Source organism: Epithele typhae, assembly GCF_022376455.1.
Source record: "Epithele typhae strain CBS 203.58 chromosome Unknown BXZ73scaffold_62, whole genome shotgun sequence".
Lineage (NCBI taxonomy): Eukaryota > Fungi > Basidiomycota > Agaricomycetes > Polyporales > Epitheliaceae > Epithele > Epithele typhae.
The window spans coordinates 155907-222586 of record NW_025954253.1 but is presented as its reverse complement, the minus strand read 5'-3'; the positions used below and the strand labels follow the sequence as shown (position 1 = coordinate 222586).

Genomic DNA, 66680 nt, shown 5'->3' with positions numbered 1-66680 from the left:
TCAGCAGCCGACGAGCCTGGTTCCTCGTCCGTTGATGAGCGAACTGCAGACGTTCTATCTCGTGGACTCGACTCATTGACTGCTACGACCTATGGGTCAGGGCTTCTTCTGTTCCACGTTTGGGCAGATATCCACTCTGTCCCCGAACAACTCCGTGGGCCTGTTCCGGAGTCAGTTCTTCTCGTCTTTTTGTCCTCTCTTGTCGGTGCATACTCCGCCTCCGCAGTCCGCAACACCTATCACGCAATGGAGGCTTGGCACGTCATCTGGCAGTTGCCTTTCTCGTTCAACCCTCACGCACGCTCGCTTCTCCTGCGCTCTGCTGCGGACAACGCTCCTGATACTTCTAGCCGGTCTCGACGCGCTCCTTTCCTTCTTCAACATCTCGCTAGGCTGTACCCCCTGTTCGACTCCTCCTCGCTCGATGTTGCCTGTCGTGCAGCCCTCTCCACAATCTTTTGGGCCACTGCCCGAAATGGAGAGTTCCTTCTTCAGCAGCAACATAGGTTCCTCTCCAAGCAGCACGTCCAAGCATCTGACGTCCGTTTCGCCGCCCAAGTGGACGGATCCATTCTGTGCACCATTCACTTGCCGCACACCAAGACACACCGTTTTGATGGAGAAGACGTCTACTTCGCATCACAGCCGCAATTCGACCCTGTCGCTGCTCTCTGCGCGCATCTCGACATCAATGAGCCTGGTGTCAACGAGCCGCTATTCACGCACACCGTCAGGCAATCGCGCCGGGGGCTCACCTTGACCGCGTTCACAAGGCGCATCAAGGCCCTTGCTGCGGAATTCGCTTTTGGCACTCCCACTGGACACAGCCTTCGCATTGGTTCCCTCTTGTGCTACGCCTCAAACGGCTTCTCCCTCGCCGAATGTATGGTGAAAGGGCGCTGGGCATCCCAGCGGTCCTTCCAGCTATACCTCCGCAAACACGCGGACGTCCTTCAACCGCACCTCATCGTGCTGCCACACGTCTGGGACAAGGTTCAGCGAACCATGATGCAGGTTCGTCGCCTCACTCCTGTCTCTAGCGGGAGCCGTCAGCTACGCTCGACGCGTCACTCCGCTCCTGCCCTAGACGGGACTCGTCGCTCACCTTCCGTCTCCCACAGAGCCAGAGCGAGGTTGTGCCTCAGAGCGCCGCTAGCCCGGCAGTCTCGACGCACGGCGCACGGGCGGGACCAAGCCTCGCGCAGTAGGCCCCGCCTCGCTCGCGTGTAGGCCCCGCCTCGCTCGCGCCTAGGCCCCGCCTCGCTCGCGCGTAGGCCCCGCCTCGCGCGCTGCATCGTGTCGGACCCGCAGAGCACGCGGGCGCTCTTGGCTCGTTTTACTACATGCACCAGTGTACCTACATCACATGATTCTACATCCACTTCATACAAATCAGGCGCGCACGTCCAGAGCTGGACGCCGTAGACGGCCGACTGTCTCCGGGGCTCTTCAACCTAATCTTCAACCTCGCTCGCACTGGTTTTAACAGCGCTCCGCATGGCTAGACGCAAAGACGGCCCCGGAACCACGTCATATCGCATTGGTTCTACCTCTGCTCCGGCTAGAGATTTGTTCCCAAGCGTCATGTTCATGCCGGAAGCATACATCTCCCATCCCACCTGCTAGCTATGTGTGAGCGTTCCAGTGATCCTCCTTGTGAAATTACTTCATCTCAGGCTTCCGGTGAGTTTCTCTGTGTCTCTTGCTTTCAAACCCCTCCAAACCCACTCTCGACTCTCCAATTTCTCCAACACGAGTCACCGGTCCATCCGGGCCGTAGGCGCACTTTAGCGTCCCTCGGCTGGTACGACAAAATGGACGGGGCTCTCGCTAACGGCCCTGTCCACTCGTGCAGCGTGGATCACGTTCAAGCGCAGAATGTGATACGAGTTGAGCGCGAGCGTGGGGGTTGGCGGTATGTTGTAGTCCGTTTAGTTTTCACGGGAGGACGCTGCAGGTGAGACTCCGCGTGTCTAAACACTCGTTACTTATCTGTCAGCACGTAGAGTGTGCTTGCATTATGTAGATCGGTCCATGTATGATATAAGAAGACTTTCCTCTTTTCTGGATTCTGGAAAAAACCCGCCAGCCTGACACAGCTCAATGACGGACACCCTGGCCGCCGGACGCAAGAACAGTGAGCGCTATTTGCTTTGTCTGTTTCGGGTGTTCTGTTGTGGCGCGGAATGATGGCCCCGGACATGTCTCAGAATCGCCCAATCCATAACGTGCGATTGCATCAGATGGCTCCGCCACCATCCATGCACATTGCAGTATAAAAGCACCGGGAAAAATAGGAATGCTTTCCGCAGTCTGTCCTCTCCTCTACCTCGCTGCTGCCATCATGATCGGAGTCAGAAAACGCCATCGTTCGGGAAACGCGCGGGTGTGGTGGTCTAGTGAAGCCGTGGTCAAGCCTGCCCGATTTGTTCGATGTACCTCTGTCTCTTCGCGGTATGTGACTCATGATGAACTCTGAGTAAGGCAAAGGACCGACTGTAAATACACGAAGAGGAGCGATCCTCAGTCAGTGATAGAACGACTATATTGAGGGCATAAGTAGTACCTGTAAATACACGAAGAGGAGCGACTACAGATACAGTAAGCATATGTGTAAGGAGCGCATAAGAGTGTAGGTACTTACTCCTCAGTCAGTGATAGAACGACTGAAGAGCAGTGCGAGCCAGAGTCCTCCCTATATACTGTCCAGGAGTAGCATACGTAAGCAGTGATGGGAAGACATAATTGGCGCAGAGAACAGACCGGACAGAAGATGGTTACAGGGCTGTGCGGGCTGTGCGCTCAAGACAAAGAAAGTCCGTAAGTGGAACAAGGGAACAAAGAGAGAAGCGTAGAAGAACGGAATGGAAGAGATAAGGAACTACAAGGCAGTGAAGTGACATATGGAACTATGGGAAGTCTCTCACAGAGTCCATGTGGATGCGTAAACTGTCCTAATGTACGTATGTTCGATATCCAATGTTCAACAACTCATGTGCATGCTCCTCTCGATCTGGTTCTACATAACTGCCGCTCACAAAGATGCTACCTCCAGCGGCGCCCGGTCGGTCTGCACTGCGTGCGACCGCCGGGGCCGCGCGGAGCCAAAGACCCACCAGGGGCGAAGAATGCGCGGAAGATGTGTGGTAAGCGACAATTCACGAGTCCTCCGCACCGCACGTGCCACAGAGCGCACGAACCGTTTCGAATGTGAGCACCCTCTGCGGCAGTTGGCACGGCGGCGAAGGGCGGCGACCCGAGATTGTGCGCAGCGGCGGACAGTGGCAAATCTTCGCTGGCGGGCGCGACCACGTCTGCGTGGACACGCGACGTTCGGACTCCAATCTCGAAGCTGTGCCTCGTGAGCGCGCGTGAACCCTCCGGCGCGCGGTCCTCCTCCTCCTCTCTCCGACGTACGCATCCTTCAGTTCGATGCGCGATCGGGCGGCAGCAGCCCACGTCACCCTGCTTCCGTGATGCCGATTGTCGAACGAAACCGCTCAAACTCAAAGATGAAAGTTGATGACGTGAGACTACGACAACTGAGTGATACGCTATGATACAGGTTAATACCCAAGACCGATGCTTAAGCCAGGTGAGGCTCGTGCTCCGTACCGCGGCTGGCGTTCCACACACCCCCGTCCGTTCCCTGTGTTACCCGCACGTTCGTCAACCGCACGCAAGTGTGTCATCATCAGCGTGCACACCTTCTGGTTGTTGACGCGCATGTTCTTCATCCGGCGCGTGAACCACTCGTGAGAGGTCGGTGCGAGGTCGAAGATCTCGCGCAGGTGTGGCGGCGCGCGGGCGACCGCATCGGCGATGATCGCGCTTTGATCTGCGAGCGGGGCCATCTGGACGCTGTCTCCGGGCCGAGTGAAGTAGACGAGCGAGTATCGCTCGTATCGCGCCTGCTCTCCAGGAGGAGGTCTGTTCAGAGCCGAGTCAGTGGAGATAGGGTGCGCGTGTGACGGGAGGCTTACACAACGCGGTGGAGGTTGGACCTGAGAAGGCCACCGCTGAAGATTGTCAGCGCATCTCCGACGTTGCAGATCGCGTGGCCGGGAATGGGCTGTATCGCGGCGAGACGGCAGTCGGCTCGATGACGCGATAATGCGATGGGGAACCCACCTTGACATACTGCCACGTCCGCGTGCCAGGTACCATGACCTGCAGCCCCCCAAGGCGGTTGTGCAAGAACGACAGGCTGCCAAAGTCGGTGTGAGCGGCGAGCACCGCCTTCGCTTCGTCGATGCCCTCGGACAACTCGCGCGGCGGGCCCCGCGTGACCCGTGCCTCGCTCCCGCTCCACTCGTCCCTCCGATGCCTGCTCGCGAGCGTCCCGCGCGGCAGCCCGAGCCTCTCGTTGAGGATCCCGAGCATCGTCCCGTTCACCTCGATCGCGCGCCGGATGAAGGGGCCCACCGCGTCGCCCATGCGCGCGTTCACCGGCGCGGGGTAGGTGCGGCGCGCGACCGCGGGCCAGGCGAGCGCGTCGTCCGCGGCGACGTTGAAAAACTCGGTCGTGTCGCGCGCGCCGGAGGCGTCGGTGAGCGTCGCGCCGGACGCTTTGTACCCGAACGAGAATCCGGAGTCGCCTTGCTCGAAGGCCATCTTGTCTGCGAGGGGGAGCGCGAATGTTGCGGCGCCGGTGTCGAACATGGCGTTGACCGCGGCGTCGGCGCCGTGGTTCTTCAGGCTGCGAAGTGTGGTCGTGGAGGCGACATACAGGTATGGGAGAATGAAGGCGCTTACTACCAGAAGCCGAGCTCAGTTGCCGCCTTCCATAGCTTGTCGATCTCAGCTTCGTCGTGTGCCTTGAGAAGCTCGTAGTCGACTACGAGCAGGGGATGGGTCGGGATGTCTGCTGGGAATGGTGGGAAAGCCGTGGCGTGAGGCATGTTGAGAGGAGGATGTATGGTCAACGAAGCTGATGATTGTTGGGACGCATCGCGCGTTTTGTCCGCAATATATATACAGGCCCGGCGCTGCTGGTAGAAAACGTGTCGAGTCTAATATCGCACCCTCCGATCGACGCTTCAGACGGACCAGCCTTCCACGATGGCGGCTTCTCGTGACCTCGTGTGCCGTTCTAAGGGAAGGTTGAATATGGAGGCGCCAAGAACTGACCCTCGGACCCGTGGCGCGGGAAAGGTTTCCCCCGGTTCATGATCTGGAGCACGCGACCTCGGAGGCACAGTTAGCTCAGCTGGCAAATTTGCATGGGTTGATCCCGTACCGATTTCGACGTGTACAAGACATGATAGCACAGAGGGTGAAATTTGATACGAGTCCGTAAGATGTTGTTACTTTGTGTCAAGAGCCTCACAAGGAAGTTAACGAGGGATCGATCTACCTTTGGATCGGCGTCGGATCCATCTATCATCAAATCTTCTCCGCACACACAAGAAGACGTAAAATACCTTGAGATTAGTAAGTTCCGTGACTCTCTCTTCCTGAACAGCTCGTCGGCGTCGGCGGAGAAGACTTCTCCGCTCTGGGGAGCCTTCATGCCTCGCGCCCTTTGCGCGGCCTGCCTCATTTAATGTGTGAGAATGAAGACCAAAGGCAATCGTCTCTCGTACCCCCGTTGCGCATTTGGACGTGTGTCGCATAGAAAGAGAGTTAGAGGTCCGAAGAGTAGTAGGGGATGAGAGAACGCGCGTCGCGGGCGGACTCGACGGGAAAACTGCGCGAGGCCTGGGCGCTCGGCGCTCGGCCGGACGTTGGGCTCGGCCGGCACCGGCACAGAGCACGTCGCCGGCGAGCGCCAAAGTCCTGGCCGGGACACGGCGTCATCAACGGAGTTGCGGAACCAGTTTGGAACCAGTCATCGACAACCTGCGGTGCATATTCACGCCCATAATGAAGTAATGAGAGTTCCGAACTTCAGGGGTCGGAGAAAACGCATACGAGTGGCACACATACGAGACGAGGCGAAGAGCATCAGAATCCAAAGATAGTGATCACCGAGAGTCGAGACGGTCGTCACGTACAACTAACACTGGGACACAGTGTCGCACTTTGAGCGCAAAATTATTGTGCATGCGCGCAGCCTTCTCTGTAAACCGAACTCTGGTAAGCATGTACGTATTCGGATTCTGGAGCGTGGCCGGCGGAGCGTGCGAGCACAACTCACCTAGTGACTAGTGGCATACTCCTGCGTGTGTGGTGATGAAAGACAACAACGTTAGTTGGAGAGCGCATCAAATGAAACAAGGCCCGTCTCACCGCGTTCTTATTTCCGATGCGACTAGTCTTGTTTCATATGTTCGGGAATGGATATTCAGTCGGCTGGTGTTGAGCTGGTTGTCGTGAGGCAGGTGACCGTGTCAGAGTGACTCACGGGCCAGGTAGAATACACACGATTGAATAATGGCATTGGCTACGGCAATAAAGCCTCGAGCGGGAGTGACGGAGGGGCGGGTTGCGGTGTACTGCGGAGAAGTCCGTGAGGGCGGAGGCGGCGGAGGCGGAATGGAAGTGGCTGAGTCAGCGCCGGGCACTGCCGCTGGCGGAGATCAGCTTCGGTCAGACGCCCGCGGCACGACTCTTTTCTGCGCTCATCCGCTGGCAATTCCATGCTCCGGCTGCGCATTTCAAGCGAAGCAAGTCTTCTCGTTTCCGCAGTACACTTCATGAACGACAACCAGTGCTTACATCACGACCGAAGTGAGTGTTTTGTGCGGATGAGACCGTCATGCCCACGACGCACGCTGATGTGATGGTCGGACGTAGACTTTGTGTCTCTGTTGCTGGATTCTCTTTGGTAGAAGACTTTTTGTCCGGAAGGCATGACGATGCCGAACCTATGGCCTGGTAAGTACCACCCAGCGCGACCGATACTCAACACGGAGCCCAGGAATTACTGGCAAGTACTTGATCAGGCCTCAATCGCATCACGGACAAAACATGTCTAGGGTCTGCGCGCGCTGGGGAATGACGGCAGGCAAACATTTACGCACGATGCCCGCGATCTTGATTCAATAGCGAACCCTCTTCTCGACCCCGACGGAGCCAGCTTTCGTGGCTACGCGACAGGGATGCGCGCCAGGTAGAGCCTGCTTCCGCCACGGCCTTTGGAGATTGGCGCAGTACTTCGTAAAGGCATCGCCAAGGCCTCACATCGCATATAAGCCGCACGAGCTTGTCCAACGTTCCTCACCAACACCAACTCACCTGGTCTACTCCCTTCTCCACACCCACCCGACCCCGCATTCTTTCAGTTCTTCTCGTCGGGATGCCTCCTCTGTCTGCTACCTTAAGCTCTTTAATCTCGCTCTTTGCGCTCGTTCCACTCGCGTCTGCCGCCATCGGTCCCGTCGCGGACTTGACCATCAGCAACGCCGACGTCACTCCCGATGGCCACACTCGCGCCGCGGTCGTGGTGAATGGCGAGATGCCCGGCCCGCTCATCACCGGTAACATGGTATATCTTGTCGTCCTCGTCGCACTGCTTCCCCGCTGACTTGGCGTGCAGGGGGACAACTTCCAGCTGAACGTCGTCGACAACCTCACTAACGCGACGATGCTCACGGCAACGACCATTGTAAGCACGTCCAATATATAGGGGATACGCACCGCGTGCTGACGATCGCGCTATGCAGCACTGGCATGGATTCTTCCAGAGTGGCACCAACTGGGCCGACGGCCCCGCGTTCGTCAACCAGTGCCCCATCTCGGCCAACAACTCGTTCCTCTACGACTTCACCGCGACCGACCAGGCCGGCACGTTCTGGTACCACAGCCATCTGTCGACGCAGTACTGCGACGGCCTCCGTGGCGCCCTTGTCGTCTACGACCCCAACGACCCTCACCTGGACCTGTACGACGTCGACGACGACTCGACGGTCATCACGCTCACGGACTGGTACCACACCGCGGCGGCGCTCGGCTCCCGTTTCCCGTGAGTACTCTGTTGCTCTTAGTCCTGCCCCGCCGCTCATCATCCTTCTACTCAGGACGGCCTCGGATGCGACGCTCATCAACGGTCTCGGGCGCACGACCAGCACTGAGGGCGCGAGCGCGAACCTCACCGTCATCACCGTCACGCAGGGCAAGCGCTACCGCTTCCGTCTCGTCAGCCTCTCGTGCGACCCGAACTACACGTTCTCGATCGACGGGCACAACATGACGGTGATCGAGGTCGACGCGGTGAACCACACGCCGATCACGGTGGACGAGATCCAGATCTTCGCGGGCCAGCGGTACTCGTTCGTGCTCACCGCGGACCAGGACGTCGACAACTACTGGATCCGGGCGCTGCCCAACGCCGGCACGACCTCGTTCGACAGCGGGGTCAACTCGGCGATCCTGCGCTACGACGGCGCGGCGGAGACCGAGCCGACGACGGAGCAGGGCAGCGACCTCGTCCTCCTCAGCGAGACCGACCTCGTTCCGCTCGAGAACGTCACGCCGCCGGGCACGGCGGAGGTCGGCGGCGTCGACCTCGCGATCAACCTGGAGATGAGCTTCAACGGCAGCGCGTTCTTCATCAACAACGAGACCTACACGTCGCCCACCGTCCCCGTCCTGCTCCAGATCATGAGCGGCGCGTCGTCGGCGTCCGAGCTCATGCCCAACGGCTCGATCATCGCCCTTCCCTCCAACTCGTCCATCGAGATCTCGTTCCCGATGACCGCAGACGCGCCCGGCCAGCCGCACCCCTTCCACCTCCACGGCCACACGTTCTACGTCGTGCGCTCCGCGAACTCGAGCGACTACAACTTCGTCAACCCGCCGCAGCGCGACACCGTCTCGACGGGCACGACGGGCGACAACGTCACGATCCGCTTCGACACGAACAACCCCGGCCCGTGGTTCCTCCACTGCCACATCGACTTCCACCTCGAGGCCGGGTTCGCGGTGGTCATGGCGGAGGATGTCGCGGAGGTCTCGTCCTTCGTATCTCCCTCGGACGCGTGGGACCAGCTCTGCCCGACGTACAACTCGCTGTATACCAACACGACGTCGTGAGCTCGCGCACGTACGTCGCGACCCCCCGCTGCCCCCGCGCGTTCGGCGACGGTGTGTAGGCCTCGCGTCTCGTCTTGGTTCCCCGCGCACGAACGCATTTTCTTCTTAGCTCCCACATAACGTACCCACACGAGTGCGCGTGCGGACGGCGCGCCATTTCCTAGTAGTTCCTAGTTCCTTCCCCCTCCGTATCGCCTTCCGGATCCCTCGCCCGCCCCTCGCCTCCCTCCCTATGGACCAACACATATCCTCTACGCTAGCACGCTCTGTTTTGTGGTGTGGACTAGCGCTACTGTCTTTTGCCGTCGTTGTCGTACATACCCTACTACCCTGCACGTGTAGCATCGCGCTGCGATCTAGAAGTTGTGCATAATCATCCTCCTTCTGTGTGAACAAGCTCGGGCTTGACATCCAAGTTCTGTGGGATGGGATCTTGTGGAGTCCGTGCGCGGTTCGCTATCGACAAACTCTTACGGATGAACCAACCACGTTGAGGCGGCCTCGCCCACGCGCATGCGAACTCCATCGGCGGCGTGGTGTGTCGTTCCGTCCCGGAGAGCGCGCGCCTTCGCTCGCGGAAACCTAGAAGATCCGAGCCTCCATTCCATCCGCACGCGGGCGCGAGTCCATCGACCAGCGCGACGGAACTCGCGTCGTCCTGGAGGGGTCGTCCACAAGGCGCAGACGCAGACAGGAAGACAATTGCGAGCGGAGCGCCGTAGTAGGGATCGACGGCGACGGACGCTTTCGTTCGTAAGTAGGTGCGTGGGTGCGTGCACGGGCCGACACGGGGACGCCAGATTGGCTCAAGCGGGCCCCCGCGCGCGGAGAGCCTTGGCCGCGACCACGAGATTTGACTGCGACCACGCGCATGGAGGGGGTGGCCGCCACGCGTGCGCCCTCTGGTCGCGCGCGTCGAGGCGATCTGCCACCCGCGAGCGGCCAGATCGTCATCGCTAGCTCCAGATCGTGGGTTGCAGAGGGCAGATTGGGGGCGAGACTGGAGAGAGAGCGAACGTTATCGCGACGTGTGGGAGGGCGTCCTGGGGTGGGCACCCTTCTGTGGGCTGAGTGCTCCGGAGTGTGCTGAGTCCGCCGCGGGCGCGCGCGCACACGCTCGGCGGGTTGAGACCGTATGCATTTGTGCCACATAGGCTAATCCCGCTGCGAATCCCGCTGGGGCGGCAGCTGCAGCACTTCTGTGGACGCAGAACGCGTATCGCGGAGCGCGGATATGCGAAGGTGGACGGGCGTGCGGGGAACACGAGGAACGAGGGGTCTTTCCAGATGTTCCCACGAGCGAGACGCACGATTGGGCGGCGGAGGGGGGGGCGTATCGGGAAGAGGAAGGAAGGCCACCGCAAGGCCCACACGGAAAAGATCAGCCAGGGCCACCTGCTGCAGGCTGCTCGCGCTCGTCGCGCGATTCCGCGGCGGCGAGAGAGCTCCCCCGGGGTCGACCTCGGCCGAGTTTGGCTTTGGGATCGGTTGACGCGACGAGCGATCGGGCGCAGGCGGCAGTGCGCAGCTACGAGGGTCGCCCACAGACGGAGGGGCGGCGGCGGTCGTCCACGGGAGCGCGTCGTCGGGGCGCGGATCAGCGCGCAGTCAACGGGCATGATCCGCGCCCGCCTCGCGCTCCTGGGGCCCTGCTTGTGCGCGGCGGCCAGAGCGTGCGGCGAAGGGCGCGAGAAGCGGAAGGCGGGAGCGCCGCGTGCTCGCTATCAGGGGAAACCACGGGCGAGAAGAGGGGCGCGGGCGCGGGGAGGTGGGAAGAGAATGCGCGGCGCCCGCGAGACGGGGAAGGTCGGCGGCGCGAGGAGGCGAAGAGAAACGGGCTCAGGGACAGCGGCCGTGTGCGATGGAACGTTATGTGCGGCGTATTCCGCATACGAGGACGCGGCGGTGAAGTTGCGGGCCCCGCGCAGGTGCTGGGAGCTCCTGGTCAAGCGTGCGGGTGTCAGAGAGAGCACTGGACGGGCAGTGTGAGGGCCGCTGCCCGTGCAGCCGCTACCGCATGACGGCAACCTGGAGGAGATCGCGTGCGTCGGCTGCTGCTGCTGCTGGAAGGCCGGGAGAGCATAAACGGGGTGCGTGGGCGCGCCTGGGGAGGCTTCTCCCGCTCGACATCGGCGGCATCGCGCTGCGAGGATCCCCACATGGGTCCAATGAGGGTCAATAGGACGGAGCGCACCGATCCGCCGCGCCTGTGTTCTACAACCGTTTGCATTTGAACCCAGAATCGCGCGTTTGAGGCTTCGTTTATTTGGTTCCTCCCGATTTCGTGCCGAAAAGGAAGCCGAGAAGTTGCCGGCGCATTGAAGAAAGGGAAAATACGTGCAGAATCACTCACGAGTGGACCGACATGTCGGAGTGCGAGCAGACCTGAATGAACGTGCTCCACCTAGCAAACTTTCTGACCAGCACTTTGTAGCATACCCACGTCCGATCACAAGGACTGGTGCAATACTCACTCCACGATCGCGTACGGTCTGGCGCGCCCTGGCAGTATCCGCACACGGCGAGCGTAGAGTAGAGGACGGCGCTGCAATAGCACTTGTCTGACATCGACGGGCCGGCGTAGATTCCGTCTTCCGCGAGCGAGTGCAGCTCGTATGACGAACCGTGGTTTGAGTCACGCAAACAGATCAAGTAGAATAGGTTCACTGTCGCCGACGCAAGGGATGCGGTGGTCTCGTTGTGTGCACATACGACACGAACCCACCAGAGGCGCCACGTAGAGTTGACCGACATCGTACCAGACATGGTGTGACCGGACAGCACCAAATCGTCGCTGCGTGCGCAGGCACACACATAGATGGATGGTGAGCACCTGTGTTATGTGACACCCACAGATGAGAGGAGTTCGCCGTGCACCTGTGTATGAGGACATCACAGAGGAATAGGGGAGTATTTGAAGGTGATCAGCAGTCGATGGGCGCCAGAGTCCGATGTTGCTGCAGCTCGTCAAGGAATTTGGCAGTATTGTTAGACTTTATTGTGGCTGAAATGAGCTGGATATCGTTGGGGGATACGATGCATGTACGGTGAGAGTGTGACGGTCGGCGTTGTCGGTACGGCCAGTCTGGTCGAACCGTGTCGAGACGTCATTTGCCACAGTCAGAGGGCTCGGATGCACCTTAGACGCGTAGTACCAGCTGGCGAGACTGAGAATCAAGATGACGGGGCATGGCAGCATGACATGGACAAAAAGCCACAGTGCGCGCGGTGCGAGCGCGAGGAGAAGCGCTTATCGGCTGCCTTTTCGGGACGAAATCGCCAGGAATTGATATTACGTAATAAGCAACGTGTCGCGCGCGCGATTCCGAGTTCAGATGCAAACGGCTGTAGACGGGCGATTGGATCTATTCGTTTTGAACAGGGCGGAGGCTTCCAGCGCGCGCGGCGTCCCAAAACACCGCTCTGCACCCGGTGTGGGTGACTGGCGCTGACTCGGGGATGCCGGGGGATCAGGGATGTCGCCGGTGGGTTCTAGCCGCTGCCTTGCCTCCGATCGTGCGCGGGAGTCTGTGGCATCTGCTGGGTAAGTGCTGGTGAGCTGGACGACACAGACGCGGCGGTCCGCGAGGGCAGGCGCAGGGAAGGCGGCGTAGTGTTCGCCGTCGATCGCAATGGGAGGGCGGGGATTGAGAGGGTGAGGCGCGCCCCGTGGCGAGGCCGAGCGCGAGGTCCTGTCTGCGTAACTTCCGCTTCTCGGGGCGACCTGTGAAGTGCGCCCCCGAAACGTCGCCGTCGCCGAGATACGGCCCTGCTCGGGCCTCGCGCGGCCGCCGATGTCGCATTAGCGCTCCCGCGCGCACCGTCGTCCAGCCGTCGTCGCGCAAAGTACGACATCCGTGTGCGGCGTGGTCATAGATCGCGCCACTGGCTGAGAGGAAGGGAAGGTTTCGGGACCGCTGGCTGTCGAGCCGGCAACTAGTCGTCGGAGTCTTGGGCGGCGCGAGGCCGGGAGGATCATGTGCGTTCCATAGGCTCCGTACTGTCGTATCGCCGGCGACAAAAGCGGTGGCGGGACGTGGCTGGTGTACATGCTGTCGTCGGGGCTGCGCTGGGTTTGGGAACGATGCCCGCCAGGGCTGGGGGTCCATGGGGAGGAATGACTTACGATTACGTCGGAGGATAATTACTTCAGCGTCCGGGGACATCGAACTGGAGCAACGAATTCGTACGGATGAGCACTGCTGAGGCGAGGAAGGCGACCGCTGGAGTCGACCGATTGCACGTCGAGGTGTCCGACAGCAGCCGGATTTGCGCCGCAAGCATGTGCTGCAGGTGCCACTGGGGGCGTCATGCGCACACGGACGGTGAGAAGGGGGACTAGGGCGGCGGACGGCGTCTGGGCTGCCAGCGTAGGAGGAGAAAGAGCGGGCGTCGGGATCCGCACGGCTACTAGTCTGTATAACCGGACAAACGCCCGATCTACTCCCCTGTTTCTCCCGACAGTCTCCGGTAGCGCCCGCGCCCTCAACTCCGCGAGTCCCCCGGAGGAGCGCCTTCCCTGGGCCTTCCATCACCCCGACCCGCATCCCAACTACCGCTCCTCCCTCCTAGCCGCGCACCCGAAGCGCCTGTCCACTCGCCTGGAGCTCCTGCACGACTTCACAGGTTCGCATGGCGCGCCATCTGCACGGATTATCCGATACGTCACATGGAGGTTTTTCGCGAAAATATGCACTCCATCCTGCCTAGACGGCCGGAGATGCCTCACAAAACAGTATGTAGACCGCATATACTCGTTAGAACTCCAATCGCTGACTCGCACCACGACGTCTGGCAGCATTTCCCCTCGGTGTCGCTGCTACCCCCGGCTCGTAAGACCTGTCTGATCATCCCTCAACATCATCAGCTACGACCATCGCCCCGTTCGTCGCCACTGTTTTCGCTACCAAATATTGCGTGAGTGGCTTCAGCTGCTTTGCGTCACTACCATCTATCCGCATCGTCTTCTGTCCACCTGTCCATCTTTGTGCAGTGGACAGGAGAGACGCCTCATCGGCTGACTACAGTTTCAGTGCTATGTTCACGGAAAATAATGGAGAAGGGCGCACGGAGACTGCTTTAAGACGACTAAAGGTGCGCATATACGCCATATTTACAATCGTTTGCGGTTCTAACCGCGTCCAGGTTCTTGCACACGTCTTACATCCCCCATGCCCCTCCACTCCCTTGGTGCTTGCTCCCGCCGATGAGTCTGCTTTTCGCCCCCTGCTTCTCCTCAGCTCCCACACCCACGGACCTCTCCTTTGCCCATTCGAGCGTTGCTACCACGATATATCCTGTCATCGTTGAACGACGCAGCTTCGATCCCGCCTCGAATCCTCACTGATGTGAGTCTGCTCATCTGCGCTGGTGCCGGAGTTGCCGGTTTTCTGAATTCTGGGCTCCCTCAAGGAACGGCGAGGGCGCGTGGTTTCCACCCACCTCTCGATGGTATCTGTGCCGCTTAGGCCTGTCCGCGAGACGACCCCGAACTCCTCATCTCCCGCCGATTTTCACACATATGCCGTCATACGCTACCTGCAGGTGCGGTTTTTATTGCACGTTACTAGCAACTTGGGCCGACGATCACCACTCGTAGCTCTTCTAGTGTGCCGAACTGCGAGGCCTACGAAACGTCATCCGTGCCTTATCTACCGCTATATTTACACCGGAATGTGCACTGGCATGCATTGAAGGCGATTTATTGGCGACCCGTGAGTAGCCTGCGCCCGTCTTCAGCATCCCGCGCCGGCGTGTTTGAGGTGTATATCTACTCATTGCGAACTTTGACTGACGAGGGTCACTCTTTTCACGCAGTGATATCACAGCGCACGTCGATGTCCAGCTGATCGGACATGTTACGCCCCACTTTCAGCAATATCAACGCCGCGCCGTAGGCAGTCTACTACACTACCAGCGGGCTTCTATACTGGTACCGCTGGCGCGGCCATCGAGATCAGACCGCTCACTCCATCTTTTTTTCCCTGACCTCGCGAGAGAACTGCCCCTATATGATGCTGTCTGTAGCAACAAGACATCCGGTTGGACGAAGACGCGAAAATTTGCTAAAGAAACCACACACATCGGTGCGTATCGCGGTAGGGTCCTCGACCCGTAGCGCAATCTTTGCCTTCGTGGGCAGTCCCGGATTGCGGCCGCGACCGCGAGGGCGACAGGGCGCGGCGACGTGCCCTGGCGTCGCCGCACGTCGTCTATCTGTCGGGGTCTCGACGGGCCTTCTGCTTCGCGGGAAAGGACTTTCTCCGGCGAACCATCTTCTCCGCCGTCCGCCTAGACCCCGGCGAGGGCGGTCGGCCGAGCAAGGCTCTCTGAGCTGGGCGGGGGGCTGCACCTCGTGGATCCCATGCTTCCCAATAACAGATCCAGCGACCCGCGCAGGTGGACGAGCGCGGGTGGAGTGCGGGCGGAGAGCTGCCCCTCTTTACTCACCCTCCTCCACCGCGGAGATGTCCGCGGCGCGCGCGAGCGACTGCGCCCGGGGTCAGAGGGTGCGCGTCCGGCCGTCTGGGTGTGCGTCGGCGTGCTGGCCTCGGTGTGCCGAAGAGGCGTGCGCCGATGTGCATGTGATCCGGGCTGGGAATTACATCGTAGGCGCGCCTCGTGGGGTGCCAGCCGCGCGCGACGGCGGCCTGCACCTCCCCCGTGCTCCCCACACGCTCTCCTCTTCCCCGTACGCTACTCGCCCATGCCGTTGACGATGACGACGTCGATTACTCAGGGCCACGCTGTCGTGCGGGCCGAGGCTGTCATGGGCCCGGGGCGCATGCGTGCGACAGCAACACGTCGCGCGCAATCGTTCCCGTCCATTCTTCGCGTCCTGTTCCTTTCGCGCGGGATCTCCGGGCCGTTTTATTACGGGCTCACTATGGACCGTCGGGGCGGGGAAGCGGACGCGGCGGACGGCGGATATGAGGGATGTGCGTCTGGATGCTTCGTTCGCGAGGTGCACGTCATTGCGGTGAGTGCGGCTCGCAGTGCTTCAAGTGGGCGGGCGGTGTGTGGAAATTCGACGCTCCTCACGACCTGATTGTTGGGAGGGGTCCTCGAGGCGGTTTTTTTCCCTGTACAATCACCGCTGATTTGCGCTCAGTGTATATGGGCGGGAGCACAAGCGCATATCGCGCACGTTGCGGTCCGTGCAGTTATCAGCTGTAATGAGATTGTGCTCCGTAATGAAGGAAACACGCCAATGCGGATCCTTACCGCACGATTTCCACGTATGCCGTGGTTCTGCCGTGGCCGAAGACGTCCGTCCGTATCTGGCCTTCCCAGTTTGCGTCGGACTCGTGTCTCTTCCTCCGGGTCCATCGCATGCTGACGGTCTTCCTTGAGATACCGGTTCGTTTTGCAATTGCACTGACGGACGTACTGGTTCTGCACCGGCACCGCGCACCACCTCCAGCCAGAGATGAGCGCGCGGGCGGCGGCGCTCGGCGCGCCGCGCGTCCCTCCGTCAGTGTGCCCATCTCCACGGACGTCCCCGCGGCCCGTTCGCGCTGACGGCGTTTTCCTTCTCCATCCCCTTCTTGCGCAGGAGTGGGGGAGGACGCGGTGCAGCGGGGGAGCCAAGCGGGCGGGCGGGCGGGCGGGCGGGCTTAACCAGCAAGGATCATTCCGGCCAAGCCGAGTGCGCAGCAGGCAAGCGGGCGGCGAGCACACACGACGCAACACAGGCGTCCGCCGCACGCGTCGGCTCCGGTGTCTGCGTCGACCGCGCGGTCGAGTCACCGCTACCGGCGATGCGCTGCGCCCCGTCCCACCTCGCATCGCCCCGCTCGGCTGGGTGCGCTCAGTGCCGGACGTTGTACTATTCGCGCCACCGGCCGCAGGAGGGGCGGAAGCCCCGAAACCTGGGCGCTGGGCGCTGAGTCCGATCGAGCCCCGAGCCCCGAGCCCCGAGCGGGCTCGCGGGAACGCGAAGGCGAGAATTCGAACAGGCCCCGCAGCCCGCGGCGTTTGGGTGCTGTGTGCCGGTCGGGTGGCGCGGGCCGCGCAGGCTTCGATGCTGGGGCGTGGGGGTTCACGTGGTCCCTCTGGGCCTCGCGATGAGTGCTTCGGGGGAGGGGTGTCTCGGCGAGGTCACTGATAGCGCGTGAGGAAGTGCGGAGCTGGTTGCACCCGCTAACAAAAGAGAGACACACAGAGACCGGGGGCGGAAACAGGCGGAGAACCATGGTGAGTTCGGGTTCGTGACTCACGAGCACGGCTATCTCATGATCCATAGTCCGGACGATAGCAGGGCGCAGGACATAATGGTCAAGGACCGTTTCCGGGGAGCACGCCGGGAGCAAGGTCGAAGAACTGTCGCCCGCCGTTGCGGTCGGGGGCCTCGCCGGATAGGTTGATGAACGACGGAATCTTTTGCAGTGCAATAACAGAGAAGATGATGCGCGTGAGGGGGCAATGTTCAAATTCACACGGGAGAGGACCCGGTAGACCCTGAGATCCTGTAATGGTTTGGATACCGACCGTTGCTTTTTTTTCTTGAACTGACCACAATGCTGATTATCAGATGGAGCGAAGACGTTCTACTTCGCCAGCTGCGCGAGTGGCTCGGTGGATAGACCTCCGGATGCGCGGAAAAGGTGGCGGAGGTGAGTGGAAGGTCCCAGCATGGACGCGCAACTTTATGTGAACGATCCCGAGGCAGATTCTTAAAACGCTTCTGTGGCACAAGCTCTGGTTCTCGAGGGTTTCACCGAGCACTTTGGCCGTCTTCTGCGCATCTGCATATACCGGTATACCAACTGCGATGTGAGTTTCATTGCTGGGGACATGCAGCGTGGCTCATCGTATAACCCGATGCTCTGAAGACAAGACATCATGAGAGCGCGGACGGCAGCACATACGCTCTGACTGGCCTTCGCGCCGCTTCATCATCGGACCCGTGAGCGCCAGACACCCACACTGCGGAGGAAGAAGCTGTTCATACGTGCTTCCCCGCATCCCAACATCGTCGCATACCATCTCAATCGCACCTCCTCAGCGTAGAGTGCCGGGGCTCAACTCGCCAACGCTCCTGCCCCCCATGATCCGCACCGCCACATCTTTCTGGGTTATACCTGATCGACGCCTCATTGGGCTCCGCTCGCCGCCAACCACCACGCGGCCTACGTTCCCCGCGTGCGGCCAGATCTAGCAGCCTCCGGCCCAGATGCGTGCGTTACAGTACGTCTTGAGTCTTGCATGATGGCGGTAACTCGCATGCTGTCCAGTCGATAGCAGCTGTCTCCCCGGCGTGGGATCTGTGGAACACGCCTCTAAGAGGCTATGATGCCGGTGCGCGCGCCTTCGGCGGGGGGCGTCGTGCATTCTTCGCCCGTCTCAGACGTGCGTCACATGATATCATGTTTAGTGTTTGCTCGTTGTCGGCCGTGGCACGCGGTGAGTGGGGCAACGTCGAGCGGCAGGCGAGATCCTCGATTTACTGAATATCCCGATGCCGTGAGCGTTCTGATTATCGCGGTGAACATATCAGATGTTGACTTAGTTTACGTCTTTCAAGTTGTCCATTCCGACCGATGCTAAATTAGTTCCTTGATACTGATCTACCCAATGAGTACCGACGTCCATGACTGTCTTATACAGGGTTTCGCATGCTTTGCTATGCGGGTATGCAAAAATCGCGCGTCAGCGTTCACATATCTTGTCACTGATACGTACCTCGCTTGCAGTCCCTGACGAGGAGGCATTTCAACACTTTAAAGTGGCAAACATGCACATTTCTGTCATGAAAAAGGACAGGAATGGCGTGCAGAGAAGGGAAGCTCCGACGCTGTGATTACATCCAACCTTGTACGCACCGCTAGAAGAGACGATATCAAACAAGAACATCACCGCGACTCCCACTAAAAACTGCGAGCGTACTGTGCGGCCGAACTGCCCGAGATGCGCGATCATCTACTACCGGCGATGATGAATTCGATTGATCCCTCCCTTCCAGTTCCATCGCTTTAAGGCGCAGGGCGTATAGGTCCTTGTCCGTGTCACTGCCTGTTTGCCTCGTCCGCAACCAAAGCAGTGCGAAAGCGTTGCAAAGGTCATTGCAAATACTCCGCAGACCGGGGAATCAGACAGCGATCCCCACATGTTCAGATGGCCCACCGTGCCCGGCGCTCGGCCGTCCCGCTCATTCCAGCACCAATGGCGAGCCTGGCGTTCACCCTCGCCCGAAGCATCTCCGTCTGCGCGCACCCACGTACCCGGGTTCGTGATCGTCCGCGCCCAGGCCAACGGGGTTCGCCGCGCGGGGCGTAGGATGGATATTTTCCCCGTGGCAGCGGCCCCTCTCCGCGTGTGCGCGAGAGCCAGCGGCTGCAAGGATCTTTGCGCGCGAAAAGGCTGTCATTCGGACGTCATTTCGCTCAAGTGCGCGCTTGGGCGCACCCACGCTGCCCGCCCACGCACGCCCACGGAACCCTCGAAGTCAGTGGAACCGCCGTCGCTCCGTGCTCGGGTAAGGGTAAGAGCGCCGAGGCAGGACGCGGAGAGGGAGAGAGCGAGAGCCACACGTCCCACCCGCGACCGCAGAAGGCCAATCCGACTTATCAGCGAACGAGAATCCACATCGACCACCCCCGCGCGCGGCTCGCCACTCGCGGAGGTGGAACGGGCACACTCGCGGTCGCGTGCGGCCGGGATCCGTATTAGGGTTCTGTCGCGCGCGCGCGAGAGAGGACGCAGGGCTGGGAGCATCGCGCGCCATAACGGGATGAAGGCGAGCGGGGCGTGGCATCCATCGCACCGAAGTCTCGCGCGCACAGCTTCGGACTGCGCGGGTGCTTCGAAGCCGATACGATGCGCGGTGTGATGGCCGAGTATTTGGGGACCTCAGAGCGAGGCCGAGGGTACGATTCAGACGAGGGCATTGAAGCGGACCGTGTGGGTGTCCGCACGAGGTAACGGTGACGTAATATTATGCGAGGTACATCAAATGCTGAGAGGCAATCCTTTGGTTTGCGAGAAGACAGTCATACATAGGGATCCATAATGGTGAGTACATCGGGGGCGGGAGACACGAAAGCCAAAGACAACCAGAGTCCATCGAAAGGAGGGAGACAACGATGTATCAGCGAATAACAGCGTGTGGAGATAGCAGGCGATAACTTAGAGCAAGGTGGCAGAGCATAATGGCGCGAGGAGCATCGTGTGTATCCCAGCACGAAGAAATAAGGGGCGCGCGGCGCAGAAGGAAAAGCGCGCTCACGCGCCGATCCAAACGAGTTCAAGGGGGCGTGATCAACGAGAAAGAGGGGGAAAGTCGCGAAGGGAAAGGGAGCGTCTATCAAGACACGACGTGGAAAGGAGGGGCTTCTTCTTCTCTTCTTCGTTGTGCGTGTGCATCGCCGAGCCAGCGCGGGGCACATGTGAGGGCCCGCGTCCGGTCGGCGGCGGGGCTCCTGCGTCGCGCGCGCGCACTCAGCGCCGCCGCGCGTACCCAGTAATCGATGGCGGACGCTCGTGGAACGCCGCTGGGCGCAGCGTGCCCGGGGTCTCGTCGCAGTCGCACCCGGGCACCGTGCACGAGCGGCGGCGCGGTATGACAGCCGGCGCGACGCGAAGCGCGGGGTGCGTGTCCGAGTGAGAGCGCGCGCGGCTGGGGGGCGACGAGCATGACAGCGTTGGGCTCCGCGGGACGTCGAGGTGGGCCATGACGGTGTCGGAGTGGTCGTCGCTGCCCTCGGTGAAGGACGAGTAGGCGGAGGAGGCAGAGGGCGACACGCTCGGCGCGTGGTACGGCGGGGGCGGGTACGGGTTGCGGTACTGCATGCGCGGGGAGATTCTAAGCTGGGCGGCGGGGCCGGCAAGGGCGTCCTCGCGATGGTTGCGGTAGTGCCGGCGCATGTTCGAGTTGACACTGAAGCGGCGTGTGCAGCCCGGGAACGGGCAATCGAACGCTAGCAGGCGGCGCGCGTTAGATCTCGAGGCCGCCATCACAATTAAGGTGTATAGTGCCACTCACGCTGCGCACCCGTGTGGGAGTTCATGTGGATCAAGAGGCTGCTGGGTCGGTTGAAGCGTCGGTGGCAGATACCGCATCCGTGCCTGCGGTCGTCGCCGGGGGGACATTCGTCGGCGGGCACGACGTAGGATGGGTGGTTCCGGAGCGCGCGCTGCGACGGGGTCCCGCGGGTGCCCGTAGAGTCGTACGGGAATGGGTGCGAGATGGCGGTTCCGCGGATGTGGTCCTGGAAGACATTCCCGGCGATGAGAGAGGAAGACTCCTTACGAGGAGACTGGGACATTGAGGTTGGCCCTCGCGGGGCCGCGCTCGAACCCGCGGGGGTCACGCGGTACTCGGACCCGAGAGAGCATGCAGCTTTCAAGGGAAGAGGGGAGAGGGGGTGGGCTGTTTGTGGTGAAGACATGGAGCGCGAGTGTCGAGTGCCGCGGTGGCTTGAAGTGGGCGGAACCTGCACGGAACGGGTTAGTGGGCGCCGACTTCCACAGAGCATCGCACGCACCCTCAACGGAGGCGGGACTTGATGCAGATTGTTCGACGACGCCTGCCTGGCGCTCTCAAATCGGTGGTCTGGTTTGGCGAAACGCTCATTGAGAACACCACCGGTGGCAGGGGAGTGGGGACGTCGGGACGTACCTGGCAGCATTTCGCGGATGCTGGGGAGGGTGGGGCGTTCCTGAGGGGAAGACATGGCGACTCGAGGGGCGCCAGAGTGCGAAGGGAGGTTGGGGGGCGGGAGCGGATGGGGAGGCGACGGAGGGGAAGCCTGAGGAACTCGAGGTGGACAAGCGGTTATATACTTTCGGTCGACCAGTGTCCCAACAATCACCTGTGTGGATCTCTTGATGACGAGAAGCAGGGGCAGGAGACCTTCCCTTTTTGCGATCCAGCGTCAATAGAGGCACGGTGGGAATCGCGCGTCGCTCGACGCCCACCGGCGGTGCACTCCGCCACGCCCATGCTTTTGTTCTCGAAACGATGGCGAATCCACAACCGGCTGTTGAGTGGCCGCAACTTCGACGCGCAGGAAACGCTGCGGCCGGCCTCGAGGTCCAAAGGAACAAGATTCGCGACGGAAAGACGGAAGATTGACAGGGGAGCCCGAGTGAGAGCGGAGGAACGCTGACCTCGTGAACTGCCCATATCGGGATTGTCTGCGAACTCGTCGCACTCCCCGCGACACTCGAGAATTGCGACCTGACATGCACTAGATTGAGCTGCGATTGTTAGGTGCTCAGCGACTCAACGAGAATCATGGGCGGCGAGCACGCACACGAGATAGCCTGGCCGTTACGTCTCGTGAAGCGTCGTACAGCATGCAGATGATGTTGATTCGTTGCGATTTGTTGCGATGTGTGCTTCAACGACCCTGGAATAATAAATCAGGCCCCCAGAACAGGTGGCTGAAGAGAGATGGAGCTTGCAGTCAGGACCCGAGGGAGGCGATACCTACAAGCGTCTACCTTGCTCTGTGTCTGCAATCGGGCAGACCCACTATGAGTACCACGAGGGAGACTCCACGACCTGTACCGCAGGTTCTCTTACACCGCACCCGCTGTCGCCAGTCGACCGGTGCACCAGTGCCCTCGGAGAAGGCGCGATGCAAGATGGGACTCGTTCGGTTCTGGCCGTACAAGCCGCGCTGCCCTCGCGGAGGGTCTTCCCGGGCGATGGGCGATGATGGGGATGTCATGCTCTCGTCGCCCCGATACCGGAGCCGCCCCGCCCCACGGCCCGGGCAGCTGCGGAGGGAGGGAGGGAATACTTACATAGCAGGCTGCAGGCGGTCTGCCTCCGAGGCCGCCCATCAGACGCCCCGGGGACTAAATAACTCGCCGCTTCGCAGGGTCGACCATCCGCACCGTCCCCTACGTGTCCGAAGGGCCCTTGGGGCTTCCTCCGAGTCGGAGAGGGCATTGAGGTCACATTCATTTCTCTGGACAAGGAGACCATGGAAGCCCCCATGACTGTTTCGCTTGCAAGACCGTAAAAGCTGCAATGCGGTGGATGAAAGAGCGATGGGCATTCAAGCCACGTAAGTCCACCGCCGCTCCCGGTCTGTCGCTCGCGTCTCCGGTCTCCGCCCACGTAGAGCATGCGAGTTACCCACAGCCGACGACAATTGACAAAAGGAGATGTGAGGATAAGATTTAGTACGCACCCGATGTTCGTGAACGCGGGAGAAAATCAAAAGAGGGGAACTGAGTGTCCGACGGAAGATAGACGCTGCAGAGGCAGTCAAAGTTCGCATGAACAATGGATAGAAGCTGTTGGAGAACAAACCTAGTATGCATTGCCTTTGAAGACAGCGAAGTCCCCGTGCCGAACCAATGGTTGGGTAAAAAGAGCTGGTAGAAGTCAACAAGTATATTCGTCTGGACTCATCCGGATGACGTACGGGCCCATTACCCCCGTCTGCTTCCCGAAACGAGTCCCCATCGGTCTTCTGCCTCGCGCCTGCGAAGATTTGCCAGCAAGGCATTTCTCTGATAACGATGATCGCGCGAGGCATCTCCGGAGCAGAGAAGCCGCGCACGACGACAACTCCCAGCGGCTGCGACCGTCTCCGGAGATGCGTGCCTGGGGAGGCCGAGGAGGAGGAGGAAGGGGCTGGGAAGGACTCGAAGGCTGCAAGGCGACTCGAGGAGACGGTGATGCGCGCGATTGCCAATTACCGGGCCGCCGGGGGTCTGCCGGGCCCGATCTTCCCAATTCGTTCAGAGCAGATCATCAGGCGCCTGTCTCCTCGCGGACTACCGCGGGTATTCGACCGACTCCCCCGTGCGCAGACGTGCTGGCAGGCTGTTGCAAGGTGGACACCGCGGAATATTTCCGGTTCTTGCGGGGGCCGGACTGGGAGGCTAGGGCACCGAGGAGGATAGGCCTCGCCTGGCGAAGCTCCGAGCACTGCGTTCCCTATCTTTGGGCCGAAAACACAGGCGCCTCAGAACTGTGGGGCAGCTGCGCGTCCCCATTGCTGTTGAGGAGTCTCCATGCAGTGCAATAAAATAGTGCCGAGATGGCAGCGCACAGGTCGAGCACATGAATCGTCGCAAGTTGCAGCCTGAAGTGGATACGCGTCCGAGGCTGGCGGTCGGACTCCGATGTGGAGCAGATGCGCAGGCGTTTTTACAAGCCGCACCGGACAGAGGTGGAATAAGGGAGGGGAGGCATGACCACCATGGTCACAGAAAAATGCGCCGTAAGCCCTTTGCCGGGGCTATACGGTCACCGAACAGGGTGAGGCAGGGTAAGAAGTAACGCGGGGCCGTGACTTGCGGTGCGCGTGTTATTGAAGCGGCGTCCTAGGCGACAATAAACAATTGGGCTTGCGTAGATACACATGTCGAAGGGACTGCGAAAACCCCGCTTCTGCTGCCATTTAGTTTCCATTCGGACTATCTCTCTTATAGTACGACCGGACTTACGTGGTTAGTAGCTACATGTCGACAGTTCTTCTTAACAGCCATACAGGAGTAGAGTCATTATCTCAGCGCATCATTTCCTAGAGTGCGGCCCCGCGCGCACCCACGGGCCACCGGTGAGCATAGGGCGCCGCCACCTATGAAGCAAACACTCAGAGCTTGAAACGAGAACGAACAGCGTGTGGGCTATGCCGCAAAGCGTTACTTTCTGCGCAGACGCATTTTGGTGTCCTGAGAGTCAGTAGGTACACACAATCATGCGGTCTAGTCGGCTCATGCGGTGGTTCATCTGCCGCTTCTCGTTTGTCGTTAAAGCGTTCGTTAGTAAGGTCTGTCACAACGAAACAGATTGTATGAGCGTTTGAGAGGTAGGAGAAGAAGTCACATCACCACGTTTAAATATCTCGGACGCCACGAGCACTGCGTAGCACGTCGGAGCGACTCTAAAAAGCGTCTTTCCCCTCGAGCCCTCGAAACGCTTAATTGAGTTTCCATTAATCGTACAGAAGACACTCCTATAACTCATCAAGGGAACCAGAAACACGAGCGAGGAAATGGCGCCTATCTATATGGAATATCTACCTCCCTCGCGCCTGCTGCAATCAGGGATTCCCATGGCATGTGGGCGTATTGGCGCTCGTGGCGACACGCCCGTCTTCATAGGTTTGTCAGCCTCGGATGCCGCGGTGAACATTGCCCGCGCGACGCTCGCATATCGAGCTGACTGAACATCGGCCTAAGTTTCCTGTGATTATACGATAGTGTTCCTCGACTCCCACAGCCGTCCGCAGCTCATGCGGTGAACCCCCCTGTCGCGAATTTTGTTCCGAGCTGACCTTCTCCGGCCTTCAATGCTTCATCAGTCCCGCAGAGAACAGCCGGGCTCTCGAGCCAGCCGCCGATGAGAAGCTTCACACCGATAGGTGCCCTTGTGCCGGCCGCGCTCCTGCCGTGCGCTTCTGTCTTCTTGTCGGATTCTTTGAGTCCGCGCGGTCTTCCTTCGGCAGCTCCGGCGCCGGTGTGGAACCTGAACGTTACTTTCGCCTTCCGTCGTGCAGACGCCGCACGTGTATGCCGCAAAGAGCCTCTGCGGCGAGCTTCAACGTCTACATCATTCAGCATCAATGTATCTCCTGAACTCATCACGTATCTGATAGCGGAACTTCAAAACGAGCTTATTCTCATACCATGAGACGTCCCGGTAGATTGATGGATAGTTTTCAGCTCAATGGTCTGTCGGTAACTGACGCTCTGAGAATTGCGGCCATCTTTCGAGGCTGTGTCTGTGAGATTTCTTGCATGAACACTACGGTCACCAGTCTCATGAGAAGTATAATCAGAACTCCTCTTCGCCCTCAGATAGAATATCTATACTTAATTTATAGCGGCCTTCTGCACGCGAGGAAGTGTAACCAGTTGTTTTCGTGGACTGTGCACGAGATCTATACTGGTCTTAGAAGTAGTCATCTATCTGTCGTAGAGATTTATAGTTGAGGATGCCTCTCGTCTGGCTCGTTCTACAGATATTCCGAAATCTAATGTGAGTGCTTTAGTGATGCTCGTCCCGAATCCGTGAGGACGAATTTCACCGGCTGGCTATTATACCCATGTTATCAAGTGTAGGGACGCGCCATCTCCTGACTGAAAAACAGCGTGCGGTTCGTCCCAAAGAAGCCGATGAAAGTGTCTCAAAGGCGCTTCGAACTCTAGGAACGATCCTAGAAGCCGCGTTAGGCTCTGCATATGATCTCGGTATTCAAATCGCCACAACTTGACACTCGCGATTTGCAAGCCGGTGCAGAGACATACGCAGCCTTCCGGAGACGTTCGGCTGCCCACGATGTAGCCTGGCCTGAACGCTGTGCCTTGTCGTCGTCAGCGCGCGGGAAAACATAGAGATAACTTCCATTCCCAATGCTAGCCGCAGCCCGCCGCTCTGAACGACCGACCTTGACGCCGTGAGAGACCATTTGGATGCGTCGAGAATGCTGTTTACTGTCAACTAGTGAGTGTTATCAGTCGCTGTTGAAATCGCAGTGCCAAGAAAGTACCGAAGAGAAAGACTGACGTGATGACCATACTTCTCGCAGAAGAGCCCTCGGGCATGAGAAAGGGAATTTTGATCTACTGCACAGATGAGCGCACACTGAGGATGAGCAGCTCGGTGTCATCGCCGCTTCGGGCCGAATGTCATCACATGACCGAAACGGGAACTTCCGATGCCGCAATGTGAGAACTGAGTCGAGACCCCGAAACATGCATCCCCGATGCTCAATCCGGGGTCTCGCGTTGGTTGGTCTCCCGAGCCTCGTGAGTCGTGCGCTCCCAAGCCTCGCTCAGAATGCTGGCAGCCATTTTGTTGGCGTTTCCCGCGCCCCCCCCTTCTACATGAGGCTCTCTCTCTAGACCTGACCTCTCGGAGGAAGTTATTTATAGCTCACTGACGTCCGGTAAGTTTGGGCATACTTTTGCCGCGCCGTACACGCCTAGCTCATGATTGTCATCCACAGATTGTTGAGATACCGCGCTCAGAAGAGTTACGAGTGATGAAATGATCCTCTACAGTTCTCTAAGACAGAGGGTGTGCTCATGCCGTCAAACGGTAAGTTATGCTGTCGAGCACGCCGCGGTGACGCCCTCTCATGCCAGTGCCGACTTTGATGAAGAGCTCACACGGCCCTCACAGAATGTCGCGATGATACTGTGTCCAAACGACCCAAGAAGCAAACCCACAAACCTTGCTTACCTCAAATACTGCTTCCGAACTTCCTGGGTACGAAGCATCACTCGGACTTGCCATGTGACGAGACTGCCGTGTGGACTATGCGGCTGAGTTCGGATCGTCGCCGCCGCACTCCACTGCTGCCAATATATAAGGTGGGCTCCCCGGTTCTGGGAGAACGTCGCTGACCTCCTACGTACCATAATGGCCAGACTCCTCTCCCTACCTCCATTCCCCGATGATGTACCCATCCACCCCCTACTTATCATCGACTACGAACTTCTGCTCAAGCGAGACGATGCCGAAATTGACAAGCTTTGGAAGGCTTCAACCGAGCTGGGCTTTTGGTAGTGAGTATTCATCACATGCGGCGCTGCCACGGTGCTCACACGCCGTATCACAGCCTGAAGAACCACGGCGTGGATCCAGAGGTGGACGAGATGTTCGAGATGGGCGCCGAGACCATGCGCCTCCCTCTCGAGGAGAAGATGCAGTACGAGCAGGGCGACGAGGGGATGTCGTTCGGGTATGGCCTTATCGCGCTATATCGAGGTCCGGGTATTGACGATGACGACATCGGCGCTGCAGCTACAAAGCCGCCGGCGCGAACGCGACCAACGAGACCGGCGCGCTCGACACTGTCGAGTTCATCAACGTGGCCAAGGACGATGCGCTCGCGTGGCCTGCACGCGTTCATCGCGAGTACCCGTCCACAGTGAACGCGCGCATGGAGTCGACCATCAGACCGTTCGTGAGGAAGTCGCTCGCCGTCAACATGACGCTCCTCAATATCCTTAACGACCGCCTCGGGCTTCCGGAGGGCACTCTTGCAACGCGGCACAAGCTCGAGGAGCCGAGCGGGAGCGAGGCGCGGACGATCAAGAATCCGCCTCGCCCGAACGGGATGACCGAGGAGCAGGCCGCGATCGGCGCTCACACGGACTTCGGATCCTTGGTGAGCCCTTTCACTCTTCTGCATGATGCGCGCCACTTATTCCTTCTAGTCATTCTTGCACAATCGTCTCGGGGGCTTGCAGGTGATGGTACCTGGCACGAACGAATGGCAGTACGTCAGGGTGAGTACTTGGGCGACCGTCCAGCGTAGACGCTACTGAGCTGACGATTTGATAGCCTATCCCCGGGCATGCGATCTGCAACCTGGGTGATGCGATGGCGATCTTCAGCGGGGGGATATTGCGTTCCAACCTGCACCGCGTCGTGTGCGTCTCATTCTATAGCAGTATCTACCTTGCTGACGCCTCTCTCGACACAGGCCTCCGCCGAAGGAGCAAGGCAAACTCGAGCGCTGGTCTCTCGTGTTCTTCACCCGCCCCGGGAACTCGCAAGTTCTCCGTCCTCTATCGGAGGACTGCACGATGATTGCAGAAGCGGCGGCCAAGGACACGACGGGGAGACTCAACACAGGCTCGACCTCGGCCGAGTGGTTTTCGCGGAGGATCAAGAACCAGCGCATCAAGAACCGTACGGTACGAGCTCAGTACAAGACTCTCCGCGAGGGCTCACAGTTTTAATAGGGTCCAGAGACGTGGAGAAGCAGCCGGGGAACCGAGCATCGCCCCTCGGCGGCTTGAAACTGGCCAGTCTTGTCGACGTGTTCCAGTTCACGAACCTCTGGATGTGCTACATCCTGCCCTCCATGTATCATCTAACTAGGAATGAGTTGCGAACCTGTCTCCAGGTGTAACACAGGGGCCCTCGAAGCGCAAGCTTCGCTTCGACGCATGCGTTCACATCACATAGCGCTAGGACTTGGTGTGCGTAGTACTTCGCTTGCCTCGCTTGCTGCTGATTCAATCGCTGAGACCATGCTAGACCAGATTAGATGGTCTCAGTGTGCACATCGCATGCGTCCGACCCGTATCCCAGGCTTCACCACTGTAGGAGTCGTGGGCGCTATCTTCCATGCGAAGCGCGTTGGATCCACGCGACAACCGTTGTTCGCATTCGTTGAGCTTACCGGCATCCATACACCCCCTGCTCCTCTCGAACTCAGCCCTCGCAGACGACCCAGCGCGCGGTTCTGTTGAGCACCAGCTGTGTAGGTGAAAGCACGACGATGTACATCGTGATGACGTCATACTAAGAACGAGCCCTTTGCTCTGGCTGGCGCCACCACTCGAAACTCGGGGCCAAGGGGGCCGGGCCCGACAGCATGTCCTCCGTCTCAACCAATTTGCGAGGAGACTACTCAACAATTTTCTCGCCGCTCTCGCTTGCCCTTCACGCCCGTGTCCCAAGCTTTCAGTTCCAGCGTCTTTTTCATGACGTGCTCCATTCCTGCGTCTTTCCGGCGATTGCCAAGGTCCCTCACCAGTCCCGCCTGAGTTCAACACCCAGACTGAAGTTCACAGGCGAGCACGTTTCGACGCTGTCTGGACTTTACCCGAAGGTCTACATGACGTGTACATGACGAATTCGGACGAGCGCGCGGCCGCGGTCGCTGACAAGGATTTCATAATTAAGGGCGTCACCGCCAACATCTACCCCGGCCCGACGCGATCTCCAACGTCCACGAGGTCAACACATTCTAGACCGTCAACGTCGGACCAAGCTGTCCAGTAACGGGTGGGAGGACCAAGGGATCGCCAGGTTCGTCAACCCCGTCGCGCGAACACTAGCTTTCTGCCGCAAAGTCCATTCCTTGCTGAACGCTAATATTGACTGAACGACCCTCGTGCGGAACAAGGGTCGCGATCTCCTTGTACGTCCTACGCCTGTTATTGTGGGAACCGATGATATAGCGCTGAAATACGTCAAGCAGTTCATCTGCGCCGTACCGTAAGCAGATTATTATGTCGAAGTGTGGAGTAAGAAGGACAGTGGGGCCAAACTATTGGAAATCCAAGAACGCTGTAGATACAGGAGACACACCCAGGCTACGACGAGGGTCGTGAATGGCGAGCTTCCAGTGACTGAAAAAGAGAGCCGAAGTCCCGATGTTTGGGATGACGGAGCGGGTTCAGCGAGAAGCACAATAGACCGCAATAACAAAAAGCGCGAGAGTGGATACAAGAGGCGAATAGGTACTATAGAGAACAACCACGGTGCCCCCGCGGGGCACAATCGCCGGAAGACAGAAGCCTAACAATCGAGATCGCAGGCGCGAGGGCAGAAACTCCTTCGACCTTACTTCCTGCTGGTGCGCCCTCAGGCTGAGCCGGTGGGGATGGCGAAGGTGCCGGTGCGCGTGGCCGTGAACACGGTGTGCGTTGTAATGGTGGTAACGAATGGCGGCACTAGTATTGCGGGACATGTAATGAGCGATCCTGCAGTGCGACGCAAACAGCACGAAACACTTCACCTGACATCAACCTCTGGAAGACTTGAGTGGCCGTGAAGGTCTGCGTGGTGACACCAGTCGAGAGCGACACGTTCGCGGAAGCGAAATTGTCGGAGGCGGCCTGGGGCTGCGGGGAAAGTAAGCACGACTCGGTACGACAAACGGACACGGCATGCGACGCACAGCGGAAGCCGCGACGGCGATGAGGGACAGAACGGCGATGAGAGACTTGAACTGCATCGTGCTTGGAAAGAGTATATCGAGAGCGGAGGAGTTGAGCGTAGGCGAAGGAGTGGGTAGTGCACGGCATTGCCCTCAATCCAAGCGAGCATTTATAAAACCAACCAAGCAGGGCGATGCACTCCCAACGTGAGGCGGCGACCCGCAGGGTGCGCGCGACCCTCTTCGAGGCGCATGAAAGAACACGCCGGGGCATGCATGACATTCAATGGGCTGTACTGGAGCGTTGTGAAGGAATGCTTGGAGGGCGCAGCACTTTCCGATGACCGCGAGAGGACTGCGCACAGCTGGATGTTATTCTTCGCATCGTCCGAGCCCTTGCCCTTGCGATCAGGGCCACGAGAAGCATAACAAAGTCCTGTCATGCATGGTTACTGTACCCCGCAACGTCGCGCGACGCAAATATTGCTCACCTAGGCGCGGTGTTGGTGCCCTGCATGCTGCGCGATGTTCTCACACCTCCGCGCAGGACTGCTGCGCAGACACCGGATACGTTGCAATGGACTGTCTATGACGCCTGCAATGACCAACCGTCTGGGGATGAGCAAATTTCGCGGCCCCCGCGCAAGCTGTGCAAAGCCGCGGAGGTATTCGTCAGAAACATGACACATCGCATAACGGAGATCTCTTGGGCGTTCACCTGCGAGATTTTTGCCTTGGGCGCTTGCTCTAATACTTACAGGATGTTCGTCACATACACCCGACAGGACTCTTGGGATGCATGAGATCATGAGAACAGGGCTGCCCATTCGCCGCGAAACTTACTGGGTTCTCATGCAGGCGCCCACCGAGGAGCAAGGTGATGTGCGTCCGACAGACGCAGAACGGTCTAGGACTTGAGGCCGCCGGTCGGACGACATGTCGGAATGATTCCTGCAATGGCAAACCTCTCGTGAGTTTCCGTGCCTGAAACGCTGCGGACACCCCAGGAACGAAAAGTGGCAGGCGCCGAGAAGGTCCCTCGCCTTATTGGAGACAACAGGAACGAGGGTAGTGCCGCACCTTGCGCTTCTGAATGGCTTACAGACCATTTGGTTCTGGGAGGGTCTCGAACATCGGGATCGGTACGAGGGTGGGACGGCGAGACAGAAAGAGGATCGCGAGGTAGAAAGGGGACGGTGCGAAGGTCGGAGGATCGCGGCGGCAAGAGGCAAGCGACGAGCGCTTGATTTCCACCGCTCCTCCTCGCACCTGTCTCCTTCGCTCGTTCCTCCAGGGCAGACAATTGCGCGCACATACGTAATCATCCAGCCCATAAAGGACAAGGTCTCCTCTACCACGTCCGTTGAGAGGGAAAACTCACCAAAGATGCGAAGTACAACTCTTGCTATGTAAGTATAGTTCTCGACAACTGCAACCATCCGCAAATCGTGAGCTCATCGCTCATAGTTCGCCAGGTAGCTATGGTCGCGCTCTTTACGTCACTTTCGAGAGCTGCGGGATTGAGGCTTGAGCGCTATCACGGCGCCGCCGAGCTCACTGGGCGGCTAGATGCCGCTGACTCAGCCGCAGTACCGTCCCAACGGTGGGCGCCGACGCTTCCTTCTTCTCGTTCGCCAATATGCCTCATCAAGTCGACTTCGGGCGAGGAGCCTTTTGCTTCCGCTGTGCATCAGCGCAGTCCGGGAGTAGCAAACCACATCGGCCCCGGACATCGTGGCAACAGAGTGAGTGCACAGTCGTCGGCGGCAAATCGCTGATGCGCCTTTCGCACTTCGAACTGAATGCTTGCGCTTACGGTTGAACGGCGCTCGCTCGGACGCTCTCCTTTGTCTCCGTTCGAGAAGCACCCGCACATCGCACGCAGCAGCGCCGTTATGACCGCCCCTGGACCGATGTCGGCGGTTCGGAAGCGTAGGCTTGCAGGAACATGCAACAGGGCGGCGTGCGACGGACGTGCGACTGCCACTGCACCCAAGGCCTCTGCAGAGAACGGCGGACACGGCAAGAATGTGCGCACACATCACGGTGGGAAGACTCGTAGCAGATATAAGCAGTGTGGGCACGTCCGACATGCATCATCATCTCTCGGTGTTCCTCTTCCTTCGTCCCACCGACACCAGTACAATCCAGCGGACATGCTTGTTCTCTCCGCAACCTTTGCTCCCCTTATCGCGCTCTTCTCGTTTGGTCGCCTCGTCGCCGGTGCCATCGGCCCCGTTGCTGACCTCACCATCAGCAACGCCGACGTGACCCCCGATGGAGACACTCGTGCGGCGGTCGTTGTCAATGGTCTGATGCCTGGCCCGCTCATTACCGGCAACATGGTATGACTCCATCGGCCTCCTCTTAATTTGTGCTCAAGGATATTTGGCTTCTAGGGCGACAACTTCCAGCTGAACGTCATCGACGACCTCACAAACGACACCATGCTTACGCCGACGACCATTGTCAGTGCCCGCACCGTTCGCATCTATTTTCTTTGACTGACCGTTTCTTTCGGTAGCACTGGCATGGCTTCTTCCAGAGCGGCACTAACTGGGCAGATGGCCCCGCGTTCGTCAACCAGTGCCCCATTTCGACCGGCCACTCCTTCTTGTACGACTTCACCGCGACTGGCCAGGCTGGCACCTTCTGGTACCACAGCCATCTCTCTACGCAGTACTGTGATGGTCTCCGTGGCGCCATTGTCGTTTACGACCCAAATGATCCCCATGCGGACCTCTACGACGTCGACGACGACTCGACCGTCATCACGCTCACAGACTGGTACCACACTGCGGCCGCGCTTGGTGCCCGATTCCCGTACGTTCATTTCCAGAATCATTCATTTGATGTTTCTGACAACTCCTCTTGATAGTACCGCGGACTCTACTCTCATCAACGGGTTGGGTCGGTCGACGACCACTAACGGTGCCACCGCGAACCTCACGGTCATCACCGTCACTCAGGGCAAGCGCTACCGCTTCCGTCTCGTCAGCCTCTCGTGCGACCCCAACCACACGTTCTCGATCGACAGCCACAACATGACTGTCATCGAGGCCGACGCCGTCAACCACTCGCCGCTCACCGTCGACGAGATCCAGATCTTTGCGGGCCAGCGCTACTCCTTCGTCCTCACTGCAGACCAGGACGTCGATAACTACTGGATCCGCGCCCTCCCCAATTCTGGCACGACGTCCTTTGACGGTGGTATCAACTCGGCCATCCTCCGCTACGATGGCGCCGCGGAGGTCGAGCCCACCACGACGCAGGGCAGCAACCAGACCTTGCTCAACGAGGCCGACCTCGTCCCCCTCGACAACCTCACTCCCCCCGGCACGGCGGAGGTTGGCGGCGTCGACCTCGCGATCAACCTCGACCTCAGCTTCAACGGCACCGCGTTCTTCATCAACAACGAGACCTGGACTTCGCCCACGGTCCCCGTCCTTCTGCAGATCTTGAGCGGCGCGACCGCCGCGGCCGACCTCCTTCCCAGCGGCTCGATCATTTCCCTCCCCGGCAACTCTTCCATCGAGATCTCATTCCCCATGGTCGCTGCCGCGCCCGGCCAGCCCCACCCCTTCCACTTGCACGGGCACACCTTCTACGTCGTCCGCTCCGCCGGCGAGACCGACTACAACTTCGTCAACCCGCCCCAGCGCGACGTCGTCTCCACCGGCACGACTGGCGACAACGTCACGATCCGCTTCGACACGAACAACCCCGGCCCGTGGTTCCTCCACTGCCACATCGACTTCCACCTCGAGGCCGGCTTCGCGGTCGTCATGGCCGAGGATGCCGGGGACGTCAGCTCGTTCGTCTCGCCCTCGACCGCGTGGGAGGACCTCTGCCCGACGTACAACTCGCAGTACAACATCACCACTGCCTCCTCCTCGTGAGCGCGCTACGCGCTCTGTTGGCACCAGCGGCTCCGGCTCCGATGTCACTGCGCTCCGATCCCACATGACGTCGGAGACGGCCTCGCTGTTGGAGAAGGGTCTTCCTGTTCTGGTGTTCCTCTTCGCTCCTACGTACTTTTATTTCTCCATCCGACCTTGCCATGGTACGCAGCCATAGTCTCAAAACCAATTGTAGTTTTCGCGTTCGCATACTCATCTTTTTAATGCCTTGTTATTATCCCCGGGCTGTCGGTTTATAGCCGTGTTTCGAGCTCTCCACTGTCCCTATCTGGTCTACTTCAAGCACGCGCCGTATTTGCCTCTCGTACTGTTTCACGTACGTACTCGCGATCAGAATGCATCCTTGGTTCTCAGAGTGCATCGTCTCCCCTGTTACCGCAAGCCTCCTACGAGGTCAAGCACGTTCATTAATCCGATTTCTTTGTTTGCATGCCTCAGATTCGTCCGCGCTCCCCGGGTGCTCCACCAAGAGCTCGGCCATGTTTGTATTGTCTCCCTTGCTCTGCTTCACCTGTATTGGGTGCCCGCACTCTCTCGGATGAGCTCGGTGTGAATCCGGTGCGGCGTCGGATGGGTGTGCTGGTGACGTCACGGTGCCGCCGGCCCGGTGCTGCATCCGGCGCCCGGATCCGGAACTCGGAGCCAAACGGAGCCGAGACCCGACGGTACGGCCAATTTTGCTCGCAGGGCCCGTTCCTCTTCCCTTCGTCCGCACCGCTCCTACTGCCCAATCCAGCCCGGTATCTGCTCGACTGTCTTCATCTTCGGTTGGGGCTACACTCTTGTGTTTGTTTCGTGACTCTCTGCTGCTGCTTTCCCCGTTTCCTGCAAGCGTCGAAGAAGGCCGAACCTTGTCTGCGTACGCAAACAAAGAGTGAGATGTAACGGTGCGTCCTGCGGATGGGCAAGTTCTTGTGATACACAGGTCTCGTTTACATCATCCCATAGAAACTTTACATACACGAAATGGTCGTTCATCTTCGTCCGCATTTGCCAGTGCTCCTGTCTGTCGTCGCAGCAAACAGCTCGTAGTACTCTCGCTTTTTCAGCGGCACAGGGATGCGAAGCACACGGAACGCTATTAGAGGCTCGAAGGAACCTTTCACCTGCGGAGTGGTAGAGTGTTGTGTTGACGGATTAGGCTTCGGTCAGTGTTCAGCGTCCTCGGCCCTAGAGCGTGATGAGTTCATCAAGAATCGCTGCGCCGTCGTCTACAGTGGTGCGCACCTATCCATCACGTATGTGTGGAGCGCTGACGCTTGTCACTCAACAGCTGGTACTGTCAGTTTCTCTTGTGAAGATCCTCCTCCGCGCTCACAGACAGCATGCGTCGGGGAAGAAGGCGCGATGCGAGCGAGAGGAGCGTTACAAGGCGCGTGGCGCATCTCAGCCAGGCCGCCAATGAGGGGAAGCAAGGAGCTGCCGGTGATGGCGTATGCGGAGGCGACCTAGATAAACTGGTCGGCGTGTAGGTCGCTTACGATGACGGGAAGGGCGGTCGACACGGCGTACTGGAGACGGATGAGTGGACGAGACGAAGACGAATACGAAGGCAAGAGGGCGCACGCCTTCCAGGACGGCCACGAAGGACGAGACGAGGAGGCCGGTGAGGACGAGCCGGAAGCGGGCGGTGTTCGGGGCACTGGGAGGCGGCTCGCGGACGGCCACCGCGGACGGCGACGGGGCATCTTCCTTGCAGCTCGAAGGCTTCTTCAGTTCTGTCCGATAGTAGCACGTCGAGCCAAGCGAGCCACTCAGCATTTTGCAAACGGGAGTAGACGATCGCGGACGCTCTGGTACTGCGGGGGGGCGGAGCCTTGAAAGCCATCCCGCGGCCGTGTGTCCGATGGCGGTACCCGGTAAGCGTGCAGAGCGCGTTGTGCGGAAGTGGACCGGGAGATGCGACACGGTGTGGGTGTGTGGGGACGGGGCGGCGGGAGCATGCGCCATAATTTGTGGACGTCACCATCTTCGCCCACGCCAGGCGCTTGATCGTGGCGCGGTCACGATCATAATGGGCGCCATAGTATAAAGGCCTCAAGTCTCCCCAGGTCCTCCTTCCGGTGCACGCGCCGACCCACCCGCATCTTTCTCTCCTGCTCTTCTTTAATGGCCATCTCGATCGACCAGCTCGTCCTCAAAGGCGACATCGTCCAGCCTCCCGCAGTCCAAGCACGCATCCGCGATTACCTCACCAAAATTTTTAACAATTTCCAGCCCTTCGCTAGCGAAATCGCCCTGAAGCTTTTAACTAAAGAACTTGAGCTCTACACTCGCGACGGCGACGGAAAACCGCACGCGAAGCTCACTTTCGAGATCGTCGTCGACCCAAGTAAGCCGGCTTAGTGTTCGCCTTCCCAGTCTGCAGAACGCTTTCTGACGGCCACCGTCTGTTTTGTTAGGCATGATTAACGGTCATGGAGCGATGCATGGCGGCTGCGCAGTCTTTCTCATCGATACGTACGTTCCGGTCCTCCTGCTGCCGCCATATGGTGCCGGCTAAGACCATTCGGACATACGCGCCCGCGTTCAGGTGCTCTTCCTCCGCGTTAGCCATTCTTGCCATGCATCTCGAAAAGCCGTGGAACCACGTCTCGCAGACACTCAACACGACCTTCCACGCTCCAATGCCAGTGTAAGTGCGTACGACTCGCTCTCTATCTCTGAATCTCATGCGCTTCGTGCCACGACAAGGGGTGCCACGCTGCATATTATCAACGTTACGCAGTCGCTAGGTTCGCGAACAGTGTCGGTTCTTACTGAAGTATGCCCTTGCTGGTCCCTTGATGTTGTTGCGTTTCTGACAACGTGTGTCGTAGATTTGGGATGTGACGAATCACAGGCTGTGCGTCAGTGCCGTGCATAATAAGATGGCGCCATCATCCGTGTCGAGGTTGTGAAGGTACATATTTACTATGGCGCATGCGCGTAAAATTCACATGTGCTCTCCTATACAATCGCAAGAGTCGAATCGTTTTTGGCTGTGCTCGTGGAGTGTGTTGAATTCGAAGCCGTCCAGAGACAGATTGTACCCACCATCTCCAGGGGTTTAAGGTGGTCTAATGCGCCGTAGTCTCGAGGAGCGGGACGCAAACGAGATTTGACTGGGACAGAACTATTCTTTGAGCAATATAGTGGAAGCCAAGCGCAACCTCGCAAAGATTTACAGTGTTTGTGCATTAGAAACGACAGAAAGACGGCAATGATGATGTCGAGGCCGGCAGCAAGTGCAAATAGCAGAGCTATATTTAACGACATTTCAGTGTTCTCGTGCTCTCTATGGTACGCGTTAGAAAGACGAAAGTAGCCCACAAAAGCACACGCGGAACGTGTGCGCCAAGCGTGGAGGAGAGAGCGGGATCGAGAATGGAAGGGAGCCTCGAGTCGTTTGTGGGCGTGGTGTGAACAATCGGCAGGCGTGAACTGCCGACTCGGGGCCCGCTGATGTAACTACGTGGACGCGTGAACGACGAACATGATTGGCAGGGGGTTACGGTCTAAAGACGCGAGGCCGGAGTCAATCGCACGGTTCGATGATGTTCTCCTGCGGCGATGTGGTCAACGGGGACACACCATGCGGAGGCGCGAACGGGGCGTACCGGGCGGGCGAAGGTCCAGCAGAAGAGGGACGTGTACGCGCGCGCGAAGCCGACCTCGGCGTAGACGAACATGTACGTCCACTTGCGCTTGAACGCGGCGAGCGCCGCGGGATCGCAGAGCTGCGGGTGCCGGCTCTGCAGCTCCGCGACGACCGCGCCGGAGAAGTTCGCCTCCAGGCGTCTGTGGGTGCGGTGTGAGCCGTCTCACGCGAACCGCGCAGCGAGCGCACACTCACCGGCCCCACTCCCGGAGAGTGCGCGGGTAGTCTGGTGGGCGCGTGTGAGCAAAACGCATGGAAGCAAACGGTATGATGCTCACGGACGCCATGGTCTTCTAGGTTGTGGAAGATGAACTTCCCGGGCACGGCGCTTTGCACGGCGACAGGGAGCGATGTGGCACTTGGGAGCTGGGAGTTCGGCCAATGGTAGTGGCGCCCAAAATCGTCCGGCCTGTGCAGCGGGCGACGCCGACTCGCGGTAAGCTCTTGGTGACACACATAAACCGAGTTCGAAGACGCACTGGTACTCGGACCACCGATGCTCGGGCTGAGACGTGGCCGTGATGACAATCGTCGCGCGATCAGGCTTGAGTGCCCAGTCTAGGATGCGGAAGAACTGGCCGAGATAGCGCGAGCCCACGGCCTCGATCATCTCGGAGGACACGAAGGCGTCAAACGCGCCGGCGAACTCGGGCGGGAGCTGGCGGTAGTCGCACAGATGGACGCGGACGCGCTCGGCGACCCCGGCCTTGCGCGCTCGCTCTTCGGTCTCAGCCTTCTGCTCGCGAGACAGCGTGACGGTGTCGACGGTGCAGCCGAGGAGCGCCGCCTGAGCCCATTCGTGTCAGAGGTTGCTGCGAGAAGTTGTGCAGAGGAAGCGTACGTACCTGGATGGCCATGGCTCCCCAGCCGGAGCCAAACTCGAGCAGGCGGTCGCCCGGGCGGACGCGAGCCTTGGCGAGGAGCGCGTGGATCTTGCGGAGCTGGGCAGCTTCGAGGTCGCCGGGGCGTGGGCCACCGACGAGATCGCCGCGTGGGCCGCCTTCGGCGTCGCTCCAGATCGCGCACGAGTACATCATCTCGTCGCTGAGGAAGCACTGGGCGGGTGGGGAGGGCGGTGTAAGCAAAGGTCTCCCGCGAGAGGGCAAGGTTTAAAAGCACCTTGAAGAAGCTGTTGGACGTGTCGTAAGCGACTTCCTGGAGGTACCAGTATCCGAGTGAGCGGGCGAAATCAGTGAGCCAAAGAGATGTACGCACCACGTTCCTGCGGGACATGTGCAGGGTCTGACGGATGCCCAGGGCACCGATGGCGATCGCAGAGTACCGCGAACAGAGCGCACTGAAGGTGCTGCTAAGGCCGGTCAGCGTGGCACGATTGTCGAGCCACAGCTACGAAACGGGGGTGAGTGTTCGGAAAGCCGGAAACGCGTTAGCGGCGGGCATACATCGAGGAGGTGCTTCATGCTAGAGACGTCAAAGTCCCCATTGAGGTAGGCCTCGGAGACTAGGGAGGAGGGTGGTCAGAGCCGGAGGCACGGGCGCGACATGATGGGGAACTGACAGCCAATGTCGCTGGACGACATGATACGGGTCCACATCCGATCTTTGCGAACCGTCAGGGTGACGGTGGGGAGTGACGTGTCAGGGTTCCCGAAGGAGTGGCTACCATGATCGTCGTCGACGACGAGGTGGCCGTTGATGATGCCGTCGGCGAAGATGTTGAATATGGCGGCCCGGGCTGGGAGAACGTGTCAGCGGCGAGCAACGTGGAGACAGAAAAGGCGGCACCGTAGCTGTCAACCAAGGAATACAGTTTCTCTGGGAAATGGTTGGCGGAAACGAGGTAGGATCTGAGCGTCGGGGCGTGGAGGCTTGCGACGGTCATGGTGGGGCTGGCCGCTGCTCCGAACAGGTGACTGGGCGGAGAGTTACGAGTTGAGTAGAGAGGGGAAAAGCCCTGTGATCTTTCCTCTTCTCCTCCTGCTGGACATTTTAGAGCCCATCACAGTGCGCGTCGCCAAGGACAGAACGCAGCGGATGGTTCGTGTCCTGGCAGACTTCGGGCTAGGACGCGGATCAGCGCCCGAAGGAAGCGCGCTACGGGCGCTGCTTGGCGGCTCATCAGCTGGTCGGTAAGTAGCAGTTTACGAGCTTCGAAGCGCACCCGCGATGCTCTAACATATATACGATCGCTGGCCGTTAATTGCTTCACATTGCTTATATTCCCGCGCCCTCTTCCACGCCTCCGCACGCGATTGCCTCAGGCTCCCTCGTCCTCCGCTCTCTCTCTTCCCTCTCGCACTGCGAACCAACGAGGTACGGCCACTCGCGCTCCTTCACCGTCCTTACCTGTCTGCGCCACCTGTACCCCGCCTAATCGCCTTCTCTCCCACACGCCGCGTCCCCTCATTCCCGGCCGCGTCCGCTAGACCCCGCCCGCGCTCTCGCGTAGTCTCGCGTCCGCGACTGTAACACGACCTTCTGTTGGACGTCGTCCGCGCTCATTACAGGCTGTGTCAGCATGTACCAGGGCCTACGCAGCGAACCGTCGGTGTTTCCTTTCAAGATGGAACCTCGGTTCCCTGAGGCTCGTGAGGTTATTTCGGGGACGGAGCCTGCGTAATGGCTCCGGGTTGGTGCGAAGTCGTCGGTATGCACGTACTGCTCGTATGGAGCCAACTAATGCCGCAATGCACCGGGTATGGCTTTTCTCCAGAGATGATTCGAGGGTTTTCTGAGTGGGCTTCATCGTCTTCTACTACTGATGTTGTCGGCACAAGCCGGGACTGAAAATCCATCTGAAAGCATACCGTAGATTGGAGAGCTGTCCGCTGTCAGCGTTCGTCTGCGACTTCAGCGCTCGGCAGAGGTGGACGCGTTAGCGCTCGTCAGAACCCCACCGCGACGAGGATCGAGGAGGCATACGACCACCAGCTGCGCGGGTTCAATTGCTGCGTCCTCGGAAGTTCTTGACCGGATATGGATGCTGGGCGCGGCTCACCCGACTTCAAGCCACCCTAAATGCCGCAAGCACGCCATTCGCAGTTAGCCCACCTTCGCCCCGTTTGCTGCGACCAACCCGGAGGGTATGTCACGCGGTCCAAGCGTGTGCTGTGTTCCCAACCAGTAGTCACAGTTTACTGTGCTTGCGTGGATGTCATGTGAGAGTCAGTCGATGTGGATGTTTTCGTCCTGCAAAGAACGGTGTGCCCTCGATATTTGTACGACCACCACCCGACTCTTCGTGCCATTAGTCTAGTAGTCCTGAAGGATCTGAGTGGTCCCTACAGGTTTGGCAGACGTCCGTCCATGCACTACTTAACAGCTTCCGTTCATGGCTGTGTAGGCTTTTCTGATGGACTTGTGTATCACTCAGATACATTCGCTCTCGCGGATAGATCAGCCAAGACAATATATAAATCGGCTAGAGACAGCGGTACCTTATCCCCTCTCCCTCGTACCGCCAGCGCCGGCTCTAAGGCGCATCAGATACGAGCGACCTGTAAGTATTGCAACCCCCGCCCCTGAGCCCCTTCGCGCTCCTATCGCGCCCTTCCTAACTCATTTCCTGCCTCCTCTTGCGCGTAACTCCAATTCAGCCCTCAAGACCCCGCACATGGCCGAGCGCGAACAGCTGCTCATCTCGCCCGACGGCACGCCTATCTGGGCCGGATCCTCGGGGGACCCGTCCAAGCCAGCGATCGTCTTCGTACACGGTCTCTCGTCCACCGCGCGGAGTTGGGACGCGCAGTTCGCAGACCCGGCTTTACTCAGCGCGTTTCATCTCGTGCGGTACGAGATGCGCGGGCATGGACGAAGCGGGAAACCGGTCGACGAGGACGCATACTCGTCCCACAAGATCGCTGCGGACTTCAAGACCGTCTGCGACGCCTTTGGGGTCGTGAGGCCGATCCTGGAGGGCTGGTGAGTTGTTGCACGTCTAGTCTTCGGGATGCCGAAGATGCGTCAGTGATAGAGGGCTCGCGCTGATGGTGGTGGAACCCGTTCCGCAGGAGTCTGGGAGGTAAGTAGAGTATACGCACATCATGACCTAGACACCCACTGACCGCCATCCCCCCACCCGCATCACACGCGCTGTGCGATTCGCAGGTGCTGTCGTAGTAGACGTTGTGACCGCGTACGGCGCGGACTACCTTGCGGGCATCATCTACATCGGCGGCCCGACGGTCGCGCTGCAACACCCGTGCCTGCACCCGAACTTCCTCGCGGTCATCCCGCAAATCATGTCGCCCAACGCGGACGACACGCACCGCGGCGCGGAGCTGTTCGTGGACTCGTGCGCGAAGGCGCCGCTGCCGTACGAGACCAAGCTCGAGTGGATGGGCGCGTGGGTCGCACAGCCGCGGATGAGCCGCCATTGGAGCACCCAGCGCAAGCAGGATCCTGCGGTGTGGGAGGCGAGTGCGCGCGGGATCCCGGTGGTGGTCATTCAGGGGCTGGAGGATGCGCACTGTGCGATCGAGGAGACGATCAGTCTGGTTAGAAAGGTGTACGCGGACGTTGAGGTGCATTTGTTGGAGAATGTTGGGCACTCACCACATGTCGAGACGCCAGAGGTAGCAAACAAACTAATGCTGGAATGGGCGTTGAGGAAGACAATTTCGTAGAGTATAGGGTAGCTCAACTTCTATAGCCCCCTGCTGGTCTTTCTATGCACTCACTCCAAGTTCTGGTGGTCGAGCAGAGGCCGGCATGTGCCGGGACGAACGCGTCGCGGTGCCGTGGGAGGGCGGGACAAACCGCGGGTGATGTGGAAAGTAATCGAGGGAGGTTTGGACGTCCGGGCTGGTAGCGAGTGCATCGGTTGTCGGGAACTCGGGATCTGAACGCGAAGAGATGCATAGCGCAAAGAGTGATGATGGCGGGAGGACGAAGGCGTAGACGCTCAGTGCTCTGCTGGACTGGTTCGGTCAGAATCGGCTGGTACCGATACCATGGCAATCATGCTATCACGTGCACTGCGAGACTGTCGCTCCGACTCGCAAGCCCAGTAGTCTTCTGTCTTTCCTCCTCGTCCTCGTCACTGTGCTCGCCGTCATCCCCGCATCCTTGGAAAGAGGTGTCATTCCATACCGTTGCCTTTTACCTTTCCATCATGGGCAAACTCAACATCGCTCACCACAAATCCTATCACCCTTACCGCCGCGACAACATTGAACGGGTGCGGCGCGATGAGGAAGAAGCGCAGCTCAAGGAAGCTGCGGAAGACGGGCGAATTATGCTCGCAGTACGTCTACTTTGCCTGGCCGTTCGACCTCTGCTGATAGTGATCGCGCAGGATTCAGAGGCACGGATGGAGCTCTTGCGGCAGCGTGCAGGCGTGAAACGGGTTCGTGCTCATGATGGTTCCGACCTCGAAGATGCCCTCCAGAAGCAACGAGACGAACAAGAGCGGGGGTTGGAGAAGGATGGAGTACCAGAGGCGGGCCCGTCGTCGTTGACCAACGCGAAGGGCCACATTAACTTGTTTGAAGACATCGAGCGGGTGAGTCATGTTTCCGTTTTATGCGTCCCTCGTACTCCGCAACATCCTGTCGCCATTTCTGTCACTGATTCCTGCCCATATAGTCAGAGATGACGCTCTCTATACCTGTGCGGTCCACGAAACGGCGTTCAAACGACCCCGACGGCAAAGAAGAGACGGAGAAGGGCTTCCCGCTCGCTCCGTTAGCAAAGGACCTGAATCCTTGGTACTCTGACCGCGGCCACGAGCGGAACAGAGAGCTCGACGGCGACAAGCAGTACGTCTTCCTCCTTGCCTTCCACGTCTGCTCCCCCTCATATGTGTGGCCTCAGACGGCGAGACCTTGCGCGCAAGTCCACCCACGACCCCCTTACCTCCATCAACACCCAACTCGCGTCTCGTCACGACCCACCATCACGCTCTCGATACCCGGCGTCGTCCCGTCCTGCATCTCAAGGTCCGATTCCCCCTGGGCAAGGTGCCAAAGCAGACGTCACCGAACGCCTGACGCGGGAGTCCTCGGAGCGCCAACGCGCTGCAGAGCTCATTCGGCGGAAGAAGCGGGAGGCGGCGGGGAGCGAGACGCCGAGCACCGTGCATGGAGGCATGGGCGGAGGGAACCGAAGGTATGGGGATGTGTTCAACCGGCAGGCGGTGGAGGAGGTGCAGGCGTCGAGGCAGCGCGGGCATGGTGGCGGCTACGGACGAGAGAGGAACGGGCGGGGGCACGGATGGTGAAGAAGCTGAGGGGTGAGTTGCTTGTCGACGACCTTCGGTTACATCTGGTCGCTGTGAGACTCAAGTCCTTTGCAGCGTGGTGTACTGGTGGGTCTCGCTGGGCGATCCACGCCCCCCGCAACGGCCCTCGCGAGGCGACGGTGGACCGCAACTGCGCCGACCTTCCGAACAGCGTACTCCCCCATCGCATCTCAACGACAACTGCTCGGGCTTCGGAGTGCGTCCTCCTCATTCCACAGGTCATTCACGTGTTCATCCCCTCCCCCCCCCCCCGATGTGCATCAGGGAGTGGTGTTCTCCCTTCGGTGCCGTCAAGGAGGAGGCCGAGTGTAAGGCCCTCCGCTCACAACGCATCTGCACTCAACCACGATACACTGTCGACAGCCCCACGTCCCCACGGTCGGCCTCGACGGAGAGAAGACCTCGCCACCACCACAGATGCTCAAGACCCTGCTCCTGCTACGGAACTTCCAAATGCCACTGCGACACAGGGCGGAGTCGAAACACAAACTCAGGGTGCTGCCCTTGCGACAGAGACTCAGGACTGTGCCGCATCAAAAGCCCTGTCCAGGTGACCGAGGTCGAAGTCGAGGACCCTCCCCCTCCGAGCAGATCTTCAGCCCTCGTGATTGCTTGTCGTCGAAGGTCTGCGCGTTCCTCGAACACGCGGAGAAGGTCGGGTACACGTACGCCTGGATCGACACCTGCCACATCGACAAGTCGAGTAGCGCAGAACTTACCGAAGCGACCAACTCGGTGTTCCAATACTACTCCTCTCCGGCATCTGTTACGTCGACCTCAGTGACGTGTCAACGCAGAGCATCAAGTTCACAGGCCTCATCTCCGACGACAGCACTCCGAAGAACAGCTTCCGCGGCAGGAGGTGGCGCAAGTGTAGCCGGACGTTGCAGGAGCTCATCGCGCCGTGCGTCATCATGTTCTACTCGAAGGACTGGACGCCGCTCGGGACCAAGTACGAGCTCGCCGAGGCCCTCGAGCAAACCATGCGCGTTCCCGTCTCCGTGCTCCACTTCGAGAAGCTGTTCGTGGACACGAGCATTGCGGCGTGCATGTCCTGGACGTCGGGACGTCAACCCCCGAAGACCAGGCGTACTCCCTTTTCGGTCTGTGTTTGGTCAACATCCCCACCCTGAGCAGTGAAGGCGAGAACGCGTTCTACTTGCTGCTGGAGGAGATTATGAAGATGCTCCGCGACACTTCGCTCTTCCTGTGGCGAGCAACCCACCCGATCCTCGACAACTGCGCCAACGACTCTCTGGCCCCTCCCACCCAACCGTGCTTCATCTCACCGCCGGCCGCCCATCTTCGCCATGCGGAAGCTCCCCATGCCTCCCGCCGGCGCCACACACAGCGCAGTAGAGGTCGATTCGGTGATCAAAGATATGTATCGTCGCGCGGCCGTCGTACACGCCGGACCAGTAGCTCGGAAGGGCCATCCTCAAGCTGCTGTGCGCGGCAACGACGAGCACAGCGCCGGTTCGCCTCGCCTTCACGGACTTCCTCCAGCTCCAGCAACGGGTGGTGTTCGACAGACTGTGCTGCACCGTCCCCCGCGCGCCGTGGATGGGCGACCCGCTCCAGGTCCACTTCTGGCGCCTATCATATGTCTCGCTGCAGATCACCGTCCCCCCTACCTCGGGCCGCCCACCTTCGCCACTGCCACCGCGGGACGGACGATCCGCCTGCACGCGACCTGTCTCGTGCGCATTTCTGCACGATCCGCTGGCACATGTCCCCGAAGACGTGGGGCGACGCGCGCGCTGGAGGGCCGTATTCGCGGGTCCGCGAGGTCGACCACAACGGCAAGTGGGCGGTCGAGGGGTCGTTCGCGCCGGGCCTGATGAGCCTGCGCGGGGAGGTGCTGCAGATGCGGCGCGCGGGGACTGGATGGTGTGGCCGAGCATCGCGGACGATACAGAGCTGTGTGAGGGGACGGCTTCGTTAAACGGCGCTGCGTGAGTTTCTTGTCTGTTTGTCTTCGGTTTTCGAACGCGTGTAGTTCTCCCCCGCTCTGCACACACATCGTTACCGGAAATTCAGACCTCCTTGCGTAACTGCAACGAACCAAGACAGAAGCATCCCAATCCGCTAGCAACCTGGTCTCGTTCGAAGTGCCTTTCGGGGAAAGCGAGTGTCCGTCTCGTGTACACCGCGCGCGCCTGGCGCGCTTCGTTTCTGCCCCTCACTTGCCGAAGTCTGCTGCTGGAGGCTCCGGAGAAGTGAAACTCTGGTTGGGCACCTGCACGGGGATATCCATGTACAGCATTTACCCAGATTTTGAGCTGGGCACAAGGCGCAGTGCCTCGGTGAGCCGCCAGGCTGTGACGTGTCCAACTTCCCGTCATCACGTAAGCACCGTATATCAATAGGCAGTGCGCGCTGCACGATGGCGGAATCCCCTCTTCTCCCTTCTTCTCCACGAAGAGCTGCGTCGGTGAGGCTTCAAGGGCTCCTCCTGGTGCGATCTTTACTGACCAACGCTCACCGAGCACAGCGTCAAGGTGATGTGGCTCCTCCACACGGCCACGGCGCACCTGCGCTGCTTCAATAGTCCTGAAGAAGTTCCTGGGGGTTACGCCATCCTTTCCCATGTATGGGACTCACCGGATCAAGAGGACACCTTTCAAAGCGTCAATGCTTTGAAGGAACGCTGCCGGGAACCATCACATCATCCCCCACCTTCGAACCCTGTCCGCGCCATAATCCTCAGAGCCCTCACCTCCAAGGTCCGGAACCTCGCACCTGCAACGGTCCCCCGGGATCTCTTATCGGCCAAGATCCGCGACTTCCTGGTTTTCGCCGAGACTGATGGCCACGAGTGGGCATGGGTCGACACCTGCTGCATCGACAAAACGAGCAGTGCCGAGCTGACTGAAGCGATCAACTCCATGTTTCGGTACTACGCGCTCTCGAGCGTCTGCTACGCCTACCTCAACGACGTCGCGGCGGACACCTGGGATCGTCTAGACACCTATAAAAACCGCACGGGCTTCCAGCTGAGCAAGTGGCACTCGCGTGGATGGACACTACAAGAGCTTCTCGCCCCACGCACCGTCGTGTTCTTCACATGCGACTGGACACCCATCGGCACCAAGTACGAGCTTGCGGAGCTGCTTGAGGGCACCACGGGTATCCCCATCGCTGTTCTCCGGTTTGAGCGAGGGATCTCGGAGATGAGCGTGGCAGCGCGCATGTCCTGGGCCTCTCAACGCACGACAACGAGGGTCGAAGACGAGACATACTGTTTGTTTGGGTTGTTCGGGATCAACATGCCGACAGTGTACGGCGAGGGTCGTGGCGCGTTCTACCGCTTCCAGGAAGAGCTCATGAAAAGGACCGCGGATACATCCCTCTTTGCGTGGGGGAGAACTATGTGCATCTTGAAGCTAGGGGAAGTCATCCCGGATCCCCGAGGGCATGATCGACACGCCGAGTCGGCTTCTGACCCGGCGCACCACCTCTTCGCTCCAGCACCCGTGTACTTCAGAGGCTCTGGGAACATCATCTTCGAAGATAGAGGCGTCTCTTCCGTCTCGACACCCCACGAAGCACATGGCGAGTCTTTCGGAGCTTCCGATCCTGGCGCAATTGAAGTCCCGCACTTCGCCGTAACCGCACACGGCGCGCACGCCACCATCCCCATCATCGAGATCACTCCGACATTCGCCGTCGCCGACCTGTTCTGCTCACAAGATCACAGGCCGCTATACCTTATCCTCCACCGTTCCTCGACGAACGCTACCGTACGCGGTTGCGCGCTTTACACCTGTGGACTCCCTGCGTTCAGGCCCTTTAGGCTACCCTGCCGCCTCGCCACCCCGCGCGACCCTCTCTCCTTCCTCTCTCCAACCCCAGAAACCACATGGCGAATGACGGACGTCTACATTTCATCGCGCCCGAGCGCGCAGTCTCTCTACCGAACACCAGAGCTCTGGACACGCGTCACCCACCTCCGCGACAACCTCTCCGCGCCCTTCCACATCCGCCCCCCCGTGCTCGCCGCAGCCGCCGCTACGGCTTGGAACCTCGTCGACGCGACGGACCTCCCTGCCGCCTGGAACGGCGTGCCCCCGCTTGTCCTGGTGTTCGAGCACCGCGCAGTGCACAACCGGCTCTCCCTCGTCCTCGGGCGCTGCGACGGCCGCTCCTCAGCCCTCCCCGCCCCCTGCGCGGGACCAGCCGCGGCGCGCCCGCACTTCGCGTTCGTGCGCTTCCACACGTGGCCGCACCGCGATCCGCTCGCGGGGGTCTTCGCGCACTCCTGCGGCACGGACCACATCGAGGGCTGGGCGGATGGCACGCGCGCGTTCGAGGGCCTGTCGTGGAGGCCGGGCATCTGTCTGAGCACACAGGACGCGTTGCGGGTGCAGATGAAGTTCCGGCGAAGCCCGCTGGGTGCGCGGGGCGAGACGTTGGACCTCGAGTTTGAGGTGGGCTGGGGGGAAGGCCCGCGGCGGGACATCCCGTTCATGCGCGCGCGCATCGCGGGGTCCACATTCTCCCCACGCGGCGTGCGCGCGAGGTAGTCCAGGAATGAGTAGTGCTTGTACGACAGACTTAGATCACAGTGGGCTATTGCCTCTCGACCCGGCGGAACCGAATCTGCAGCGGCCCGTCGCGCACGCTGAGAGGACTTGGGGAGATCGAGGCTTCGAAGGTACCCATCGTCATCTCCAGCAACCGCTTCTTCGGCCATGGACCCTCCATGGATATGTGATCCGTCTCGCACGAGTGCGTCGCCACGAGGTGTTGGCCTAAGCGGAGGGCAAGGAAAGGGATATAAGGAAGACGGGTGTGTGACGTCAGAGCAGGAGAGGAATGATTGGGTGGTGAAACAGTCGATGGGTGAGGTTCGCGACTGAAGATAACGGCTCTCGGATCGTTTTGGCAGAGACCGAGGGTGATCTGGAGAGGGTAGGAGATGAGGCCGGAGAAGAGCCAGAAGTGGAGCAGGAGGTAGTTTGGACGCGACCAAGGCACGCGTGGGATGACGCTCTGGCTCCTGTCGAAGTACACGGCGTCTTTGAGGCTGGAGAAGTCGGCAAAAACGAAGTGGAAGGGCGCGTCGCTGGTTAGGGCCTCACAGAACGTCCTAAGGTCGTCCATCTTCTCCTCGTCAGGATCGACGCCTGCCGCAGGTGACTCGCGGGCGTCGACGCACGTGGCCGTCGTCCTCCATCTGTCCGCGGGGATGGGTTCGTCCATGAAAACGGCGTTGTGAGCCGCTGGCTGGTAGATCGGCGCTCGGGTGATCCTGTCGATCCGGACTTGTCTGAGCACGAGGTAGAGCGGACGGCGGGTGGACTCGTCCCCTTCCTGGACACAGTCGGAGCAGAAGAGGTTTACGAGGAGGAATCGGCGTTCATCGTCGAGGGAAATCGTAGGCGCCGAAAGAATGCCCCCGTCGGAGGTCAAGGTGAACATGGGAGGGACGAGTGCCGAAGTAGTGGAAATAACCTGTGGGCGAAGTGTGAGCAGACGAACAGATGAGCCAAAAACATCGGTCGTACCGTCGACTCGCTGGCCAACACCAATGCGCCTGGCTCGTACTTGATGGTGTGAGTGTTCGTGAACTCCCAGGGGTGGGAGGGAAGGAGGTGGCCATCGACAGCGGGGATCTCGCTCAGACCAGAGAGCAGAGAGCTCAGGTCGTGAAAGTGGGATTTCCCTCGCCACTGCCAGAGGAATATCGAGGCATCGCGAGACGTCTTCATGATCGCCTCTAGAAGCCGCGAAAACGCGTTGTCGCCTTCTCCGTACAGGGTCGGCATGTTGACCCCGAATATCCCGAAGAGGCAGTACGCGATGTCTTCGCGTCTCGTCGTCTCCCGTGTTGAGGCCCAAGACATGCGCGCCGCAATACTGACGTCCGTGATCGAGGTCTGAAACCGAAGGACGGACGAGGGGATACGGGTCGCGCTCTCGAGGATATCCGCGAGTTCGAACTTGGTGCCGATAGGCGTCCATTGACTAGAGAAGAACACGACAACGCGGGAGGCGATCAGCTCCTGAAGTGTCCATCCACGGCTATGCCACCTGCTTAGCTCGAAGTCGGCAATCACGTCCAGAGGGGATACGGCGCTGGAGAGGGCCCGGTGAGAGCGATGCCGTCGGTGTTAACGTCGTCGAGGTAAACGTAGCACGCGCTGGAGAGGGCGTAGTACTGGAACATCGAGTTGATAGCTTCGGAAAGCTCGGCGCTGCTCGTCTTGTCGATGCAGCAGGTGTCGACCCAAGCGTACTCGAAACCGGCTTTCTCGGCGAGCTCCAGGAAGGAGCGGACCTTCGGAGTGAGACAGTCGCGCGGGTTGGCGGTCTCAGGCCTGTCCTGAGCGATGTTGTGGATCGACGTGGATGTGGAGGTGGTTGTGAAGGAGCGGTGTTGACTAAGTGCATCGAGATAGCTCTGCTTTTCCGGTAGGATCATGGACAGCGCTGACACGACTGCATTAGTGATGACTTCGTTCAGCTCCTCTCGTGTTCGTGGGAGGTCGTGGTCTTGAAGCGAGGGAGTTTGATCGAATTTCTTGTTAAGTGCTTGGATCTTTTGGAAAGTATCTTCTTCGGCCGACCAGGTATGTGATAAGATGGCGTAACCCCGGGGAACGTCTTCCGCACGAGGAAATAAGACCAGATTTGCACATCTAGTACCGAGCAGCCACATTGGGGCTATAGCAACTGAGATTTCAGACTTATGTTAGAGACACGTCAGAAAGAAAACTGACCAAGTCAAATGTAGGGAGCGGCGTGTGTTGTGGCAGCGTTTACAGCGCAGGCTGTGGAACGAGATGCTGGTGATGTCTTGAGGCTCTTGTGTCGAGGAACTGGTGGGCTTTGGTGAGGAAAACGTAGCGGGGAAGTATGCGCCCCACTGACGTCGCATGGTGAGCCTCCCCATGAAGAGAGGCGCTGGCCGTGCTAAAACCTCCGAGGTCCCACTTATGGCGCGCACGCGGACCGCCGAGGGATGACAACTTAGGGAGTCATTCATTCCACGTCTTCGCGAGTTGAATATAAGTTACGAGGTCCAGGGGTCGCGCGCACCTGTCTCATTGGTAATCGGGGACAGTCTCGTCGGTTGGCCACGGGAGGCTCAAAATTTCGATAGTCAAAGTCATGAAATGAGGAGGCGATGGTAGACGCCTCAGAGCTTGGAGGGAGGGAAGAGCATCCAGAGAGGAAGAGCCGACTCCAGCTGAGCTGGCGCTCTCCGGGGATCGGATGCGGAGGCCGGGATCGTCCGGGCCCTCGAGTTGAGCGCTTGATCAGCGGCTCGCCGGTTTCGGTCTCAACGCCTCTGAGGCTCTTTGTCTCTCTATGTCTCCGTCACGAGTCAACATGATGTCCATACAGGTTTTCAATTGTCTCGTTCTCGTATTCACTGACAGTCTCCGTAGTGACCACAATGTAGATATGGGCTAAAACGCGTCCATGAGGCTGCAAGCGTACTCTCCTCGGCTCGTTTTTTACCAGACCGGGTACTTCACGCACTTCTGCAGCCACAGCCGTGCGGAAACAAGTCAGAAGGCGCCCCACGATCGGCGTATCACAGCTCGACGTGTTCATACCTCTTTTCTCCCTTCGCCTGCGGGACACGCGTCAGCTCCCCCTTTCGACGCGAGCACGGATCTGTGCACTCACGAGCGTCGCGGAGCACCACGCCTGCGGTGCATCGCTCATCTCGAACTCGATCGTGCCCCCGCGGGCGATGTCCGCGTGCGTCAGGATCGGCTGCGCGAGTTCGCGGCCGTTGACGGACACGCTCTTGATGTACGGCTTGAAGGGCGCGCCGGGCGAGGTGATAACGAGCGGCTTGGGCGCGCCGGGGAGGGCGATCGTGACCTTGTCGAAGAACGGTCTGCACGCGAGGGTGAGCGTGAAGAAGCAGAGAAAAGCACCGGCGCGTACGTTCCAATCACGTATTCGGCGGACACGGGGTCGACGGGGTAGAAGCCCAGCGCGCTGAATATGTACCACGCGCTCATCTGCCCGCAGTCTTCGTTCTACGGCAGGAAATATGAGCCGGTGGCATGCGCAAGGAAGGAGAAGCACGCACGCCAGATAGACCGTTCACGGAGGCGTTGTAATTGTCTTTGGCGATCTCGCGAATGCGCGACTGTGACTTTGACGCCGCGCCGGCAAGCGAATAGAAGTATGGAATATGGTGCGAGGGCTGGAAAACAAAAGTCTAAGACGGCATTTTCAGGGCAGGGATCAAGCGACGGACCTCGTTGGTGTGATCGTTGTGCCCGCCGTCAAAGTGCTGGTCCAAGAACGCGACGAAGCTCGCGTTCCCACCACGTCTCTGAATGAGCGCCGGGACATCGTGCACGACGTCGAACGTGTACGCCCACATGTCGCCCTCGGTCCAGCCCGCGTCCTGGCCCGCCCACGCGCCGCTCGCGTTGCGCGCCTCCATGAAGCCCGTGTCGTTGTTGAAGATCGTGAAAGGCGCAGAGAAAGCCCGGGCGCGGAAGTGGGCCGAGTCCTCGGATTTACCGAGCGCCGCCGCGAGGACGGAGAGTGCGTAGTCGTCGTCTGGTACGGCGGGGTGAGAGGCGAGAAGTAAGAGAGACGAATAGCTTACAGGCGTAGTCAAGCGTGCGAGAGGCGGCTTCGGAGTGTATGTCGGAGGCCACAAAGCCATCGGCCTCGTAGACAGAAGACAGGCCAGCGCGGACTTCGTAGCCGACATTCTGCGATGACGTCATCAGTATTTGGAACTAGCGCGGGAGTGGTAGGCCGACCTCTTCGCGGTCGAAGTAGCTGAACCATAACATCAGTCGACCTTCAGAGGCTGAATCAACAGGGAGACGCACGAAGTATTCCAGTCGTTCTCTGGAGGCACGGTCGCATCTTTGTGGACGGCCGCGTAGGCGGTGTTGATATCGAAGTCAGTGATGCCTTTGATAACGGCCTCAGCAATCAAAGAGTCAGCATGAGTTCCAACCATGATGTTGGTTTCTTGGTAATAAAGCATGAGGGACACTTTGAGAAACGCATGGAACACCGGTACTAACCAACAATGTTCTTCCACATGGGCAACCAGCCTCCCTACACGATTCGTCAGCATCTACATGATACACGAGATCGAAAGCATACCTCGGTGTAGTCCTGGAGCATGCTGGTAACCATTCCCGGGATGCGCTCGGGAGCAAGGAGAATCTGCCACGCCCACTCGGCACGGAAGGTGTCCTGCAAGTGTACTGGTCAGCGAGTATGGAATACTAAGAGAATGCTCACTTACCCAGATCGAGTAACCAGTGTAGGACTCCCCCTCGTGCACCATGTCGTCATATCCAGAGTAGTACTCGCCATCTTCGCTCTGCTCGTACGGGTACTGCAGAGTGCGGAAGATGCCCGTGTAGAACATGACGCTCTCGTCCTCACTGGCACCCTCGATCTGGACGAGGTCGAGCTTTTCCACCCACGCTGCGCGCGTTTTCTCCACCGTCTGCTCAAGTGTCGTCCCGTCCGGGACCTCAGCGTCCAGGTTCTTCCGTGCCTGTTCGACGGAGATGAACGACACCCCCACACGCACGTCCACTACCTTCGTGTTCTCCGCGAAGCGCGCAAACGCGGACAAGAGCGCGCCCGCGCCCTCCGTCGCGCCCTCCGCAACCGAGCCGTTCTGCGCCGTGCCGAAGCTCTCGAACGGCTTGTTGAAGCGCGCGACGAAGTACCCGTTGAACGAGGGTGCGGAGTTGGGACCGATGATGAAGTCCTGCCGTTCCGGGTTGCGACCGCTGATCTCGCGCTTTGCGGGGTCGATGGCGATCGCGCCGAGTGGGTAGGTGACGTTGGTAGGATCGTCGGAGCCCATGACAGATGCGCGCGTCGCCTCGACGAGGACGTAGGGCGCGGCGGTGTTTGTGAATGTGAAGCGGAGGTGGCCGACGCGAGACGCTGGCAGAAGGTGACGTCATTTCAGACACGTGGGCAGGGGGTGAGAGCAGGAGGAGAGCGTACTGGCAGACTGCTCGCCGTGTATGGTCCCGCCCTCGATAGAGTCGAGAAGGACAGAGTAGTACCCCGCGGTCGCAACCTCATTGGCGTGACTGAAGGACATCCCGCGGTCCTCGAAGATGGGTCGTACAGTACCAGCACCGGGGGCGATGATTGCTTGGCCACTCTCGCCCATCCAGATAGCAGGTTGATGTGTCCCCTGGAATCCATGGATGGAGGTGTCCGTGTAGTTGTACGGTGTGACGGAAACATAGTTCTGACGAGTTTGAGCGACCCAGCGGGTCATGGCAAAGGGAGGCGCAGTAGAAGGTATCATGCCTCCAGATCCGTTGGGAGAGTCCCCGCCATTTCCTATGAAGCTTTTTGTATGCTATCAGTGACCGACTCGCGTACACCCTCATGGACTCACGGGTCAACGAAATCGACTGCGGTACTCGCGGGTTTTGAGAATGCTGGTGGGGCGTCACGCCGGTGAAGCTGAGCATTGGTGGTCGCAGCGAGGAGCGCAAAAGCAAGCAAACGAGCCATATCGTCGAGCGGGAACCACTGGTGCCCAAGTCCCAGTACTTGGTGCTTGGTGGTGGTCACCAGACAAGGTCGTGAGCGCTCCGTGCAACTTGAAGTGAACTGCAGACGGCCACGTGGCTGGTCTCACGAATAGACTCTGACGTTAAGTAATAACAGTTGACTCTGATTTAAACTCCGACAATCGCCGATTATTACCCCAGCCGCCGGTCGACTTGTTCTCAGCGAGCCACGCCCTCCCGCATTCATCTCCTGTCCACCACCTTCTCGAACTTGCTCCCAAAGTCTCCCTGTTCCGCCCGACATGTCTCGCTTACGCCGATAATACTCAAATCTCTCATAACGTAACCTCCCTCGTGGTCTAGTCACCTGCCATCGCCATGCCCCATCTTGCAAATTCGCACCGCAGACTCGTCTGAAGACCGCCTGAGAAGCGCGGAGAACCCCCCAAAGGCCGATGTCATCACCTCACCTTTTCATCATGCCCATCGTAAGTTAGCTGTTCTTCCCAGCTTGTTCACCACTGTGACATCCTCTGCTCATTCCAACAGCTCTGCGGCAAATTGTCGGACGAGCGGACTTAGCTTCCACTCTTTCAAGCCCGGTCTTGCTTGCCCCGCTGAGCGCGCCATGATACCCGTCGACGGCCCGCTGCGTCGCGGGCACAAGGTCCGACGATACTCCCCACCATCGTCAACTGACCTACCGTGCCTTGGGCGTGAACGCTTGCGCCCGGGGTATAAGTCGATCAGTCAAACGCGTCGATCCCGCCACCTCCATTATACGGGTCAACGCGATGCGCGGACTTGCCTTCTCGGTGCTCCCCCTACTCTGGACGGCGGTGGTGGACGCGTCAGTGAACACTTTCGGCGTCCGCGACGACCTCCACTTTCCCGTTCACGCTCGCGCGACGAACAATGACGGCTCAAGGCCCATCTACAAGGACCCGAAGGCGGACATTGAGGACAGGGTGAACGATCTTTTGCCGAGGATGACGGTGGAGGAGAAGGTCGCCCAGCTGTAAGTCCCTTTTGCTCTCTATTCTCGCTCCAGACCTGGATATATGCGCATACAGCATACAAGGAGACATGAACGGGTGGATGAACCTCACGGACCCCCTCGACGACACGCTCACTTTCAACCAGACCGGGCTGGTACGTCCCCATTCTCTTTACTCCCTTCCCGCGTCTCATTCGATATCAGGAGGAGATGATGCGCCTCAAAGGCGGCTCGATCTGGGGCGGCTACCTCACACCATGGGACAAGTTTGTCTTTGGAGTAACAGTGGGCCAAAAGTACCTCATGGAGAACACCACCCTCGGCATTCCTGCACTGATACAGTCAGAAGGTACGTTTCTCTCTGTCTATGTGCACAGTGCTTCTTTTCATTGCGCCTCCCACCAGGACTCCACGGCTTCACCAACAATGGTACCATTTGGCCATCCCCGATCGGCTGGGCCGCGTCCTTCAACCCTGAACTGCTCCAAAAAGCAGCTGTGACGATTGCGGACGAAGCTGAGGGCCTGGGCATCTCGCACGTCTTTGCACCCGTGCTTGACCTTTCGCGCGAGCTCCGCTGGGGGCGAGTGGAGGAGAACTTTGGGGAGGATCCGTTCTTGTGAGTGGTCATGTGCACATTCAGCCAGGCGGGAGCTCAAATCCTCTCCAGGACTGGCGAGATGGGCCACGCGTTCGTCACCGGGCTACAGTCTGGGTCGCGACGGAATGTGAGCGACACCGCTATCGCGCGTATGGCGGCCACTTGCAAGCACTTCGCCGCGTTCGGGTCGCCTCAAGGAGGCTTGTGAGTACGCGCATGCCGTCGACGGGCCAGCAACTGATTGAGACGACACAGGAACACTGCGCAAGTGAGCGGCGGCGAGCGCGAACTTCGCTCCACATACCTCAAGCCGTTCAACCGCGCGTGCGTCGAGTCGCTTTCGATCATGACTGCGTACTCGAGCTACGACGGTATCCCGGCCATCGCGAACAAGCGTACGTCTGTGTTGAAGGTTACCGGAAACATAGCTGACGTCATTAATTATAGACCTCCTCACGGATATTGTATGTCAATATAAGCGCAGTATGGCCGCAAAACTGATTAGCAGTGCAGCTTCGTAACGAATGGGGCTACAAGTACTGGGTCACGACCGACGCCGGTTCTGTCGACCTTCTCATCAACCAACACGGGACGTGCGACTCACGCGAGTGCGCCGCCAAGGTCACACTTGAAAACGGCTTGAGCGGCGAGATGGGCGGCGGCACCTACACATTCCTCACTCTCCCGGACCAGATCGCCGCTGGGACAGTGGACATTAAGCTAGTAGATGAGACGGTCAAGGCCATGTTGCGCACCAAGTTCTCGCTTGGGCTGTTCGAAAGTACGCTCACGTTCTCCCCCTTACTTTGCCTCTTGCTCACGCCATACACAGATCCCTACCCGTACGACGACTATCTGTCGACCCTTCGCACCCCCGAGACCCGAGAGCTATTGCACCAAATGGAACAAGAGACGATCGTCCTTCTCGAGAACCACAATAGAGCACTTCCCCTCAGCAAGTCCATCTCGTCGGTCGCGCTCGTCGGTCCGCAAGTGGATCGCGTGTCGTTTGGCGACTATGTGTTCTTCAACGCGTCTCTTAACGGCATCTCCCCGCTCGCCGGTTTCACCCAGCTGCTTGCGAACACCTCCGTTGAGATCAAGTACGCGCAGGGTTGCGAATTGTGGTCGAACGACCCGTCAGGCATCCAGGCTGCGGTCGATGCCGCGAAGAGTGCGGACGCGACAGTTGTGATGGTGGGCACGTGGACTCTGGACCAAACTCTCCTCTGGACACCGGGCACCAATGCAACCACGGGCGAGCACGTCGACGTCTCCGATCTCGGCCTGGTGGGGGCGCAGATGCAGCTCGTCCAGGCGGTCACCGACGCTGCGAAGGGCCCTGTCATCGTCGTCCTCATCAGCGGCAAGCCCGTCGCTGAGCCATGGATCCAAGCACGTGCGTATCTCCCATGACCGACCGCCCGTGTCCCGCTGACCCTCCTCCAGACGCCGATGCCGTCATCCAGCAGTTCTACCCCGGTGAGCTCGGCGGCCTCGCGCTCGCCGAGATCGTCTTTGGGGATGCGAACCCGTCCGGAAAGCTCCCTGTCTCCTTCCCCCGCTCGGTCGGGACGACGCCTGTGTTCTACAACTACCTCAAGGCCGCACGCTTCGTCGACCCGGGTTCTATCGCGGACGACGGCACGCTGCACTTCGGGCACCAGTACGTGCTCGACTCGCCCGTGCCGATCTGGAGCTTCGGGCACGGTCTGAGTTACACGACGTTCAACTACACCGACCTCACCCTTTCGAGCGCGAGGATCTCACCCGGGGAGGACTTCAACGTCACCGTCACCGTGCACAACACCGGCACCGTTGACGGCGCGGAGGTCGTGCAGGTGTACGCCACCGACGTCGTCTCGTCCATTGTGACGCCCAACCAGGAGCTCGTGGGCTTCCAGAAGGTCCCTCTTGCGTGCGTCTCTTCCGTCTGTCCCGCCGCAGTGCAGAGAGCTGACGTGACCGTACTCGCAGCGCGGGCGAGTCGAAGACGGTCACGATCCCCGTGCTCGGGAGCCAGCTCGCGCTGTGGACGCTCGACAACAAGTTCGTCGTCGAGCCGGGCGCGTTTGCGATCAAAGTCGGGACGAGCGACCAGAGGTTCCTCAACGCTACTCTCACGGTTCGGTAGCCGAACGCGGGAGGCCTGTTTGTGTACATTAGTGGGGGGCTACGATATGACGCCGTTTCACCTCAGGGCAGACATGAGCTTTACGTCCAACGTTCCTTCCTGCTCCATATACTGTCTAAACTCCGCGATCCGTGACGTGCCGCGTTTGCGGCCACCTGCCCTCCGATCTCGTGCCGCGGGATGAGTAACTGAGTACGAGGGCCGCATCTGCCAGTCCGCCGTGGACAGTGTGGGGTCGTCGGTGGACATGGCGTAGGTTTTGGCGGGAGCATACATACCAGTCGCCACAGCGAGGGGCAGACCCGAGATTCCGGGTGGAGGAGGAGTCGGTCACGAAGCAGGCGCTGCAGTAGAGGTCGACGAGGGGGAAGTCGTCGAGCGCGAGCGCGGGCGGGGATGAGCTGAGTCGTCTGGTATCGGTATGCTGACGCGGTACATCGAGCTGATGGCTGCTGTGAGCTCGGCGCCGCTCTCCTTGTCGATGCTGCACGCCGCAGCTGTTGACTGCGCTCGAGGAACAAGGGACTTTCGGTGACAGACGATATCGAGGGGAGGAGGCGGGCGTCACGACTCGAGTTCAATGCACGGCGTGTACGCGCATCGCCGCTATAAGTTCGCTTGTCGCGCCCACCGGCCGGCGGTCAGATAAACTCGTCGCAGAAACCGTCGCAAACGCCCGCGACGGGCAAGTATGATACAACATGCGAAGGCGGCCGCATGCGCGTAACGTACACGGCAAGAAATCGAAAGACAAGTGTGCGCGACGAGTCCGCGAACGCGTACGGTGCTCACTGGCGCGACGGATCCTCCCATCCTCCCATCCTCCCATCCTCCCCGGGTATGTCCTCCGGGTATGCACCCTCTACCGCATTCCCGTCCTTCGCGCATCCGCATACCCGCGTCAGACGGAGACGGTGTCGACGCGCGGGCGCGGCGGGCCGGCCCACTCGACCATCATCGGCGAGGAGGGCGCGCGCGCCTTGTGCGCGACGGCGAGGATCGCGATCACGCCGAGGCCGGTGAGCGCGACCCAGCCGAGCCAGGCGAAGGCCATCATCGCGCTGAGCGTGCGGCACTGCGCGAACTGGGCGCAGAAGGAGAGGTCGGGCCAGATAGACTGCGGGTTGGAAGAGAAAGAGAGGGGCGTCAGCGTGCGTTCGAGAACGAGGCGAAGGAGAACGGGAGAACGGGAGAACGGGGGAACGGGGGAACGGGGGAACGGGGGAACGGGGGAACGGGGGAACGGGGGAACGGGGGAACGGGAGGCTAATAGAGTGTCTGACCAGCCCCCCTGGTGTGACGACGGTCTGGTGGGACGGGGACACGGACCTGCGGAGTCCCCGCGTTGCGTCCTGCGGGGCACCGGACTTTCGCCATGACTCCCCACACTGCGGCGGGCTCGCCCGTCGCGCGCCGTATCCTGCCAAGTGAAGAAGTCGCGGTCCATCCTCTCTGCAGCTAGCATCGAGAAGAAGCGATCCGCGCCCAGAGGCGGAACCCAGACACGAACGACTCCCACAACTGCCGTGGCTGCCGAGGGAAGGGGGGAACGCAGAACACGATGAGGGCAACTTACCGTTGACACGACGCATCCGGACAACCAGAACAACCACAGGAGGCCCACTGAACCGAGCTCGAAGACGTTGTTTGACGACTGAGACGAGAATTGAGGGGGGATCCATCGCAGCCTGCGGCGCACGAGTGTGGGTGAGCGCAACGGTTCTCACGGGAGCCACAGGAGACGTACACGAATGGTATCGTGCCTAGGGCGAGTATTGAGGAGACGAGTAGCTCGACCACGATAGGGTCTGCGAAGAGGTCATTGAGAGAAGCCGGGCTCACAAAGCGAACACCAACGCACCGAAGAAGTCGCGGCCTCCATTGAGGGTATCTCCGGGGGGGAGGTGGGTAGTATAGGAGAGACGAACGATGGTGATAATGGTGAGGATCCCAGCGAACACCCACTGCGCGTCCAAATCCGCACTCAGCCCTTCCCTCCAGCCCCTACGCACGAAGAAAAAGGCACTCACGAGGACGATCCAGAGGGGCACGCGGAGAATGACCGGAAGAGGGCTCATCGCGCGGCGGTCTACGCCCAGCGAAGGAGAGAAGGACGTAGAGCAAAGAGCGAAGGGGGAAGCAGAGCCAGCCGGGGCAGTCGGGACCGAGCTCGTGTGGCCGGGGTGGTGTTATATTGCGTGCCTTCCCGTCCCTGAGACGCTGCCCGAGGCCGCGCACCGAGGAGACCGACGCGCCGACGCCGGGGGCTTGGAATTCCTGAAGGCTGACCCTGCGGGGCGCGCGCTGCCGATTGGGCCATCCAAAATTGAGGAGGGCCTCGTCGTCAGCGAGCGAGATCTGTCGTTGGCTTCTGCTCGAGCTCAGGGCGGCGGTCGTCAAGGCGGGCGCCCTTGCGTGGGGGCAGTCGACAATGAAGCGGTCAACATGAACTTGGAGAAGAACAGAAGAAAGGAAGTTGGCTGCGCGATCTGCCAGAGGTGCGGGGATGTGGGTGTGTGTACGAAAGCGCAGGCGGATCCGGAGATGGAAGGAAAGCCAGGATCACGACTGTCCTGAGTCTGTATGACCGGGCCGGCTTTTCCGTGTTCCTCCGAGAATACGACGCGTATGGTCACACCATGTCACATCGTGTCTGTCACTGTCGATTTTGCGGACCAGCATAAGTTCGGCGGGCCCATTTCCCTCCTGAGACGCCTTAGCGCGCGCGGCTATCTACGAGATTAGATAGCGCACCGGCCGAGACTCGCGAGGGAGATTGGAGGTACGAAAGCCCAAGCAGCTTCTGGAGATTGCTCCTCCAGAAGTGCGCTCTTTTATATTCGCTGTCTACCATGTACATGAGTCAACATGAGTCGCTCGCGCGCATACACGCTGCAACGCTAGCTTGCCTGCTTGCGCTCACATGTCGCACAGAGTCAACGGAAATACAAAGAACAAACGCGCGTGAGGCGCGAGGCATCTTCGTACGATACTGGAAGGAGTAACTACGTAGTCAGGGCCTGGGTACGCTCCAGGCACGAAGAGCAACGTGCAGGAGCGCACTGTAGCCAGCAGCGGCCCGGTCGGTACATGAGGCGCTCAAGTGAGCTCTTGAGCGACGCGCGGTAGCCTCGTGGCTGGGCGTCGGGACCGCGCGCCCCGCTTACTAACACCGTGACTGGCGTGATTACCGGAAAAGGGAAATTTCCGTAACATCACCCCCTTCTCTAACATCGTGTCCTCACGATTCAGGCCAGAGTCCATACGCGAAGCGGAACGGTCAACGTTCCCTTCCATCGATCCCATTTGCGCGACCATTGGTCCCACTCGTGATCTAGGGGGTCCGTTAGCTGGACTAAGCGCGCGCGTGGTCCTAGGAGACGGAAGGGTCGAGGAGCGGTGGGATTGTGTTTGTGGTAGTCTTCGATTAGATCCTTGTACTTATCGAATAACTTTCCACGAGGGATCCAAGTGTTCTCGGAGATGGGTTTGTCTTTCCATTTGACAAGGTATTGCACAGTGCCGGATTCGAACTTGGAGTTTACCACGGCTTCGGGTTCCTCGGGCTTGTCAACGCCTTCAGGCGCCATGGTCTCTAAGCGCTCTTGGTTGTCGAACTCGGGGGCAAACGCAGGGGTGAGCAGGTCTTCATTGAACACGGGGTGAATACCACTGAGCGCTTTGGGGAGCTTCAGCTTGTACGCACTTGCACCGACTTTCGCGAGGATTTTGAAGGGACCATAGCGCTTGTGCTCCAACTTTTTGTTTGGACGCACAGTGGTGATGTTGAGCGCTTCTAGCCACACGAGATCTCCTTCTTGGTAGTCTCGTGCGGGATTGCGGTGTCGGTCGTATTTTTCCTTCATGATTTTCTGTGCTGCTTTCAGGCTTTCTGTAGCGGCTTCGGAAATATCATCCATGCGTGTTTTGAACTGTTCGGCTGACTCGCTCTTTGCCGGCTTGTGTGTCTCTACCCCTGTGTACGGATGGAAACCATGCGTCATGTAGAAGGGGGAGAATTTGGTAGCAGAATGTTGCCGGTTGCGATACGCAAAGAGCGCGAGGGGTAGCCAGTCGACCCAGTCATCTTGTCGGTGATTGATGAAGATGCGTAGGTAATTCTTGATCTCCCGGTTCATGCGTTCAGTCTGTCCATCCGTCTGAGGGTGATACGCTGTGCTTGGATTTCCTTGTATCCCAAGCTTCTGGTACAAGCTCTTCGTGAAGTTGGATACAAACTGCGGACCTCGGTCTGACGTGATCTTGCGTGGAAGCCCATGGTGGGACCAGACATGCTTGAGTAGGATGTTTGCGTACCCTTCTGAGTCTAGTGCTTCGAGACATGGGACTGCGATAGTGTCCTTGGATTTCATGTCTACGCACACGAATATGGAGTCAAAGCCGAGACATCTGGGGAGATGTGTGATCAGATCTACTGAGATGTATTCCCAGTTTCGACTTGGGATTTCGTGTGGGTGCAGTGGAGCTGACTTCGCTTGTGTGCGAATCTTCGTTCGTTGACATGTTGTGCAGCCTTTGATGTATTTCGCGACGTCCTTGCGTAGCGTCGGCCACCAGTATGAGCGTTGAACGAGATCTTGAGTCTTGCTCCGGCCCGGGTGGCCAGCGCTAACAGAGTCGTGATGCGCGCCGATGATGCGTCCGCGGAGCGCTTTGTCATCAGGAATGACAAGCTTCCCCCTCCTATAGATCAGGCCGTCCTCGGTCTGAACGTAGTCCTCGTTTACTCCCACTCGACTACGTATATCATTATCCATTTTAGACATTGATTCTGTAACGGATGTGATGATATTCGTAGTTCCATCTATTGTAGACTTGCGGAATAGGTGTGGTTTCAACAGTATTTCGTTCTCGATTTCTTCTTTGTCGGCTGTGTGATCAGGTCGTCGCGACAGTGCGTCTGGCTTGCCCATAGTCTTTCCTGGGTGGTGGCTAAGTTCCAGATCGTATTCTTCGATTGTGAGTAACCATCGGACTTGTCGGGGGGTTAAGCGCTGAGGGTTCCGGAAGTATTCCAAGTTCTTGTGGTCTGTCCATACCTCCACAGGATGTGCCGCTCCGAGCAGGAAGTGTCGCCATTCGTCAAGTGCGTGAATGACTGCGAGCATTTCTCGATCGTAGATCTGGTAGTTCCTCTCCGCGCTGGTGAGGGATCTCGATAAGAATGCTATCGTTCGCCAGTGTCCATCTTGCTTTTGCGATAACTCGGCTCCTAGTGCGTAGTTTGAGGCATCGCACTCAATCTTGAAGGGATCCGAGTCGTTAGGAATAGCGAGGACAGGTGCGCTTGTGATCAGCTTCTTGATAGCTTCGAATGCACTCTGTTCTTCGTTCGTCCATTGCCACTCTACGTCACCTGTCAAGCGGTTCAGTGGTCCAGCTGCTTTGGAGAAATCCTTGATGAAGCGTCTGTAGAAGTTGGCAAAACCTAGGAAGCCTTGAACATGTTTCTTACAGGTGGGTGTTGGCCACTCCGTCACACCGGCAACCTTTGCAGGATCCATCTTGATGATTCCTGGCGCTATAATGTGACCTAGGTATTCGGTTTCTTGTACCTCGAATTCGCACTTCTCCGGTTTACAGGTGAGCTTGTTCTTTCGCAGTATCTTTAGGACTTCGCGCACCACGCGTCGGTGTTCTTGGAGATCCTGCGAGAGTACTAGGATGTCGTCTAGATAAACAATGACCTTTCCCTGTAAGATGAGGTCGCGGAAAATGTCGTTCATCATCATTTGGAAGGTTGAGGGTGAATTCGACAGCCCAAAGAACATGACAGTTGGTTCGAATAACCCTCTGTTGGTGATGAAAGCCGCTTTCTCCTCGTCTCCACCCTTCATGCGGACATTGTTGTATCCCCATCGCACATCAAGCTTTGTATAGTACTTAGCTCCTTTTAGGCGATCGAAGATGTCCGACATGAGGGGCAACGGGTATTTGTTTTTCTTGGTCATTGAGTTCAATTTGCGATAATCTTGTACTGGTCTCAGTTTGCCATCCTTCTTTTTGACGAAGAAGAAGGGAGCGCCCCATGGTGACTTAGACGGTCGGATACGTCCAGTGCGTAGGTTCTCGTCTAAGAACTCATCTAACGCTTTCTGGTGCTCCCGGGGCATGGGATAGACTTTCCCGCAGTAGGGCTTGGCGTCGGGTAGGAGTTCTATGGCGTGATCATACGGACGTCGTTCGGGCAAGGTGTTGAACGTACTGTCTTCAAACACGTCTCGGAAGTCATGGTAGTGTGTAGGTACCACGTCTTCAAAGGTTATGGGTGCGCGATTCTTGCTCTGTTCTATAGCGATATCCATAGCCACTGATGCTCTTCGTGCGTGCATATACGCTGGTACGTCTAGCATGAAGACGCGCTCGCCCTCATCTAGTACGTGTTCACACGTGTGGGGACAGCGATTGAATTCCACAAGTTTCTTTTGCCAGTCTATGACTGGGTTGTGGTGCTGGATCCACTCGTGCCCGAGGAATAGGTCGGCTTTGCCTAGGTCGGTTACTAGTAGATGCATCATCTCGCGGTGGTTTCCGACCGTGATGAATACTTCCACGTAGTGGGTGATACTTCCTCCTATGTTTGGCGTACCGTCCGCATTGTGTACTGGTATGGGTTGTCGTATGCCCGCATGGTTAGACCAGCTCGTCGTACGAGGTCACGATGTATGCAAGAACCGGTGCACCCGGTATCTAGTAGCGCTTGTACCCGTGTTCGTTTGGTGGTTTCGGGGTTCTCAAGTTCTAGAGGGATATCCATCTGACGCTTGGAACCGAGAGCTCTAACCACTCCAAACAGTTTGGGTCCGATCCGGTTGATGCCAAAGGCGTTGGGTGTGTTTGGTTCCGCTGCACTCGGAGTTTTCGTTATTTTTTTGATATTAGGGAGAGAATTAAGCACGGATTCCCGTCCGCCACGCTTCACTGGTGAAGACGCTCTCTCGGTAGATACATAAGGAACAGAGGAGTCTACAGGGTCCGATTGGTCTGGGGTTTCGTATACCGGGAGACAAGCGAAACGGTTCTTGGTGGCTATGTTACATTGAGGGAGAACAGAATTGATTACGAGGGGGGAACGGGGTCGTGCAGCAACTCCGTTCCGAACGAAAAACCCTGCGATAGGAAGTCTTCGGGCTCCTCGGCGACCCAAGCGCGTATGGCGTCGACAAACTCTGAGCGCTCGGCGGTTTCCCACGAACGCAGCGTCTGTGTCGGGCGGTTCGGGATATGCCAGGGTGATCCGCACGTGCCGGCCTGGTCTTTCCGCGCGCCGCACTCAGGCTTGCGGCACTTCTGCGCGTTCAACCTGTCGATATCCATAGGTTGACCGTGTCCTCCGTAGGTGGTGCCGGTGTGATCGCGACGGTCCGATCGCGCGTCATACAGTGGCCGCGAGGGCGCGGGCCGGGGCGGTACCTCGGCTGTGCTAGTCTTCGTGTTCGCGCGTGTGGTGCTGCCCGTTGCATGAGTATCACGACGCATGAGGTTGAAGTCGCGATCCGCATCATCAAGATCAGTGATGCGCGTCTTCCATTCCTGATACGTTGTCGGCTTTTGGTGGGAGCGGAAGATGTCCTTGAGTAGGTCGCCGCGCACTTTGTGTAGTACCATCTCGATTATACTTGTGTCCGTGAGCGTGAGGCCTGACGCGTATACCAACCGCTCAAATTCAGTGAAGAAGTCTTGCGCGGTCATGCTGCCTTGACGTACTAGGGTGAGCTCATGGTAGGCGCGTCGTTTCGCGTTTCGGTCCAAGAACACATCGTCCACCGCGGTCCAGAAAGCTTCGATGTCTGCGAAGGTCCACCGGCCATTGGCGTAATTGGCTGTTCGGAACGCAGCTCTCCATTGTTCCACCGCGCGCGTTCCGCGCATGTAAGAGAGCACGCACCCAACAGTGTCTTCGAGGGTAAGTCCTTCCACAATGATCCTCATCTCATCTCGCCAATTGATGTACTTGGTTCTATCTCCTGCGAACGCTTCTGGGTCTTTGCGCTTGACTTTTGGGGCCGAGACCGCGGCGTTCACGGTGACAGGGGAAACAGTAACTTGTGCAGGTGTGGCGGCATGGTTTGTGAGGAGTGTGAGAAGCTGGAGCACAGAGGC

General features: G+C 59.2%; 16 protein-coding genes across 16 annotated transcripts; 8 read left to right on the top strand and 8 right to left on the bottom strand.

The window, feature by feature from the left end:
• Window positions 1-3586: 3586 nt before the first annotated feature.
• Window positions 3587-4901, bottom strand: BXZ73DRAFT_52854 (Clavaminate synthase-like protein; the record flags this gene model as incomplete). The annotated part of the gene is made up of 5 exons (XM_048020886.1): window positions 3587-3649; window positions 3708-3930; window positions 3984-4072; window positions 4132-4699; window positions 4756-4901. The coding sequence occupies 5 exons, from the start codon at window positions 4899-4901 to the stop codon at window positions 3587-3589; spliced, it is 1089 nt and encodes a 362-aa protein (XP_047873991.1).
• Window positions 4902-7240: 2339 nt separating this feature from the next.
• On the top strand, window positions 7241-8976 carry BXZ73DRAFT_52896 (laccase; the record flags this gene model as incomplete). The annotated part of the gene is made up of 4 exons (XM_048020893.1): window positions 7241-7429; window positions 7481-7549; window positions 7608-7906; window positions 7962-8976. The coding sequence occupies 4 exons, from the start codon at window positions 7241-7243 to the stop codon at window positions 8974-8976; spliced, it is 1572 nt and encodes a 523-aa protein (XP_047873990.1).
• An 11439-nt stretch (window positions 8977-20415) lies between these two features.
• BXZ73DRAFT_105213 (uncharacterized protein) lies at window positions 20416-21650 on the bottom strand (the record flags this gene model as incomplete). Its single annotated transcript, XM_048016185.1, has 4 exons — window positions 20416-20894; window positions 20960-21410; window positions 21462-21529; window positions 21596-21650. 4 exons carry the CDS (start codon window positions 21648-21650, stop codon window positions 20416-20418), a joined length of 1053 nt encoding a protein of 350 aa, XP_047873989.1.
• Window positions 21651-27310: 5660 nt separating this feature from the next.
• Window positions 27311-28698, top strand: BXZ73DRAFT_52851 (Clavaminate synthase-like protein; the record flags this gene model as incomplete). Its single annotated transcript, XM_048020885.1, has 7 exons — window positions 27311-27456; window positions 27510-27632; window positions 27695-28061; window positions 28111-28182; window positions 28238-28326; window positions 28380-28593; window positions 28642-28698. 7 exons carry the CDS (start codon window positions 27311-27313, stop codon window positions 28696-28698), a joined length of 1068 nt encoding a protein of 355 aa, XP_047873988.1.
• A 1576-nt stretch (window positions 28699-30274) lies between these two features.
• On the bottom strand, window positions 30275-30647 carry BXZ73DRAFT_105211 (uncharacterized protein; the record flags this gene model as incomplete). The annotated part of the gene is made up of 3 exons (XM_048016184.1): window positions 30275-30363; window positions 30429-30534; window positions 30591-30647. 3 exons carry the CDS (start codon window positions 30645-30647, stop codon window positions 30275-30277), a joined length of 252 nt encoding a protein of 83 aa, XP_047873987.1.
• A 2078-nt stretch (window positions 30648-32725) lies between these two features.
• On the top strand, window positions 32726-34468 carry BXZ73DRAFT_52844 (laccase; the record flags this gene model as incomplete). The annotated part of the gene is made up of 4 exons (XM_048020883.1): window positions 32726-32914; window positions 32969-33037; window positions 33094-33392; window positions 33448-34468. The coding sequence occupies 4 exons, from the start codon at window positions 32726-32728 to the stop codon at window positions 34466-34468; spliced, it is 1578 nt and encodes a 525-aa protein (XP_047873986.1).
• A 1469-nt stretch (window positions 34469-35937) lies between these two features.
• BXZ73DRAFT_105209 (uncharacterized protein) lies at window positions 35938-36250 on the bottom strand (the record flags this gene model as incomplete). Its single annotated transcript, XM_048016183.1, has 2 exons — window positions 35938-36000; window positions 36056-36250. 2 exons carry the CDS (start codon window positions 36248-36250, stop codon window positions 35938-35940), a joined length of 258 nt encoding a protein of 85 aa, XP_047873985.1.
• A 348-nt stretch (window positions 36251-36598) lies between these two features.
• Window positions 36599-37389, top strand: BXZ73DRAFT_52906 (HotDog domain-containing protein; the record flags this gene model as incomplete). Its single annotated transcript, XM_048020895.1, has 5 exons — window positions 36599-36821; window positions 36892-36949; window positions 37023-37124; window positions 37184-37253; window positions 37309-37389. 5 exons carry the CDS (start codon window positions 36599-36601, stop codon window positions 37387-37389), a joined length of 534 nt encoding a protein of 177 aa, XP_047873984.1.
• Window positions 37390-38006: 617 nt separating this feature from the next.
• Window positions 38007-39972, bottom strand: BXZ73DRAFT_105207 (cyclopropane fatty acid synthase; the record flags this gene model as incomplete). The annotated part of the gene is made up of 11 exons (XM_048016182.1): window positions 38007-38033; window positions 38089-38269; window positions 38325-38355; window positions 38408-38538; window positions 38609-38916; window positions 38975-39184; window positions 39249-39284; window positions 39345-39476; window positions 39533-39591; window positions 39649-39825; window positions 39876-39972. The coding sequence occupies 11 exons, from the start codon at window positions 39970-39972 to the stop codon at window positions 38007-38009; spliced, it is 1389 nt and encodes a 462-aa protein (XP_047873983.1).
• A 1731-nt stretch (window positions 39973-41703) lies between these two features.
• On the top strand, window positions 41704-42715 carry BXZ73DRAFT_105206 (alpha/beta-hydrolase; the record flags this gene model as incomplete). Its single annotated transcript, XM_048016181.1, has 3 exons — window positions 41704-42011; window positions 42101-42111; window positions 42198-42715. The coding sequence occupies 3 exons, from the start codon at window positions 41704-41706 to the stop codon at window positions 42713-42715; spliced, it is 837 nt and encodes a 278-aa protein (XP_047873982.1).
• A 488-nt stretch (window positions 42716-43203) lies between these two features.
• On the top strand, window positions 43204-44310 carry BXZ73DRAFT_52910 (uncharacterized protein; the record flags this gene model as incomplete). The annotated part of the gene is made up of 4 exons (XM_048020897.1): window positions 43204-43335; window positions 43387-43593; window positions 43677-43849; window positions 43905-44310. The coding sequence occupies 4 exons, from the start codon at window positions 43204-43206 to the stop codon at window positions 44308-44310; spliced, it is 918 nt and encodes a 305-aa protein (XP_047873981.1).
• A 2525-nt stretch (window positions 44311-46835) lies between these two features.
• BXZ73DRAFT_52891 (HET-domain-containing protein) lies at window positions 46836-48857 on the top strand (the record flags this gene model as incomplete). Its single annotated transcript, XM_048020892.1, has 2 exons — window positions 46836-46961; window positions 47058-48857. The coding sequence occupies 2 exons, from the start codon at window positions 46836-46838 to the stop codon at window positions 48855-48857; spliced, it is 1926 nt and encodes a 641-aa protein (XP_047873980.1).
• A 1152-nt stretch (window positions 48858-50009) lies between these two features.
• BXZ73DRAFT_4611 (heterokaryon incompatibility protein-domain-containing protein) lies at window positions 50010-50995 on the bottom strand (the record flags this gene model as incomplete). Its single annotated transcript, XM_048019634.1, has 3 exons — window positions 50010-50370; window positions 50394-50614; window positions 50792-50995. Coding segments are annotated over 3 exons (786 nt in total), but the record flags the coding sequence as incomplete, so codon positions are not given.
• Window positions 50996-51877: 882 nt separating this feature from the next.
• BXZ73DRAFT_105203 (glycoside hydrolase family 92 protein) lies at window positions 51878-54825 on the bottom strand (the record flags this gene model as incomplete). Its single annotated transcript, XM_048016180.1, has 13 exons — window positions 51878-51916; window positions 51973-52189; window positions 52240-52334; window positions 52388-52504; window positions 52559-52869; window positions 52919-53027; window positions 53079-53097; window positions 53151-53295; window positions 53352-53385; window positions 53434-53526; window positions 53579-54237; window positions 54301-54656; window positions 54707-54825. The coding sequence occupies 13 exons, from the start codon at window positions 54823-54825 to the stop codon at window positions 51878-51880; spliced, it is 2313 nt and encodes a 770-aa protein (XP_047873978.1).
• Window positions 54826-55618: 793 nt separating this feature from the next.
• BXZ73DRAFT_105202 (glycoside hydrolase) lies at window positions 55619-58556 on the top strand (the record flags this gene model as incomplete). Its single annotated transcript, XM_048016179.1, has 11 exons — window positions 55619-55842; window positions 55898-55976; window positions 56026-56170; window positions 56227-56440; window positions 56492-56626; window positions 56678-56817; window positions 56870-56886; window positions 56936-57203; window positions 57255-57821; window positions 57872-58340; window positions 58400-58556. The coding sequence occupies 11 exons, from the start codon at window positions 55619-55621 to the stop codon at window positions 58554-58556; spliced, it is 2415 nt and encodes an 804-aa protein (XP_047873977.1).
• A 901-nt stretch (window positions 58557-59457) lies between these two features.
• Window positions 59458-60634, bottom strand: BXZ73DRAFT_105201 (uncharacterized protein; the record flags this gene model as incomplete). Its single annotated transcript, XM_048016178.1, has 5 exons — window positions 59458-59673; window positions 60133-60244; window positions 60304-60364; window positions 60418-60520; window positions 60587-60634. The coding sequence occupies 5 exons, from the start codon at window positions 60632-60634 to the stop codon at window positions 59458-59460; spliced, it is 540 nt and encodes a 179-aa protein (XP_047873976.1).
• Between the last annotated feature and the right edge of the window lie 6046 nt (window positions 60635-66680).